Source organism: Elaeis guineensis, chromosome 7 (assembly GCF_000442705.2).
Source record: "Elaeis guineensis isolate ETL-2024a chromosome 7, EG11, whole genome shotgun sequence".
NCBI lineage: Eukaryota > Viridiplantae > Streptophyta > Magnoliopsida > Arecales > Arecaceae > Elaeis > Elaeis guineensis.
The window spans coordinates 100,853,867-100,925,955 of record NC_025999.2 but is presented as its reverse complement, the minus strand read 5'-3'; the positions used below and the strand labels follow the sequence as shown (position 1 = coordinate 100,925,955).

The window sequence follows — 72,089 nt, the reverse complement described above, 5'->3', positions numbered from 1 at the left end:
TCTGCTACACCATTTAACTGGGGTATATAAAGAGGGATCCATTCAGAGAGAATACCTTTACTTTTAAGATGATCAAGAAATTTACTAGATAAGTATTCTCTTCCTCGATCAGATTGAAGAACCTTGATACCTTTTTCAGTTTGTTTCTCGATCATATATTGATACTCTTTGAACTTATCAAAGGCTTCGAATTTATGTTTCATAAGATATACATATCTGAACCTTGATAAATCTTCCGTAAAAGTGATAAAATAGGAGTATCCTCCTCTGACCTGAGTTGTCATTGGTCCACATACATCTGTATGTACTAGGGCTAACAACTCATTCGTCTTCTCTCCATATCCAGAAAATGGAGTTTTGGTCATCTTACCCATGAGACAAATTTATAAGTTCCAATGATTCATAATCATATGGGTCAAAAATTTTTTTTTGTATAACTTGTTAATCCTTGACTTATTAATATGACCAAGGCGACAATACCAGAGATATGTGACATTCATATCTTCTTTCTTTCTTTTCATATTTCTTTCAATATGAAAAATATTTTTATTGAGTGCACGAATTAAAAAATTATTATCAATATAACTACTGTTATAATATTCATTAGAAAAGAAAATGGAGTATCCATTTTTCATTAGCCTTATTTCATAACCTTATTTTTACAACAAAGATATAGAAATAATATTTCTAATGACTTTTGGCATGTAATAACAGTCTTTTAATTCTAAAATTTTATCCGAAGATAAATCAAGCATACAGATTTTCACAGTCTCTGCGCTAATGGACTCTCCACTTGTGCCATAGAGCTCGAGTCACCTCTTTTCAAACCTTTGATATTCTGTAGTCGCTATAGTGAATTACAAATATACGATCTACAGGTGGTATCTAATATCCAGATATCAGAGTCTGAACCACTCAATAAAAAATAGGTCTGTATCATATACACACATTTTGGTACTACATATGCATCCTACTTCAATCTTGCAAGATTATTCTTACAATTATACTCTCAATGAACAAATTTGTCACAAAATGAACAGATGATATCCTTAAGGACATCTTTTGCCTTCTTATTATTACTGACTATCCCAAGGTCAGGAATATCCAGAACATCAGAGTTCTTCTCTGATACGAATCTTCTTTGCAAGTTTCTCAACCAATCCACAGAGTTGGATTGGTCAACATATTTTTATTTATGGTATCATGCAATGAAAATAAAGAAGTCATAATATAGACTTAAATCTATATAAATAAAGAATAATAGTATAAGCAGACCACTCATATTTGACATGCATAACTAGATGAGAACTTTTAAACTAGTTATGTCTTCCACTATTTTATCGGATACCATAGCCCTCTCCTATAGTAAACGAGAAATCCTAATCTGGTTTCTTAATGGGGTTGAGACCCTAATCCCTCAATGAAGCCTTGTGGATATCACAACAAACCTCAATGAGTTCAAAGGTAGAAAAACATATCCAATTGCTTCTCATACAACTCTCAACGTAACTTACCTCTAAAAATACTCATAGCCTTGTGGATATCACAACAAACTATAGTATTTTTTAGTTAAGTCAGACCTTTCATTTTCATACAGCCATATCTGAAAAATGATATCCTTGTAGATATCACAACAAAACAACGTATCCAAATATACCATAAAGCATATAATATGCACCAAGATACATCCACATTAATCTCCATAGCAAGCCTTATGGATATCACAACAAACCTACTATGATTTTTGATAGGATATTGACTAAGCATGAAGGAAGGCATATGTAGTATTCAAAATACTGAGTTATCTTCATTCAAGATTCAAACTAATCCAATTGGTCAGAAAAATGTTAAGATTGATGGAGGTCCTCCTGTTGCTTTTCTTAGACACTAATAAAATTGACCTGATCAGTAACGAATCAATTAAATAACCATCGCATTTGAAGCACTCTTTAGACACCAATTGATTAATCGATTCAAGAAATAGGTCAGCTACTGATTCATAACACTACAACTTAATATATTTTTTATGAGGGCTTTAATGGTCTCAAGCACATCCTAATTCAATCACAACGACACACTATTATAGTTATATCTTAATAATCATAACAACTAATCATGGCATCTATTCATATCTCTAAGATATGAAATCATAATCATTCAATATGATTATAACTAAGCATCTCAAGCATATCACATATGCATAAAATTTTAATAACATGTATGAATACAAAATATTCTTTTCACGGTTTTTCTTTTTATGACATCACAATGGCATCCCTATGCGCCATAAAAATATCTTATTGAATAAGAAGAGAGGATCTTTGAACCCTACTTGTTCTTATGACCGAACGGTCTGGTGATGAACCCAATTAGAATACTAAGCTACTAAAAAAAATTTTATACATGTATCATACATTTTATATTTAAAAATATATCTCTAAGACATGCGAGGGTTTGGATGTTCAATCGGGTTCAACCCTTGACCCGACTTGAATCAAACCAAAAATTCATATTTGAATACAATCAAGACAACATTCTAACCTTTGATTATATAGATCAAGGTAGGCTCTGATACCACTGTTGGACTCTGGTGGTGCAACAGAAGGATTAGGTGTTTAAAATTTTTATTCAAAATATCCGATGCATCGAAAACCCCAATGCCCAGAAATCTCTGACTATAATAATCAAAGTACAATAAATATAAATTAGGATAAAAAAAAATCTATAGCGCTAATCTTAATTTTCACAAGGCATCCAAGTGTCCGTCCTCCAATGGTGATCCACACGAAAACTGAACCAAGGACAGCGCTCCTTTACTTTACTTCAAGAGTTATAGCTACTAGAACTCGACTAGCCTCATACTGGTTAGGTTTCTTCAAGAAACTGACTCTACCCTCTCAGAACCTCCTTTGAACTTCTAATCCTCCTTCTTTAGGACCCTCATAATCCTTGTTAGGACTAGATAAGGCTTTGTCTTAAATCTCAAAGTCTTGTCCTAAAACTAAGATAGGTTGTAAGAAAGAAAAGAGAGCAACGGAGACAAAATTAAAAACTCTTTCTGAATGCATCGGACACCTATCACCCCAACCAATTTATAGCCATCAGAGGGACACCAAAAGAGAGGGATGCACCTCATCCAAGAGGCCTATCTGATCTGATTATCAAAGATAAGAGTTTCTTCAATCAGAAGGATTTTATCAATGATACGTCGATCAGCACCCTGCTCTGCGTGCGTGATCAGAGAAGGGATATAAAAATAACCACCAAAGAGACACCAAAAGAGAGGGATGCACCTCATCTAAGAGGCCTAGCTGATCTGATTATCAAAGATAAGAGTTTCTTCAATCAGAAGGACTCTTATCAATAATACGTCGATTAACACCCTGCTCTGCGTGCGCGATCAGAGAAGGGATGTTTTCACATCCCTTCTCAAATCAAAAAAATCTTCAAAAATTCATGTAGATAGAAGATTCAATCCTAATTTTAGAACATATAATGAGTAGATAAAAATTTTCACAAATGGATGTGTTCTCACATCCTTTCACGTGAAGTCTGATCACCACGTGCGCAGGTGTGAAGAGGAACTTATGGCATTTATTTGGCATCTAGATAAGTCTGAAAAAATTTTAAAAAAATCACCAAAAATAGCTCACCAAATGTGAAATATTATCACTAAAAATTATTCTATTTTAAAAGTATTTGATAAGGAGAAGGACTCTCCAAATCTTAGAGAGACGTGACGCTTCTGCGCGTGCGCACGAGACTTCCTTTTTTCAATTTTTTTTTGCTCCAAAAATTTTAGAAAAAATACATCTCATGCTTTGAGATGTGCACTAAAGGATGAAGGTGATATGGACTACTACACGCATCTTAATTCTATGCCAGAAGGACTCTTTTCTTCTGCCCACACCAACACTTGTACGCAAAACCTGTTTTGCGCCAAGAGTCCTTCACAACTTGGACTCTTCATAATTGGCGTTAAAATGGGATGTGGTGCCCCAATTTAGACTGCTTTCAGGTGACATAATCTAACCTAAATTCTTACTAAATTGGGCTAGCTAATTAGCAAGGGATGAGATCAAATTGATCTCCAAAGGAGCAAAGGTTCCACATGTGCTAGCATGCTTACCAGAGCCCTGATTGAATCTAAAATTCCAATCAACCTTTTTCAAAAGGGTCGTTGGCCAATTTTCATATGTGTGTGACCCATTGGGTTCTACATCTAGCTAGCAGTAAGTTTGGATGCAAGTTGACCAAATTTGATTAGATTTCAATTTAATCGATTTAGGTCCAATCGAGCTAAGTCAAGCTCAACAATTAGAATCATTTCTAATTGGCGATCGAATTAAACTCTTTAATTCGATCAAAAATTTATAAGTCAAGATTGACGTCTAGCAATATATCATGACTATCCAAAAGATGTAGAATTTTGATAAAAATATCAAATATATCCTTCAGTGGTAAGTTACTATATAATTCAAACCTTCGATCATCTTTGCACCCTAAATATATTCATGAGTATGGAATCATGTTAAACTCAAACACATATTCATATCGATTCTCAATTAACCAATGATGACTCCAATGAAGAAGTATTAGAAACTCTTTCTAATCTTCTTTCTGCTTTTGGTCAAAAAAATTTTTTCAAGTCATCTAGAATTGAGAATACACAAGATGCGATCTACTCTTACTAGGAGTGATCAATTCCATGTTGACCTACTCACAATCTTCATATATATTCCACCATATCCAGAACACTCCATACATGTCTTAATGCCATGTCTGGGTATGAACCAAAATATGAGTTCATGTGTACAAGATTCTATGGTGGTCTTAAGTTTAAAGATCACTTGCACAACTTCAACTTAGAGAATCATCTTTGACATTCAAGTAAGACTTCCATAAGATATTCTCTTTCATCGAATCAATTCAGTGGACTCATTTTTCAAATGAGCACCCACATCTTTGTATTAGTGTCTCACACAAGTGGCTAATGAGATCTGCCATCCTCTCCATCGAACATACATAGGATGTGCTAATCTATCCGAAATATTGATCTCCGACTCAATGTTCCTACGATCAAGAATGTTTAAGATTAGAATTTTAGAATTTTAGGTCTTACTAGCATGACTCATTCATGTCTCCTAAAATTATTGCCCTAATCTTTGAGGTTCATCATAATCTTAGACATAATAAGATACAGCTAATATGATGAATCAATACCTTAAATAATAAATACCATTTTATGAGTTGAAAAATTATAAAGAAAAATTTTATTGTAACACACTTACGATTGGCTTATAGGGCACTTTTCTTTCACGAAGAATCTCCATCGGATACAATTTCAATATGTGAGAAATTTATTTTGCAGGTGCTCTTCACCGACGACAGGCGATAGGGGATTGGCCGCAACAGATTGGCACGCCAGATAGGGGAGAAACTACAGACAACCATACCAAAAATCAAAGCTCAACACTCGACAGATTCAGCGAGGTAGTCTTTCCATCGGGAAGATGTTCTTCTCCCATCTCCAGTGGCAGAGCCCAATTCTTTGCATCCGATCATCACCACGGATGCTTAGCAATTCGTTGCTTTCATACAACAAGTAAAGATGCTGACAAAGGCGGTCCATATTTTTTAGCAACAGCAAATATAGCTGACAATCGATTGTGGCACAATCTCGACGGCAATCTCATTGGTGAAATGGGCCACACCACTCAGCCTATCACTCTCAATGCATCGATCGCCACTTATTCCCCCCCCAAAAAAAGGCTGATAAAAGAAAATGATGATGTTCTTTTCATTCCTCATCCAACAAAAGTTATACTCCAGGGTGTTCTTTCTAAGAAGATTTTCAGCACATGAACAACTACGAGCGGAAGCTTCAGGAGCTAGATCATCAAATTAAAAAGCTACAAAATGACTAAATGACGAGACTTCGGGGACAGACATTTAGAAAGCTTCTCCAAACGACGAATCTATCCTGATCGATGATTCGAAAAGTTTCTTCAAATAATGACTATACTCCTCTATAATGGAACGGCTTACGATCATATTCTGAATCAACGAAATAATCTACAATAATATTTTTCTACAGCAGAATAATGTCGACTCGACTATGGTCGGATGGAATAACTATTCCACAAACTTGGAATGTCGACAACTTGAGGATGTATACAATATTCAGAATGAAATATTGAATTTTAGAATCACAAAAATTTCGACCAACTATAAAGTGACGTTAGACTGATGAATGGACGGTCAATTCCTATCAACTATATTTCAGTTTTTCACTGCAAAAACTGACACATCGACTATATCTCAGCTTTCACTGTAAAAGTTGATATACTGACTGTATCTCGATACCGACTATATCTCGACTTTTCATTGTAAAAGTCGATTGAATGACTATTTATGCTGACTTAGTTTTAACTAAGCGAAATACTATGCCAATACGATCCAGGTCGAATTAAAATTATCTCAACTTAACTACGGTTAGTCGAAAGATATTCGGCTTACCACCGTTTATCAAATAACTAGACATACTAATTTGACTATGGTCAGTTAAAGGATATTCGGCTTATCACCATTTATCTTAATACCTAAAAAGTATGTCAATGGATATTTGACTAACGAATAATTCTACAAGTACTACTAAACATTCAGCTTGCCAATCGATATTCGGTAGTCAAATGATAATTCTATGACACTGCAGATATACAGAAAAAAAGAGTTGGTACTTAAAAATATTTTCTTTCATTCGTTAAAAAGAAAATTATAAAATTGGACTAAAGTTCGATTACAAAATTTTTGGTTATAAAAAGAAAAATAAAAATATTACATCGATCATCAGTCATCGTCTCCATCTCCTTGCTCCGGTACAGCATCGATGACTGGAACAGCTTCTGGTGCAGTCGGTGCATTGTCTTCAGTCGGTGCAGCCCTTTCTTCAGTAGCTTCATCTTCTGAACAAGAAGGAATGATGCTGCTCAAGTCCAGATTTGGGTATAATTTTTGATCACGTCTCGGCCGTCTCCATACCCGATGCAATAAGAAGCATATCCATCTTCGAGAATTTCTTCCTTAAACTCTTCAGAATTTTTGAAGTTCTCGATGGCTTGGCCCGATACTTTCCTCGCCGACTCTGCTTCAGATTGTGCGAAGGCCGACTCAGCATCGGCCAGTGCCAACCTTTCCAAGGTGACCCGATGCCTTCCACGTTCGGCTTGAAGTTCATCAATGCACCCATCCCTCTCTTTCCAGAGCCAATGGATGGAGCATTTTTTGCTCCTATTCCACGACTTGAGAGATGAGATGTTCTGGCGACCTGACTCAAGTTCAGCTCCGGATGATTGTAGATCGACAGTCAAGCGGGAGACTTCTTCTTGAAGCTTTGCCTCCTGCTCAGTTGCTGCCTGAAGTTGTTCAAGGGCAGCCATCTTCTCGACATTGGAAGCCGCCACTTTATCCATTCAAGACTAACAAAAGTCAACAATCTTCCAATAGGCGACCTTTAGATCATGCATATTGTGCGCCCACTGAAAGCAGAAGATAAATCAAGTCAGATCAGATCATATCAGATAAAAAAAAAGAGAAAATTTGTCAAAGAACTTATCCTAAGTATCATCGGGTAGAAGGAAGAAAATATTTCGATGACCGTTTTGTCTTCCTGTTCTCCCGATCAATCGGGAGAAGAGCAGCTTCGATGAGCCGCTTGGTCAATGTCGGATTGGCCAGAGCTGACTCACCCTCAGAGATCTGAATGTCTACAAGTGTTGGAAGGCCTGCAGACGATCCATCATCGGTCGAGGTTATTGGCACCTTCCCCCGATCTCCAGTCAGCAATCCCGTGCTTGAGAATGCTGGAAAGTCGGAACTCGACTGTGCCCAAAAATGTTCCATCGAGGAATGACTGGTGCAGCCGTAGATTGCTCAGGTTCGGCTGTGACTCCCACCTCGATCCGAACCTCTGCTGATGGAGCCACCGACGACAGGATGTCGGATTCCCTCACCAGTGGAGTGATAACCCGACCTTTCTTCGACGGTCCAGCTTCAGTTGCTGCCTTCTTCTTGACAGCATGCGAGCGAATTTAGTAGCCGACACTATGCCCTCACTGCATAGCTACAATCAGAACAAAAAATCAGTACAATACAGAAACAAACAAAAGTAAAAAGTAAACAACCGACTATTTATATCTAAAGAAGTGACCGAACTAAGTCCGACGTCGTAGAGAGCTTGTTCGATCATCAGCTCTTGCTGCGGTGGTATTGCCATATCCTTCAGCCGGATGAAGTCCTCCCGATCATCGCCTCCACCTGACTGTTCTTGTTGGAGCCAATCCTTGGGTCGCCCTAGCATGAAAGAAAGCCCCAGGGAGAAGAAGAAACGAAGAAAAATTGATTCGTCCATCTTGAATGGATGATGGAAGATTAGTGATAAAAGAAAGGCCTTTCCTCGGATTGAAAAACTACCAACCTTTGACCTTCAGATGAGGATGAAGGACGAAGAAAGATTGAAAAAGAGAAGGAGAGGAACAGTCAGTATAAGATGACACAATAAAGCAAAGCTAATAATCAGTCAAATAGAGTTCGGAGCCAGTTGAGCAGGCAGAGGCCGTAGTAATTAAGAAGATTTGGATGAACTTCAGAATCAGAAATCGAAGATCGGCCCAAAAGTCCTCGACATAAATTGCAACTTAGCCCGAAGGAGGAAAATTCACCCCACCATCCGAGCCAGGAGCGAAAAGTTGATACTGCTCAGGATACGATATTATTTTCGAAGCCATTCAACGTTGGGCCTGATAAGGAAGAGCTTCTATTTTGGATCTAAAGGAGAGTCCTCAGTGGATTCTCCGACTGACTATCCCAAGAAGAAGTTTTTTTGCTAGCCATGAAAAATTAGAGAAGAGAAAAAAACCCTAAAGTAAAAACCCTAAAGGGAGAAGGACTCAAGGATAAAGACAAGAAAATGACCTGAAACTAATGAGGGGTGCGAAGAACAGGTATCGAAGCTCCTAGTACTAGGGCAGCCTTCCGGCACAACCTTCCGCTGCAGAGGATGGTGACAAATGTAAAGTAAAAGTCTGGCTAAAAGTGACTGTATATATATAGGATCCTTCAACGGTCCAGATGAAATCGATCGAATCTGGATCTCTTCAGATAACGACAGTGGCAATATCCAGACCGATCATTGGTCAGACAGTTTAATGCACCTGCTCTCGATCATGCCACCTCACCGTTATCCGCATGAACAACTCTGACCCAATGATGTTTGGACACGTGGCCAAGATCTACTAGTTAGAATCAAATCGTTCGGATGTTTCGGACGTCGAATTATCTTACCGAAAAGATATCCCAATAATGATTTTGTAGCTATCGAAACAACAAAATAGTTGGAGATCTCTCGTATTCTAAAAATCATAAAGGCCAGTAGCCGAATCGGGGCTCGTGGCAACACGTGACGACTCCCTCAATCCAATGTGACAGACCACGTGATAATATATACATCGGACCATCTTGGACTTGAAAGTGGAGGGCAATTGTTGGGGCAATTCAATCGACCCCCGACTTGGACTCTACATCAACTTTATGAATATAATACTCTGACTAACAATCAGTTAACCAACCTACAATCGACTATTATCAACCAACAATGGACAACCACGATGACTCAGTTAACGACTAATGACCATCGACATATCAGAGTTATCATTCGATGCTCATTCGGATCTCTACCGACTTACCACTATTACCGACATATAGTCGGCCTATCTTCTCAACACATCTAACCGCTATAAATGGTTATCGACTACGTGTCACGATCATTAGTGGCATAAACAATCTATTAACTCTACGATTATGGTCTGATAATTTAGTATCATAAAAAGTGGGACCACATGCTCGACGGTTATACCTGAATCATCTATAAAAGGGAGGTAAATGAACAGTATTGGAAAGGCAATTCTGGACTGAAACCTCTGTCAATTCAAATACTCTTATCTGTTGTTCACCACCCTCCGCTGACTTAAGCATCGGAGGGTCCCGTCAGACACAATTTCGGTCTATGAGGACTTTGTTTTACAGATGCTCTTCACCGGCAGCAGTGATAGGAGATTGGCTGCAACAGTAGTATTGTTTGTTTAATTTTTAAAAAAAATCATAACTGTACTCCTGATCATTTGAAAAAATAATTATCCAGATCACTAAAATAATCTTAGATGATATGACATCCTTGTCGGGGCAAAATATACGAGAACTACTCAACATTTTGCTAATTTTATGATTTTTTTGCTAGTTGTACATAGATTTTCCACATAAACCTATATGGGTCACAAATTAAATATTTATTTTATATAATATTTTTTAGTATTCTCCTTGTTCTTTCTTTCATATATGCGCTTCTAGTTGAGTTTGCATGTAAATACATGAATACTATTAAAGCCTCTTTTTTTTTTCGCTTTTTGTTGGCAACCCCATGGAATTGTTTTCTTTAATTTTTTTCAAATTTTATGACTCATTAATTTTGACAAAACCGAGTGTTTTCTTTGTGACCTGATCTTTTAGGTTTTGCACATCCTTGTTTTACCAAAACCTGTCGAACAAATAACCCCAGTAAATTATAGTTATCATATAGCTACAGGGTAATCAAAATATATTTTCCCTTCCAAGTTATTCCGAAATTCCAAGTTATTCACCTAACCCCGCTTTATTGCCTTAGACCATGGAGGGATGCGGCTTTCATTGTTTTTCTTAAAGCTTCTGCTTTCATCTCCACTTTGTCCGCCTTCCTTGACATCTTTTGTATATGACCTCAGCTATATATTTTCTTTTACTTGTTTCTGAGATAGATTCTGGCAAGTGAAACTTGTGCTTTTATTTTGCCAATGGTTTGATTGGGATTGATTGTGGTTCTTATTCTTACTTGGATTGCATCAAGTAAGCTCCTTTTTGAGTTCTATTGATGATACCTTTTTCTTATGTCTCATCCCCGCAAGTCCAATTTAGCTTGCACCCTGCATTTCTTTCTTCTCAAATGACAGTACCTCGTCAAACACTTTTCACCATAAATTCTCCTTTTGCAAAATGATTTAGGTGGAGATTAAGGGTCCAACCATGGTGATGTTAATCAACCACAAGTAGAAACTAACTTGTCTCGCTGCAGTTTCCCACACTTGTTACACTTCCTCAATCATGTTTCCATTGATCTCTTTATTATCCTTGAGGCTGCTCTTCCTCCCTTGGGGGGCCCCTCTTCAATTCTTCTTTTCACTTGCCTAAGCATGAAGACTGCTAGGCTGGTCGACCTTCTTAGAATAAACCATCTTGGTTTTCTCTGGATACCTATTTTTGGTCTCGGTCAATCACTTTTAGTTTCTGAAGATTCTTAGGAATCAAGGCATGTTAAATATTTCCTCTCCCACTAATATCTATGAGGGTAGCTGCTTTGTTAGAAATCTTCCGAAAAACAAATTAATCCCTCGGCGGAAAGAGTAACGAGGATGTTATAGCTTTTGATGTGGTTTTATGTTCATTCAACTACACAAATACATTTATTTTTTATTTTTGTTTTTATTTTTTTTTGGTTTTGGTGGGGGGAGGGGTTTTTCTTTTGGTAGAAGGTAGGGGGAGGGTTTGGGGGGTCGGTGTGGAACTTTGTTGATAAATGGTACAGATCACATATTGTACATGTCAAATATATGCATCAATCTTAATGCTTTAGTGGAGAATAACGTATCTTAGCATTGAGTTCACACATCATGTCGTGCAGACGTAAGAAAGGAGATCATTTCTTTCCTCCTATTTGGTTATTAAATATTCGAAAGATCAGCATGTGCGCCTTTTCCACAAGGCGAATTTAAAGCCATAAAGCACGCACTTCTACCATTCAGAAAAAAAAAAAAAAAAAAACGCGCACTCGGCACTTCACATAGATCCGTGCGTGACCCTTTTATGTTACAATGCTTTAGAAGCATCAATACAGCATTTTGTATCAGTCCACAATACGTCTTTTCAATTCGCAGCTCTTGTTAAGTAGATTGAGACTAAGGGCTGTTTAATTCACGACCGAAACCGAAATTAAAGGTGAAACCAAAATGGAGTGGAATGATATTTGAAATGGCCATATCTCTAATTTGTTTGATTCATGAAATTAAAATTAGAATCGAAATAAAATTTGAATATTAAAGAGAGTAGAAATTGGATTTTAAGAGATTGAAGTAAATTTCTTTTCTCTCTTGAATTGGAGTGAAAAATGAGATTCTCCCAAATCAAATGGCTGAGAGCCACTTATTCTCATTCTCACTCCAATTTTCTTCTAATTAAATATGTCTTAAATTTTTTTAGAAATCTTAATCAATCTGTAATATTTATTGTTTTTTGACCTTCGAGGTTTAAATCCCTTGGCGGCCACCTTCCAGTATCTTTCTGAAATCATGGCAGCTTCACCATGGTTTTCCTTGTAGTATTTTCAAATCATGTGCAGCTTTGACACACTAGGTGGCTGGAGACTAATGACATGATGTAATTTTAAGAAATCTTGATTAATTAAAATTGGAATGGATTGGAATGAGAATTGATACGGCTATATCTACTAAAGCATGTCAGCACTACATTAGGTAGAAAAGAAAAGGAAAAATAAAGGTTTTCAAAATCACTAAACTAGGATAAGATGCAAATAATAGTGCTTAACACTCCAAAGCTCCGTGGGTGCTAGGGCAAAGAAATATGAAATGAATTTGGTAAGAGATAAGCAGGCCATCACATCCTTCTCATTTGAATGTTTTGACTTACCATCATCCCCATGGAGGATAACAAAAAATATAGAGAGATATCAACAAATCTGGAAAGGATAAGAATAGGGTTCTTAACATGGGCTCCCATGCCCACTGAATTGTCAGAGCTTGGGTACCCTTGAGACCACTATATTTTTGTTTTTTTTTATGCATGTGGGTGGTCACACTATTTTGATATAAGAACAGTCTAGAATATCAGAGTATAAAAAATCTCGCAGAACTGGCAAACATGTCTCATCCTGTCTTCGGACTCAATACCTGGAGTGCTCAGCCACATAAAATGCAATCTGATCTGCTACGCTGTTCATCTTCCAGTAAATATATATGCCAAATCGATACCATAGCAGAAAGATGAAAAGTAATTTAGATGTCATGGAGGAATAGATGGACCTCCAGCTGCCTTGTGTTATCTTGGATCCATTCAATGATGGTAGCAAAATTTTTTCAATGAAGATTCTCTCCATCCGTAGCTCTATCCAGCATATATAATATCCGTTCAGATGGCATGAAGCTTAGTTTCTAAGACTAAAGACTTAAAAGAATAAGAACCCCTGCCACCAACAGTCTAGCATCCAGATTTCGGATGATAAAATCTACATCACCTCTATCATTTTTGATATTGTCAATAAAATTTATTTTGACAAATCACTACCATTATTTTTGATGGACCTCAAAGGGATAAATCAAGATAAAACGTAGATATTTATATCCCACAAAAAGTTAATAGTCGTATTTATATGTTATTATATGAAGAAAGATTAGAGTCGTGAACCACTGTCTTTTATGAAATGTACCTGTGAACTGACAAGATAAGGTGTCCACGCACGGATCTAGCCATAATGGTTGATACCACCAACCTAGCGGATTCCGAGCCAACATGTTCCCAATGTCGCAAGGGACCCCCCTATAAGTGTACGGCCAAATCAACAAATCCATATGCACATATCATTCTAGAAATGTAATCATCTATTTCTGGTGCCCTCCCCCCGATATTCTCTCATGTTTCGGATATGATGTTCGAGACTGAAATTTGCGGCGTAGACCCTAGTTGGCGGGTTATTTTTTTCCCTTCTTTTTCGATAAAAATTTTGTTTGATTAAATTTTTAAAATATCAAAAAATATTTTTTGATTTTTAAAAAAAATTAAAGTAATACAATGATATTTGATAAAAATATATTTTAATTCAATAAAAAAATTAAAAAAAATTATTTAAAAAAATTATATTTTAATTTTTTTTAAAAAATATTTTCTGATTAATATCGAAAAATTATTTTACTATCGAAAAACTGTTTTAATTTCTTCAAAATATTTTATCAATATAATTATTAAATAATAAATATTTTTTTACAAAAATTTTATTTTTACAAATTTTACTTTTCAAAAATTTTACTTTCAAAAACTTCAAAATTCTACCGCCAACAGCAATTCTAAACGGGACCAAAAAATCTCTAGTTAACATTTGAACCACCCACAACCTAAGCGGCTATCGGATCAAAATTTTATGAGGTATACCGTATGCACAAGAAACATAGCCGTGTTTGATCGGCAAAACAGGACCAGATATCATTTTTTATTGTTAAAAAAGAGGAGCAAAACTAAATTATAAGAAAATAAGCCATTATGACATAGCTAAAATTAAGGAGCAACGATATCCCAAAACGCAACCTTAAACCAAAAAACAAAGTTTAGATGAACCAAACAGAAAATCTAACTGAAAACTTCCCCCTGCAAATATAAGTACACTCCAAAATAGAGAAAAACCCGTAGATTTAGAAGAGAAATACAAAACAAAATGAGTACATATAATGACTTGACATCCCACAGCTAGTCCAACAAAAGCAACATCTAGTAGTAGTAGTCCATAGAGAAGTTGGAGATTGAGCCAAAATAATGTCCACCCGTACATCCAACAGGACTGTAAATAGATGGGAAAATTGAAGAAACTCAGAGGTATGACAAGTGGAACCAGTGCACCTGACAAAATAAAACATTGAGAGTGTTATAACTGTAGATGCAAAGCATGCGCAGAACGATGTCAGCGAACTCCTGATGTCGGAAACCCAGTGCAAGCCAACCAAGCTAACTAATAATGCAAAGTATAACCGGAATAGCTGAGCAAATAAAAGAAACTCAAGCATTAGAGGAGAAAGGCCTCTTCAAAGCTGCATTAGGGACCAAATGAGAAGCTGCCACTCCATATGATACAATAGCATGATGAGAAAGTACATTAGGCATAATGATATGCAATTACAGAATATCTCCAAGAGAGAATAAGAAGAAGCCACCAAATAGCAAAAAGTGTAGCTTAGAAAATAAGAGCATGACAGTATCAGAGCAACAGAGGCACTGCTAAAGAGAATCAGAAAAGCCCATATAAACCTCCCTATAACCAACTACCAAAGTAAAGGAATAATATATGGAAGCAACAAATCTAGACCTTATATCTCCTAATAGGAACAAAGCATAATAATCTGAAAGGCAATGCAATTGCATAACAGACAGAAAACTGTAAATGATCAACCAGTTTATATAAAAGATGAGCACCGTCTGTAAAGAAGATGTATAAGAAGGAAAAAGTTCCCACTATGGTCTTGTAACATATCTAACAAATGTCATTGAATATCCATCTGCTCGAATGATAGCTCCAAACTGAAGATCCACAACATCCCCAGACTCCACATAAAGTCTTCAAGAAATACCAGGTTTGTTGCATAATCAGCTGCATGGTTAGCTTCACGGTAGGTATAAGAAATATGATATACACCCGGCACCGATTTATAGTGCAAAATATCCCTTAACATAGGATGATGCTGACTAAAAGATGAAAAGAATTTAGATATCTAGGAAATAATGGTTTGGTAATCACCTTCCACCATAATTGCTGCCTCCTAAATCCAAAATAGCAATCTTGAAGCCCAACCAACTACAGTAAGTTTAGCATAAGGCACTGATGAGGGCAGCAATCGCTTGCCACCAGCTCATAATATATAGTTGATTTACATGATTACAAATAATATAACCTATTGCTGCTTGATTGTGTGAAACCACAGCATCAAAGTTAACCCTTAATACTCCACCGGGAGGAGGTAGCCACAACACCAATTTAGGTATTTTAAAACTCGACAAAAGCTAAAAGTCACTATCCCAGTACCAAGATGGAGTATTAAACCAATGCTGCTGCTGATTCACCCACAGATCCATGGGAAACACCCAGGCCAAATGCATCAGTTGCAAAGGAGACTTTTGACATTACTGAAACAATCTTTCATTACGTTGGGACTAAATAAGCCAAGCAACATAAGCAACTAGAGTTCTATCAGCTTGCTTTACCATGGTATCTAAGACATAGGTACCAGATCAGGTAAAGACAAAGGGCAAAACTCAGCACTACTCATGCTACCTAGCAGCTCCCAACAAGCCCTGGCATAAAAGCAGAACAACACAGCATGTCCATAGTCAATATCCTGACAAAGGTCACACCACCGAGCATGATATGGAATAATCCCTCTTCTCGTAAGTAGCAGTTTGCAGGGCAGCCTTTGCCATAGTAGCCTCCACCAAAAAGAAAAATTCACCCAAGAAGGAACCATCAACTTCCAAACCCACTTAAAATGTGTCCCTCTTTGTTGACTGTGGTTTAGGGATTTTTTTTAATTATTTTTTTAAAACTTAATTATAAATATACCCCAAACCCAACTTATTTTCCAAACTACGGCAGTTTGGCTGACTGGGTGGCCACGTGGAGAAACCGCATACATGCGGTTTCTCGTTGAAACCATATCCTAAACATGTGGATTCAAAAGTCCATGTGGCCAACTCCTTAGAAAAAAAAGTTGAATTTCAAAACTGAAACCGGCATGTTCAAGATGCAGTTTCAATTTTGAACCTGCATCCCGAAGATGCAGTTTTAAATTGAATCCCATCCACATCACCTGTTAAAAAAAAAAAATTCAGATTGAAACCACATATTGAACATGCGGTTTCAATTTTGTACCCGGTTTCGATTAGACCCCTCCACCTCTTCTATCGGTTAAAAATATATATATATCAAATTGAAACCGCATCTTGAACATGTGGTTTCAGTGAAAAAAATTTCAAACTGAAACCGCGTCTTGAACATGCCGTTTCAATCTGCCTTTTTCTTCCCAACCCCACTTCTTCCTTCACTCGTCCCCTCCATGATCAGCCTCCTCCCCATCCGACAGGCTCGTTTGGTTCCCTTCTCCTTATCATACGACAAGTCTCTTCTCCTCTTGCGACTGGCATCCGCTCCTCCCCGATCGGCTTCCGCCACTTATGACCGGCCTCTTTCCCTTTTCTTCCCTCTTGTCGTGGTCCCTTCCCACTCTGAGCGATCTCTGTTCTCTTCTTACCAATCCCCACCAACAAATCGACCCAATGGCTTCAAAAAGATGTGGTACGTCAAAGCCAAGAAAGCTGGTATAGAAAAAGAAAACAACCATGCATAGGTACAAGGAAATTTATTTTTGAATAATGAATGTGGAGAAAAATTTAGATCTAATTATTCTCGTAGAAAATTTGTGGGGAGGATAGCGGATCTAGATCAATTTGATGATTTTTAAATTAAATTTTTATTTGAAAGAATGGATTGGCTATCAATGATTACTCTTAACAAGCCAACCTATCCTACTCTAATGAGATATTTTTATAGTAATTTAGTTTTGACAGATCAAGTTGTTCTATTTCATCTTATGTCAAAGGAAAGATTATTGAGTTTGACTGTACTATGCTGATCAAATGTTGGGCATTCCGTCAGATGGTGATGAGTATTTTAGTATCACTTGTTAGAGTCATCGAGTTTTAAAAATCTTCCCTCTGCCAGAAATATTTATGAGGATAATGGTTTAGTTGGTACCACCAAACCTAGTGCACATGCCTTTGTTGAATCGTCTCATTCATCATATTTTTAAATTTAATTTCTATCTAGAGGGGGTCATAGAGATAATGTATCATTCCTAGATGTTTATCTCCTACAAATGATACTTTGGATGATAAAGTTAATTTGCCATATATGATGATGCATTATATGAATGAGTGCTTTCAAAGTGCAAAATCTTGTTTACCCTATGCAGCTGTTATAACTGCTATCTTCAAGCATTTGATGCCCTATTAGTGATGATGATGAAATTATAAAGCTTAAACCCATTGATATCTACAACCACACATCTTTGAGACGAATGGGATATATTTTTTTTGATGGGGTATGGAGGTAAGTGCTATGGATGAAGAAAAAGTTCAGAAGTAGGTGAGGCTGCCGACAGAGACCAACCTACGCATCCTGTTCAAACTACACAGCCTATCATTGCTGTAGTCTGGCCAGTCTACATAGTTTAATCAACAGTCATCTGATCTATGAGCATTGCCTGCTCGAATAGATGCACTCAAGATATCTCTGACGAGACGTATGGATGAGGATTTACACAGTTTCAGTAGTTCGCTGAGTACTTTTATCATCGGCTCCCTCTACCACAGACTCTCCAGCAATGCTTAGGCCCGGCTTCTTATTGTAGTACTTGATGCTTCAATTGATGATATCTGATCTATTTTTTTGTTTGAATTTCAAAATATGACTTATGTATTGTTTGTTATGAGTGATGACTTATGTATCCATAGACTTGGAATCATGACTTATATATTATTCGGAATCATCACTTATGTTTCATTGCTTTTTGGAATTTGGTTTCATGATTTTAGGGTTTCGTATTTTTACAGTTTTGGAATTCAAGTTCTAGATTTATGGTTTCAGGCTTTTGCGTTTTAGAGTTTTGGATTTACGAATTTAGTATTCAGGGTCATGTACAAAAGATATATATAAATTAAGTAAAATAAAAATTATATTTTCTCCCAAAAAATCCCACCAGTCGACTGACCAGCAATCAAACAGTCGACTGTCCAAAGCAAACCGATCGACCGGTGCCTGCGATTCAGTCGACCTTCGGAGATCGAGCGCACCAATCGATCCGGCCCAGACGCACCGGTCGACCTATAGGACATGGCCCGATCGATCGGCCCCTGAGATTCGATCGATCACGATGGACTGAGCGCACCAATCAATCCCGACCCAAACACATCGGTCAACTGTTAGGTCCCACTCCGATCAATCGGCCATTGAGATTTGGTCGACCATGGTGAACCGAGCGAATCAACCACTGAGATTTGGTCGACATCTTCTCTCGATACTTTCCATATAAGAATGTTGCATCGATACTAATCATTGATTGACAATATTTAAATCCTTCAATGGAAGGTGCAAATGCCCAAAAAACACGATCGAATGTAGCACATGCTGGGTGACCTGTAGGAGTGCTGATGAATTTAATTCAAGACCCGAGATTAAATTCCTCTACAGCATGCAACCATTTTGGCAGCAATTTATATGACGTGTCCCAATCACCAAATACCTTGGCCATTGCTTTTTGCTTGGCCTCTCATAACTTTCTATAACTGGTCGTATAGTTGAATCTATTTTGTAATACTGCACCAATGCCAGCAATGAAAATTATAGGCACTTCTTCCACCGGATCCTGTATTTCACTGGTGATAAAATTAGAGTCTAGCCCACAATGATCCGGAGAAAGCATAGCAGATAAATATGTATGCGGACCAACATATCGTGTAATTTCAAAATTGCCATGTCGCTTAATTGCTTGAAGCATCCATTGACATCCCGACTCTTTGTTTTCATATTTAATAACCCACAATTTTAGCTCTGACTCAATAATCTTGAATTCAAGATGCGTATCAATTGAATATTGTCTTACCGCAGTTTATAGTTCTATCTTATCTGCAAAATAAAGCTCTTTACGTAACTTTTCACCTCTTTCCTATGTATTACACTCAGCTTGCAATGTAAAACACATTGATACATTAGCAGTTGCCCAATCAAAATGATTAAATGTTTCGAAAGGAGCTTCAAACACAGACAAATTTGGGACTCCTATGTCATTTAATTTTCTACGCCACGTGAGCTTCCAATATCATGTGGGCTTCCAATATCAAGTGGGCTTTCTGCATTATATGATATGCCAACTTGCTGAGCATCTTCATCCATATCATCTTCACTTAGCACATCATCTTTTGGAAAAAGCCTATTATCTGCATGAATCGTATCATTGGCCATTGTATAGAATGATGCTTGTCTGATGATATTCTATGTCACATCACGGTCTACTGTACCAAACTACTCCTCCGTATGTCTTGAATCCATATTCGATGCGATATTATCTATAATATATGGACTAAGCAAACATTCTGTTCTCCGACTTGCGTTGTCATTCCTAAATCCCGATCTACTTCAAAATTGACTCGATCATGAATATCTCGACATCTTGTAAAGATTGCATATTTAGGTACAACTCTGCACTGGATAAACATGGATGAAACTTATTGTTGAAAAGATTATCTCCATATCATCGTCGTCGATAATCGGAATAGCTTCATACTTGATTACTGACAATTGCACACTTGTGGATATCCATATATGATTATTATTTTATTTCGTTTCTATCGACACGAAAGATTTTGTAAAACTTATCCTTCAACTCCTCATATTTCATTCCATTTTTAATTCTAATAGCCTTTTGTGGTCCCCATTGTACTCAATACCACATGGTCCATTAACTATCGAACTATTAATATAACATAAGACTATGACAATTTCTGCCATATTTCACTACATACACAATAAAAAAAATAAATTTAGCTCACTATCAAATAAATGTATATAAATTACAAATAAACTTGCATATACAAATAAATATATATAAATAACTTATTAATATATTTTAATTACGAGCATTGCATGGATTATTGTAGTGTTGACTATTAAAAAAAAAAATTTAACTAAAAATGACATAAATAAAGCATTCAACTTAATTAAGTCTTAATCCACCTACATTATCAAAGAGCCCTAAAATTGACATCATCAAAGAGCTAAGATAGAAACATTACACTGGATTTTTTTTTTACGAACTCCTACATGAATATTAACCCAACTACATGTGTTTGAGTTTGGCTACACTACAATTTAAATCAATAACTAACATGCAATTTCAAAAAAAATCATCCTTATAGATTAAGTATTAAATCATAATTAAAAAATTAATTAACTTCTCTGCACTTAATACACCGAAAGAGAGACCGCGGGGGGGCCGATCGATGGTGGGGAGCCACCGCTCAACGAGAGAAGGTGGGTGTCCGATCGGAGGTGAGGATCCACCACTCAACGAAGGAAGGGGTGGGGGGGGCGATGGGAGGATGTGGCCACCGCAAGAGGGAGGAAATGGGGTCGGTGACGGAAGGGGAAGGAGGCCGATCGCGTGATGGGGAAGAGGCTGTCGAGGAGGTGGATGCCGGTCGCGGGGGGGAGAAGGCTGATCGAGGAGGTAGATGCCGGTCATAGGGGGGACCAAGGCGGATGTCGGTGGGGAGGAGACCGATCACAGCGGGGACCACGGGTGGGGAGACCATTTGGGGGTGAGGAGATAGCTTGCGGGGGCTACAAAAAATATGAAACCGCATGTTGAAGGTGTGGTTTTAAAGTTGAAATCGCATGTTGAAGATGTGGTTTCCAAATTTCAAATTTTATTTTTTTTAAATGTTGTTGGCCACGTGGAGGAGAAAGTCGGCCACGTGGAGCAGAAATTGCATGTTAGAAATACGGTTTCAGAGTAGAAACCGCATCTCCTACTTGCGGTTTCTCCACATGGCCACCCATCAGCCAAACTGCGTAGTTTGGGAAATAAGTTGGGTTTGGGGGTATATTTGTAATTAAGTTTTAAAAAAATAATAAAAAAAATCCTATGGTTTTGTGAGCATAAAGAAAATAAATCAGATAAGGTAACATGATACAATTTATTAGAAATTTAAACTAACTAATCAAACCAGCCATGATACAAGATAAGCAAACATTTAAAGTTGGTCATCAATTCAGTCAAAAATAAATGTTGCAGGTACATATCATTCCAGTCAAAATATAAAAAAAACTTGACATCATCACATAATACCCCCATATTAATATAGGTAGGCCACAGATCAATATACAAGGGAAGTAGATAACCAAGGATTCCGAAAGACATGAATCCTTTGCCATTACCAAGTAACCTTGAAATTGAGATTGAACTAAAGGCCCACAAGAAGAGATTTTCTTCCAAATAGTTGAACAATGCTTGGGGGTGCATAAGAAATCCAGGAGCCAATGAAATGGTACTTAGCTGAGACCATCTGAGCCTTTAAAGAGGTCAAATTAAGGACTACTTTTAGCTGCTAGTTTACAGATAGAGGCTTGTCTATGTTTTAACAGAGAAGAAGATATCCCAAGGCCATGTTGATTTCTAGGCATATATGCTTGCTCCCAAGTAGGAATAAAACCGGATCGGATATCAGCATATCCATATCTATATTTGTTTTGTTTGATGAATATAAATGCAATATGGATATTATTCAGATGCAAAAATTCATATCCATATTTATTTTAAATGATACAGATACAATTGGATACTGAAAGTCTAGATATAACTTAGATAATTAAACTTTATGATTACAGAATCAAAGATATTATTAGATAAATCATAAATCAAGTTTTAACATGTTTATACGGTTATATATTTCTCTTAAAATTAAGTGCTATATAAAATTATATAGGGTTAATGTAGATTCGCATATTTAGATATGGATCAGATAGTTGTCTATCCATATTCATATCCATTTTTTTTAGAAGGATATGGATACGGATATGAATATTAGTCAGATCTTAAATTTCTATCCATATTAGGATTGATTCGGATACAAAATCAGATTTGGATGGATAATACCCACACCACTTCCACTCCTCCCAAGAGATAGGATGAGCAATTCTATGATGGACATCATGGCCCCATAGAAATGCCTAGAATTCTTTTTCCAAATGATACAAATAGATAAGAGAATATGAACACAAGATAAAGAATGCAAAAGAATTGATGAGAACATAAATTGCAATAAAATTGTGCTCTCCGTAAGTGAGAGAGCCTTCCATTTCCAAGTTCAATCTTCGAAGTCACCTTATCAACGAGAAGCTCTCAAATGATGGCTAGATACAGAAACTCCCAAATATGTCCATTCCCTTCTACTTTATGGTATATGAAAAAGATTCTCCATTTGAAACTTAACTGCCTATGGCGTCGAAGGGCTTAAAAAATTTGTGATTTAGCATAATTGACAACTTATCCTGAGAGAGAACAATAAGTAGATAAATGGACTGTAACACCATAGCATCTCTAACTATAGCGCAGCAACCAACAAGCAATCATTAATATAAAAAATCAAAAATAAAAACATGAAATACTATAGGTCCTCTGGGTATATACGCTATCAGCAACTTACCTTGGACAACATAATGCATAAACCTGGAAAAAGCCTCAGAGCACAATATAAAGAGATACAGTGAAAGTGGATAGCCCAATCATAAACCTTTAGATAGAGTAAATCAGTGAGATGCCTGACCATTAATTAACAAGGCAAACCGAGGTTCACAAACACAGGCTCAGACCCAAGTAATAAATTTATCATGAAATCCTTATGGTGCATAATGTGTCTAAGAAAATCCCGATATACTTGATCATAGGCTTTCTCCATATCTACTTTTAGCATCATCAAGCTTCTAGATGGAGGAGCTCTATTTAACGAATGTATGATTCTCATGCTAATATGAAATTTTTCTTGATATTCTGCCCCTAAATAAAAGCTCCTTGCTCAACCAAAATCAAAGAAGATGATATAGGCTTCATCCAATTGACCAAAATTTTGGTGACAACTTCATATAAATTAATATTACAAAAACTTATCAGCCATAATTCTACAGCTCTTATGGGTTAGATTTTTTTCAGAATTAAAGTGATATAAACTCTCATAATTAGAAAAAAATACTTGATGGTAACAATCACATCCTTTTCAAGAATATACCAGAAATAGTGAAAGAAAAACATAGAAAACCATCTGGCCCTAGAGCTTTATTAGGATGCATACCTTAAGAGCCTCCTCAATCTCTTCAGCAAAGATATCTTTAATAAGATCCACATTCTAAGCATCCAAAATCAAGCATGATACGATTGGGAGATGAATTGGTAATAACTCCTCATCCTTGCCCATTTCAGTTTGAAATGATGCATCAAAAGATTCCTAGTTTCATGCAGATCTATTGTGGCTACGCCTTGATCATTTTTCAATATGAATCCTATTCCATCTTCATCGCAATATGGTTGATAGATGAAAAAGCTTAATATTAGCATCCCCTCCATTAATCTAGGAAATTCGGGACTTTTGCCTCCAAAAAGCTTCTTGTAATGCCAAAATTCACTGATAAGTATGAAGCAAGTCCAACAACTGCATATGTTGATGTTGCGTAAGCCCACTATCAAGTGTCTCTTGTCTTTGAAGGTCATAAATTTCATCATTAAGAAGCTGGCTTTTATGAAAAATATTACAACAGTACTTTTGCATTTTTTTGATAGCCTTTCGAATGTTATACAATAAGTGATTCAGCTTGATAGGAGGACAATGATGATCATCACTATGCCAAGCTTGTTGCACTACTTGATGTATACCATCACATAGCAACTGGATTTTTCAAAGCAGAAAGGTATGGGGCCATCCAAATTTTGAGAATCAATATTAATCAACAACAGTTGATGATCTAAAACAAATCTAGTTAAGTGCATAACAATAGACTCTAGAAATAGATCTAACCCATTATTTGATACAAAAACCCTATTAATATGCTCCCATACTTGTGCTAACCCCAACCGATTATCGCACCAAGTAAATTTAGGTTCTTGATAGCCCAAATCAATCAAGTCAACTATATAAAAAAAGCTCTGAATTTCTACTATCCTAATCTACTTGAAAAGGCTTACCACCTTTCTGATCATCAGCATGCAAAATACAATTAAAATCACCAACAAGAAATACAGGCAACTCTAAAGCAATAACTGATATGACCTGATCCCAAAGCTTTCGCTTCTCATCTCATAAGTACTAGCATAGATAGCCCCCAGCACCCAAGATGGTCCCCCAAAAATAGATACAACCCCAAAAGCTCCTTGTTAATCAGAATACCTGAACTAAACAGTCTCCGCATCCTCTTGCCATGCAACTACAATATCCCTAGATAAACCGGTAGAGGAGATCATATAAATCTCTCAGATAGACCCCATAAATTACCTAATTCGAGGCAAAGCCTGATCAGATGGCCTAGTCTCAAAAAAATAACAAACATTTGGATTATATTAATGAATCATGGACTTACTTCACACAGTTCTAAGCAAAAATTTTCACTGAGAAGAAGAAAGTAAGCAACCAACTCCCTTATCAGCAACCTCCACCTCCGTCAATACCCCACAATCTTCACCACTGTACTAGTACTAGATATAGATTCAACCATACTCAATATAGGACAACTAGATTCAAAGGATGCTGTAATTTAGCCTGAAGTTGCTGAAAAAGAACATCATGAGTTTGAGAAATACCATAAGGATGTTGGTGATGATCGACATGAGAGTCCTTATGCAAGTCCAGGTGCAAATCCGATTGAATATCCTTGATGGGCACTGTGACAGGCCTCCAAACTTCCTTAGCTGTTAGAACATTGCTTAGGTGAAGGTGTCATAGATTGATTCAACATTTGATGCGGCTCACCACGAACATCATCTAACACCAGTACTTTGGTTTGAGGAGAAGAAGAAGAACTGAAGGACCTACATTGACCAATTGATTTTGATGAAATTGCTCTATTTTTCTTCAGTGATAACCTCAGTAGATGATCTTCGCACGTAGCAAAGGGGAGACGGCAATCTCCATCTGCTGTAAGTCAACAAGCTCCTCAGAAGTAGCATTCATCAACGAAGCAAATTAGAAGCAAACCCCACATGCATTGATTGGGTGATAGGGTGAGTTTTAGGAGGGAACTTCTTGGAATGCAAGTAGATCCTCGGTGTCCCCCTTCAGCAGTATGAGTAGATGACCTATGAGCAGCTCTGATCCAAAGACCATACATAGGCTTCCTATTAAAAGTAGGAGCGTCCATCCATATGGCCACACTAATCAGTCAATCTACTGATCCACCCACAAGCATAACAGATCTGAGGCAACTTCTCATAACTGAATTGCTACCACAAGAACTCGCCATGCACCCTCATCTTAACCCCTAGGCAAACACTATTGATAATATCTAGAAGGACACAAACCCAAATGAAACCCATTCTTGTCAAATATTCAGTCCAAGGATGCCATCTTCGTAATATTTTCTTTACCCCACAACTCAAGCAGCAAATCCAGCAAGGGGAGCCAAATTCGAACCTGCTTAAGAGTATCACGACCTGGCTGAAACCGAGTATCTCCAACTCTCAAGAGCCAGCAACTGGCCTACAAGAGACTAGGGCCTTTTTTGCAGAATTCGGTCCTTAACTTCCTTTGAAGGACAAACAGAGAGTAACATGCCCTTAGATAATGAAGAAACATGAAATTCTCTCTCAGTATTCCAGCGGAGTTTCATTTCCTTCCGAACAAAATCAATTGGAAGACGAGGCCCAAGAAACTTACCAACCATGGCCAATTTCCATCGAATGGATGATCGTTGAACCTCCTCATTGGAAAATACCACGACATTCGTAAATCTCCATTCTAACATAGCCATCGTTTCAATAGCTCGAGAGGTTGCCCACTTGAACCAACGTGGTCCCCGAACCACTTATGCCCATGATTGCCCTGCTGCCAGCGAGCGAGCTCCAACGAACGAAGACGATCCATGCTGAGGCAATGCAAACGCCCCCTGCCCCTTAAACACTAACTTCTTAGCAGCTCGTCCTGAAAACTTCTGATCCAACTCCATCGTAGCCATCCTCCCCTTTGGAGAGAGACCAGCGGCAACCACCTTGCCTTTATTGCCCTTATCACCCTTGCCAGAAGCCGACGAAGACGAGGAATTCCTCTCTGCCATCAACCTATCATTGCCTCCCACAAGATGGTCGAACACAACCTTCACCGAGATAAACGGTGGAGGCACCTTCATGAAATGATTGGGTCTGGAAGATCCCTTCCCTTCACAAACGAACCCCACCAGAACCATCCCGGAGAAGGCTCCTTTGCAAAATGATTGGGCCTGGAAGATCCCTTTTCAAAGGAGCCCACCAAAACCTTCTGGTCACATTTCCTTTCCTATCATCACTCATCAAAACACTCTCTGGTCAAGGTACTATTTGATTTCACATGAACAAACCATGGCAGATGCAAGGACGCTCAACAAGAACATCCACTTCATTTGTAATATCAAACCTAACTGATCCATCATAAAAGTAAAAAAAAAAAACAAATACATTCTGTAAGAAAACTTGATGTCAAAACTATCTATAGGGATGGCGTAATCGTGAGCACGATAACAAATAAGTCATTCAATGAGAATATAGAGGTAGCACTTTATCATTGGATAATCACGGGGTCAGCTTACATAACAAAAGAAATCCGTCGAGGTTTGGAAGCCATATATCGATTAATAATCAAAGTTCTCCATATGGATGTCTCTTTTATACAATCCGGTCCAATCATTAGGCAAAAAATCCCCACTGTTGTACACCTACCGTAATATGTTTTCAATTATTCAAAAACCATTTGTCAGTACGCATTCAGCTATATTCTTTGGTTCTGAAGTAGATAATCCCCTCACTCAACCAAGAGTATATTGAATCGCCTGCATCGCCATGTTCTTTTCCCAATGGCTGTCACAGCGCCCGACTCCTAGCGTCCTACGGTCATCAATCTCCTGATTACAACTCAATAAAACTAGCAAGTAATTTGCGCTATACAGCGGACCATATTTAAATGATGAAAGAAAAATTAATAAAATACAATAATAATAAAATAATATTTTTTGGGTACATATAGTTTTTTTTTTTTTTTTTTTAATTCTGGTCTCTACCTTCTTGCCTTGGAGCAATTTCAAATATGGCGATCCCTCCGCACTGAACATGAATGACAACAATGCCATGTTCGCCAGCATCGTCCAAGCTTCCTTTTTGACCGCTCCAAACCTCCCACCCGATTGAAACTCCTAAACTTCTCGACATGTGGCATATTGAAACATTACTCCACAATCTGCCGTATCAACACGAAATATCACCCATCGCTTTATTATTATTATTATTATATAGATCGAAGGAGCTGGACTTGAAAGCAGGAATAATCGGACCAGCCGCGTTATCAACTAAATTCTGGTAGCCGCTCGGCGCCATACAAATTTCCGGTAATACCTGTCCCACGAGCATCCCAAGGTCTCAGCATTTTAAAGGTTTCCTCGATTTATTGTCGCTGCCAAAGGCAAAAGTGATGACCCAATAGACATGCTAACAGGTGAAAGGAAAATTCACACCACCATCAGGTGGTCGCACCCGATCTGAAAGCTCGGTTCAAGCTTAAAGGATGCTGTTTCACCAACTACCAATCAGGAGAACAGAGAGACTCCACAAGTTGCAGTCTCATTACCACATCTAGAGAACCACTCTAGCATACCCAAAAGTACTGTGTTGGGTGATTGTTCCACCAAATGCTGAAGGAACTGATTTAATGGAAAGCATGATGAGCAAAGGCCAGATGAATGAACCACCCACAAATGACCTTGATCAATTGACATATTCCACAACAATTCGTTCAGAGACTACAATGGGAATTCCAAGTTTGAACAGCCCCTGGAAACCAATCAATCAAGATACAACACAAAATACTTTACACAAAATCTGCATGTGAGAGTAATGCAATGTGATCAAGGACCAAGCTTCAAAGAAATCATGTGCCAAGATCCCATGGAATCAATCTTTTCCTTGCCCTCTAATTCCCCTTTTCAGCAACTCCTGCTTGTATGGATCATGGAACAAAGATGAAATGTTATTCTTTTTCCCTTTTTAACCTTTTAAAAAAAACATGGTTTCAGTCAGATCTCCTTTTGTTGGCTGGACAGTGTTAAGTATCAAGAAGCCTGTAGCTGTATCTGCTGTTTCTAATTTACATCATGTACTTCCGAAATTTTCATTTCATGAATCATGAGAGCCTTGGACCATCAAATTAATTCGTTTATTAGCACTGTCTGCACGCAGGATATCACCTTTACATCCCATCTGGAAATATAACTAACTTATTAATATACCACGAAGTATCAACTTGCATAAGCATGCACAACAACTAGTGATTTCAAGGACATCAAACATTACCTCCGTTTGACTGCTGTCAGGTGAGAACCATCCCAGCAGAACACCAAGATGGCTTACTGCGGGGATTAATTTGAACAGCAATGGAGTGGTTACCTGCAAAATTTTCTCATATGACTTGAAAGCAAATGTGAAGAACAAGAGGATTAGAAATATACTGTGTCAAAAAAAAAGAAGATAGTTGTTCTACTTCATGCATATTCACCTGATACAAGATGAACAGTCTTAAGTGATGGTTAAAAATTAAAAAAAAAAAAAGAAAAGAAAAAGAAAGCCTTCACCAGACCATCAAAAATGCTATTAGCAGTAGTCACTACACCTACTCAAGTTTAACTATGTACCATGTTTCTAATAGGTTTAAAAAAGAGGGGACGAGCATTACCAAACTAAGAGCAGTTGTCCCCAGCAGTAGCAGGTATAGTTTACCCTGTGAAAAGCAATCAAACTTCTGGTTAGCCGGTCTAGTTGAACAAGACACTTAAGCCATGAGAATTTACCCTGTAAAAATCAATCAATTTCATGTTTATGAGGTCCAGTTGAACAAGACACTAGAAATACGAGCACTAATTTTACCAGCAAACGAGCACTACTCTGTATCTGATCCATGAATATTATACAAGATTCAACAGATAAATTATCACAGAATCTAAACAAGTTCATGAACTTGAATGAACTCAATTGACTGACACAACATATTGCAGCGACTACCTCCATTGTACTAAAGTGCCACAACAGATGAATGCTTAAAGCTTAATCAGCTTTGGGACAATATTTAAGCAGTGGTACCCATAAGAGAGTGCTGGGCTCTGAGCCCCATAGCATAAAGGACCATAACTGGTTAGGAGACGTAGGGACTGGGGAATGTGTTGATTCATTTATTCTGCATGGACTGTCCAGATAATATTCCTTGTAATGAGTGGCAGCATTGATGAATCACCATATAGTCTAAGTCTCTTTTAAAGTAATATAGGTACAAACACATTAGCTTTACTATGGGAGAATTAAAAATATCTGTAATAACCTCAACTAGATGAAGATTTGAAGCACGACTTAGAAGAACAAAAGCAAATTCCCCTATCTGTGCCAGAGACATGCCAACCTACAAAAGTGACAGCAAGATAAGGTTAAAAGTAAATATTCAATAAGTCATAACATAAATATAACAATCAGGACAGGCAGTCTTACAAGAACCGATGTCTTGTTACTGTAGCCAAATCCCTTGACAACTACTGTAACCACCATTGTCTTTATAATGATCACCAAAATTACAGCTGCCAATAAAATATCCACATGGTTCCAGAGGAAATGGACATGAATAAGCATTCCAATGCTGGCAAGAAAAAGAGCAGCAAAGAAGTTACGAATGGGTTCAATCTGCAGAAAGAACAAACCTGAAATAAGAGAACATTTAATGAATTATTATATATAAAGGTCTTTTGCTTCGTTAATATAAACAAGAAATGTTAAGAAAAAAATGCAAATGAAAACATCATATAAAATGAACTTTGGTAATGAATAGTTCTTAATAGCCCAAAAGTAGTCAAATTACTGCACATCATTTTTTTTTTTTTCATTTGCTCTCTGCAACATTAAGGAGGCTAATGTGTCTACTTAACCAATAAAGTCCAGCAGTCATGACAAGTCATAAATTGTGATCAAAGATGTCTGCTTTTTAACCAAACAAGGACAGAAAGCATCGAAGGAACATGGAGCCAGTGGTACATCACTTAACCTGTTTACAGTTGACAAAGAAGTTGATAAGTAATCCACAAGTTCTCCCTTCTTACCATCCCATCGATATGTGGAGAGGTTCTTTAGCAGATGCATGGCAACCATGTTTTCACAATTATATGAGAAATGTAGTCATGACACAACACTACCATGATAAAACCAGACATGTGGCAGCCAAATTTCAGGATGATGGGACCGTTATTCATTAGCACAGAGCTGACAAACATCTGCCAGACATACAAACTAAGGTGCAAAATAGGATGCCCCATAAAATGCATTTTCTGTGTGTGCTTGTGTTTCGGCATTCTATTTTATATTTCTTTGTCAAGCCATATCTAAATATTTCATTTTTGATCCCTTTATAGACTTATCTAGTAACCCCCCCGCCACCACCCCCTCACAAGATAAAAGAAAAAGAAAAAAGAAAAGCAAACCCACCCTATTGAAAACCTTCTTCCAATGTCTAGTAGTGGTAAATATCAGCAACATGTTGAAAACAAGATATATGGGAAATATGAAGTAGAAAGAGATCTACCATGCTATAGGATCAATATGGTGCATGCAATTTTTTTTTCAATTAACCTGCAAACATAGAAGATATTACGTTCACAGATGGTTGAATTTTGCAAATGGGACAGATTTCACAGTTCAAGTCCCAAGGATGCAAGGCAGAACCTCCCATCCTATGTACCTGCACTGAGCCCTGATTGGATCCGTTTCACCCATCAGAAAAGCCCAAAGAGAGTTTCTCCAAGCCCTCATGCCGTCACATGAACGAGGGAGAATCAAGGAGAGCGGAGAGCTTTCTTATTAATTGCATGATGGTTCCCTACTATCCTTTTATAGGAGGGGCAAAGCTTGTCATATCACACACATCATGCTCCTCACTTATTTGAAAGAGCAGAGGAAACAAGAAGGGGCGACTGTAAGTGGGTTAGGACCAACAAAATATGGTGCCCTTCCTTGCCAATCATGAAAGTAAGAGAGGGGTGCACATCTTAGCAGGCACCAACCTCTCTTTCTTTCTTACATGAAGTGACGGGGTGGTTCCCCTAACTTGGGCCTCCCATCACTTCTCTGGCAATGAGCCCAATAATGGGCCTAAACATTTTTTAGAGTCCAATGCCCCGTAATTAATTGCCCACATCATATACAAAGCCCAATACTACATTATAATAGAATGGCATCATATATGGAGTCCAATGAATCTCTTGCATGGCTTGTAAAGCCAATTATTTTTGTCTGGCAATACAATTAGGTAATTGAACTACCTTTACAATCTCTTGGAAAACCAAATATTTGAGTCTGGATCTATGCATGCAACCAAGAATCCACATTTCTTGATTTTGTATATGATGGAGAGCATCCAATGATTGGTTAGCTTGAGGACTGTCAGCTGCAGCTAGAGCTTGATGAGCTAGGATCATCTCCTTGACCAGCTAATTTCATAGTAGGGGAAGTTGAGATGGATGCAAAACAATGGACATAAAGACATGCCATGCTCACGTCCAACCAAGCAACCATAAAGTTTGGTAGCAAGAAGATTGCCGACTCGGAACCGAAATCCGTACCAGCCGGCCGGCGGTACGAGTTGATATGCCCCCGTATCGGGCCCAAACCGACATGAAAACAGGGGATAAACTGGGGAGCAAAAGAGGGGGGAGGGAGATAATATTACCGAGTATATTGGGCAAAAGTTTACAACACAGTAATTTATGATATATTATGGATATGTAGAAGCTGTGTAAGATAACCAGAAATACTAGAATATATTAATCACGAATGAAGTTTGAAAACGAATTTTAGAGAATTAGTAATTTTCACGATGTCACTAATATTTTCCTCGAAACATATATCTATTGGTTTCATCTTTGAAACAGGTACTTCTACTTTATCACGTCTTCATCCTGCTCAAGTAAAACCTACAAAGCCATAAGATCATGAGATCTAGTTGGACTAATGGTTTTCCACCGGATGAAAAGGATCCAAACAAAATTTGAGCCAAATCATCATAAATCAAACCAAGGTAATAGATAACTTTTGAGATGTTTGACCAATATAAGAGGTGATAACGCCCCTTGTTTCCAAAATCCTGCCCATCTTCAAAAACAAATGTTTGCACTGATCAATGCTGAAAAAACCAAGAAGGAAAATTGACAGAAACTGAAAGTGCTGGAGATGTCAACGTTATTAAAGGATTCAGCTGACAAGCCAGAAGCTGAAGCTTCCAGAATAAATGGAAGTTGCTTTAGAACATCAGCAACAAGAACAATTATATATCAAAAATATTAGACAGAAGATCAAGCAAGGACAATACACTGTCACTTGGTAGACATATTTTGTGGGCATTCATTTCACTTTTACCTAGAAAGCTTCCATCTAATGTTAAATGCCATAGGCAATAATATAGCAGTTATTTTCAAGTGGATCCTAGTTCAGATATATCAAGAGAGAATATCAAGCAGTTAATATTCCTGTTAATTGGTTGCAGTGATGAATTTCAAAAAAGGCCTCGAAAACCAGAACCAGACCTCTTATTGATTTTTTGTCAAAATCGTACAACATTGGGTACCGACACATGGTGCTAGCCTGCATCTTGCACTAACACTGTATACTGGCGCCATTTTCCACCAGCATGGTACGGTACATTGGTACTGCTTATACCATCCCATTCTAGCAGTTTCTAAAACCTTGGTCAAAGATGTAAGTAACAGCAAAACAGGGTCTCAGTTCAAGTATACTGATACTTAAATATCATCAAGAGAAAGACTGATCAAAAAGCAGAATCTTGTTTTTGCCTGGTTATTATGCCTATTAACAGCTAACCTACACAACGTTCAGATGAACAAAATGTACAACAATGTAAGAAAAAAATCAGTATTATTATCGGGAATATCTACAACATTTATAATAGAAAAGTCTTACATGTTCAAGGGTGTGATGTGAAAGATCAGTTGTTGATATCATCACACCAGCAGCGAATGAACCCAATTCAAGACTCAGGCCCAACTTGTCACTACACTGAGAAGCAAGATTCCAGATAAAAGTTATTATGGGAAGAGCATTATGAATTTGTTTAGCTGGATGCTATACAGACTACAGGATAGATTCCCAGTATGTAAAAAGATTGCCTAATCAAGCTCAAAACTGTAAGCGTTTAAAGTTCATATCTAATCTGACACCTGAGGGGAAAAAACAGAAGAAAATGAAAACAGATATCCTGATAAGAAAGAGTAAGAAATACATGGTCATATCATCAAAAAAAAAAAAGAGAGAAATATATGGTCATAAATTCTGATCATATAATTTGTTTACAATTCATAATATATCGATTTTTTGGCACCCTTGCAGATGGAGAGAAACCTTTCTACACAATCAGTTTAAGGTTCTGATTCAAACTAGACTCTCCAGAGTGATAATCCATTTTGTTCTCAAGTATATAACAGTTTTAAGTCATTTTGGTCCTGCTAAAAAAGTGCTTTTGTGCAGAAAAGTAGTTCCTAAAAAAAAAAAAAGAGTGTCCAGTAACATCGTCTGAGAAGTTCTTAACACAAGAAGAAAAAGTCAAAAAGCACTTTTAGGAGAAACTAGAAAGCTTTTTGGCTTGTCTTTTAATAAAGTAGAAGCAACACCAAACACACCCTAAATCAGTTAAATCTAACATTGCGAGACCACTGAATATATCAGTTCACAAACATGTTAGAATAGCTAAATCAGTTCTTTAAGTCTTTCACTCTAATGATATGACACGATAAAGATGTTGACTCCATCAAAATATTTTAATGTCCAAGTCAAGCAACATCATTTACTCAACCATAGATGACATATTGATTTGATTGCCACCCAGAAGGTAAATTGAACTTTCAAGGCATTCAACAACTTTATTTCATATACAGACAAAACTAATTCATGTTCTGTCTCAAGAATCACAAATATTATGGATGATAAAAAAAGATAAGCGACTATTAGTGTAAGACCACAGAAATTATTGATTTAGAAGTAAAATGATGTAGTGTATCAACATTTCCAGATAGAGCCAGTGCCTGAAGTTTTTTACTCTGTATTCAAGATCAAAAAAAATTACAGAAACAAGAAAAAAGAAAAAGCAAATGAAAGAAATTTCGTTTTGAACTGTAGAACACAGCAAGACAAACAAGGCAACATGGAAAAGGTAGAAAGTTATGATGGCTTATTGAACCTGAAAGTGTCATAATTGATTCTTGAAAAGCAAACTCTGGTATCATGTCCTGAGCCACATTAACTTTAAAGCAAAGTTTGGGGCGAAACATAACTAAATTCTAAATGACAAAACCCACAATCAATTAATTAGGTTTTAGAACTATGAAATGTACGAGATTTTAGAAGAAAACTATAATTTTATCGAGGAAAACATCTTAATTTTTAGTACAAGTTAGTTCTCTAAAACACTATTGACGATGTAACATGAAACATATACAACTTAAAACTATTCCAGGTACAGGCAAAAAGGTATAGAGGAAGCCAAATATTGGAACTTGGAAGTGACTAGATACAAACCCATGCTACAAGTAAACAGAATGCAACAGATGCCAACTGGTAGAGTTCACCGGTCTGCACAAATAACATGCTAGTCAGAACATTAAATGCAATATAGATGTCATTGTTCAAAAGAAGACATATTTAACAAGATTACTGCAGAGAAAAATTTGTGTATCATAAAAACTGCTAAGCAGTCAGTATACCTGGGTCTGGGTTGAAAGACCAGTCATCAGCTTGAGAAACCAAGGCACAAAAGTTCTTGATAGTACGGATAGAACAGCCAGGAACATTAATAGCACAATCAACCTGGTGAAAGGTTCCGCAATTGTAGCTATCAACACAAATCTCTAGTTAAAACACTTGCAGAATCTAGCAAAACAGAGAGATTGACCAATAAAATATCTATTTAGCTCCATAAAAAGTTCAAAGATGCATTTCCAGTGAAACCATGTTGTGCATTTCCAACCTACAACACTGACTATAAATACTTCAAAGATGTGTTAGACACCTAGATTACTAAAAAAAAGTTCACCAGACATGCCCAATGGGCAATGGCAACTTTCAGTTTACTTGTTTGAATCTACTATTTTAGAAGTTCTTGACATGCCATCCTTTCACATAAGGAGTTGAAAAGTTCCTAATGGACCTTTAAAAGTGCAAATCTTACCATGTCTTGCATCTATTGTGGTAAAAAATATGTGCCACAGTAGGTAGGTAAAAAATATGTGCCATAACTATAACCCACTTCTATCACGCAGGGTAGGTATGTGCCTGAATCTGATTGGATAAATAAGATTCCACACTTATCCTTTAAGATACAGTTAAGATTCCTACAATTGTCAAATTTAACAGCAACAACTATAGTGTTCACACAAGAATTCCAACAATAAAGAAGTTACCAAGCAAAACTGAGTGCATAATATGGCATAAGCACCCCAAGAATACCTCTTGAAGGTTGTTAGGACATTGGTACTAAATTTCAGAAGCAATCTTCATCATCACTCAAATGTGGAAAGATAGCAAAGAAGCAATTAGAACTGCAGACAGAAGAGTTTTAGGAGGACTCTCTGCTCCAAGCCACATGTCATCTAAACAGGTGAGCAATTGCAGATGATATTTAGGAGAAAATCTATTGAATATCCTTGCATTATTCCCAATCCCATGCCCCAATAAAAAGGGTAGAGGGTTGACATTAGGTTGACAACTAGTTATCAGAAAGAATGGCAAACTATGAACAAGAATCCATATTTGATGTTTGTATATGCTAGGGTTATATAAGAGAGAACATCAAAGGTAGCATAAATGGTAATCCTTGCCAAATGAGGATTTATACATCCCAGAACAATAAGGATAAGCCTTGTTCTCATTTATCATTACCCTCCCCTCCAAATGTCTGAGCAGATGACATATGGAATGATCTTCCACAGTATTGCTTTTTTCAAGCACAAATAATCAGAGAATTCAAGCTAAAGACTAGGCATATCCAAAGAGGCCTACTAAGATCAGCAAACAAAGTAACAGGTCCACAAGCTCCTATTAATTACATCAATGAATCAGCATGGACAAAATTGCTTCCTTATTCTGCAAACAAGGGTCCTCTGCTTGGCATATCCCAACAAATCCTTTAAAGATTCATCAAATTAGAAGGAAAATAAAAGCCTATATTTCATATGAGACACCTAAGATCCAATGGTGAATAGCATCTAATACTGTCTAATATTTCATATGAATAGCATCTAATACTCATCCATACGTTCCTTCAAAAGGTTGACTTTCAAAGTATATAGGTAGAAGTTCATACACTTGGCATGGAAAAAAAACTTTAAATCACCTTGATACTTTAAACATCAAAATTTACTCCATATGAACATCTTGCTAAGAACAGATGAATGTAAAGCATAAACAGTCTTAGAAACTTAGCCCATGTACAAGTTCAATGGGTCAACTAAAAAGATCCATAGTAGTTTGAGAACAATTTAAGTGGCTCTTAAGCTAACACCAACATCCTTATTGGTGCCAAAACTTTGGCACATCTACTTGAAAGACAAAAACCGACTATGAAATCTAGAAGAACATCTATACAATATATGAAAGGAGAGCTCTGGGCTCTCCCAGCATAACGCGCGTCAATTTTCTAGCCTACCATGTATCGTAAATCCGAGAGGGGTCTTGGGCTCTCTTTCCCAGGCCTTCTCCTCGTGTTTTTTTTTCTTTTTGCTCGGTGCACTGTGGACTTCCTCTAAACCTTCTCGAAGGCTTTTTTTTTTCTCCTCTCCATGGATCTCTACCGTCGCTGTCCTCCCCAACCCCCCTCCCCTCCTCGTCACCGCCCTGCTCTCCTCGCCACAACCTCCCGCCGGTGTCTGCCGTCGTCTTCATCTCCATCATCACCGGCATCGGCCTTGCCCTCATCTCCCTCAGGTGCTTTCCTTTCCGCATTTTCTCCTTTTTCTTTTTTTTGCTTTGAACCCTTCCAGAGGCCTTTTTTTTTTTGGAGATCTATGGAAAGGACAGCACCTGAGGGAAATCGGGGTTTCTTAGGTTCCAGCTAGGGGATTTTTCCTCCCGATCCTCACCGACGTTGGGTCCCCCTCCAAATCTCCCGCAAGTGCTTTCCTTTCCCTAGATCTCCATTTTTTTCTTTTTTCTTTTGTCTTTTTTTTTGCTTCGAACCCTTTCGGAGGCCTTTTTTCGGAGATCTGTGGAAAGGATAGCACTTGAGGGAGATCGAGGTTTCTTAGGTTTTGGTTAGGAGGTTTTTCAGAGATCTGTGGGAAGGAGACGATAGCTGAGGGAGATCGGGGTTTTTTAAACGCCAAAGAATGAAAAAAAATAGAGGAAATAAGAAGAAAAACATAGGAAAAATCAGTGGAAACAAAGGAAAGGCACAAAAAAAAAATCGAAGGGTTCGGGAAGGGGACGAAGCAAAAAAAGAAAAAAAAAAGAGATCTATGAAAAGGAAAGCACCTGAAGGAGATAGGAGGGGTGGGGGAGGTGTGGGAGGTGCCCGGGGCCAGGGAGGGGAGGCGAGGGAGGTTGATGGCGCCGAAGCTGGGGGAAGGGAGGAGAGGGAAGGCGAGGGGAGTTGGTGGCGTCGGAGCCAAGGGGAGGAGATGGGGTTTGGTGATCGCACGGAGCCGGATGTGGCAGGAATGGCGGTGGGGCGGGGCTGGGCGGGGGCGGTGGTGCAGACGGTAACGACCTGGGCCTCACACTGTGGGGGCAGAGGGTGGGGGGGAGCCGGTGGGAGGAATGGAAGGGAAAGGGGAAAAAGGAAAGAAAAAAATATTTGGGGAGGAGAGAAAAAAGAAAAAATATTATTACTTTATTATTAATAATAATTTAAAATATTATTTTTAAATAATAATAAAGTAGCATTTAAAAAAATAAAAAAAAAATATTTTAAAAAATAAAAGTAGGGGAGGGATAAGAGACAAAAACAATTTTTGAAAAAATATTTAAAATAATATTATTACTTTATCATTAATAATAATTTAAAATATTATTTTTAAATAATAATAAAGTAGTATTTTAAAGAAATTAGAACAAAATAATATTTTAAAAAAAGATGGGGGAGGGATAAGAGACAAAAATAATATTTTTCAAAAAAAAAATTAAAAAAAATAAAATATTATAAAAATAATAATAATATTTTTTTAAAAATACTAATTTATTATTATTTAAAAATAATAACATATTATTTTCTAATTTTAAAAATAATAACATACTAATTTATTTTTTAAAAAATAATATTTTTATTTTTTTTTAAATAATATGTTTCGAGATCTGAATCAATCCATCGGATCAGATCAAACAGTGTTGTCTTATTTTATATTGATTGTTATTGTAATTATCTTTTTATATTTTATAGCATAATGAATAATTTCATTGTCTTATTGTTGGTATCTTTGTTAGGATATTTTCTAAATTAACTTATAGTATCGCCTTATTTTATATTGATTGTTATTGTAATTATCTTTTTATATTTTATAGCTACACTTATTTTGTTATTTATTTCATATTGTTGCTATTTAATTATAAATCTCTTGGTAAGCATGATTTAAGACATGTTTAATACAAATTGATAAGAATAATATTAGTATTAATTTTTGTTTGAGATTTTTTTTTGTTTTCATGGACATGACGAATGGCCGCAAAATTCTAACAGCAACCTCTGTCCAAGTTCATGGGCACTGAAAGGCTGCTGCACTACAGTGGCAACTGTGCTTTGAAATTTATTTTCGGAACAGTAAGGCTACTGTATTGCGCCAGCAACTGTGTCCGGACCCTCCAACTGACCCTCCCCTCAAATGATATTATAAAACAAGAAGCAGAAAGCTGTAATTACTAAAACAGCAACCCTCCTATATAGCTGATGAGAAATCGAATTAGATTTCTCATATGATGCTAAAAATTATATGATACTAATGAGGAACAAAAAAAAAATTACCTCATCCTGCTCTGGCTACAAACTGTCTTGCTCAAAGCAAGGTATGGTTAGTGATATTTATTTCTTACTGATTGTTCTTTTCTTTTTTCTAATTGTTGTTTTTTTTATTGTTTTATCAATTTGCTCGAGAAGAAACTCATAGAATTGAGCTACGAAAGGAGAATTGCATATCTTTTTCTTTTTTGTTAGTTTGTTTGATCATTCATTATGCTTTGTATTCTGTCATTAGCTTAATGAAATGATATCGGTGCGAATCTGACAGCTTCTAGATTTTGGGAAGAGAGTTTGATGCAGCATAACAAAGTTGAGATTTAATATACGAACTTGAGGTTTGATACAACATAACGAAGTTATCGATTGCACTTAGTAGGTAAGACTGTGAATCTCATTGCTATTTTTTTATTATGTTTCAAGAATATGTTATTATTTTTATAGCTTTTGATTTGTGAAAAAAATAAATTTTAAATCTATGCAAAAAATTATCTTGCATTTTAATTTTTGCACCGTTTCTTTATTTTTGTTGATTTCTCTATATTTTTTTAAATTTTTTTTACTTTTTCCATTAGTAGAAGTCTCAATTGGGTGGAAGGCTCGAAGTGGCTAAATAGAAAAGTGTAGATCCATCTCAATCGGATAGGAGGCTTAGAGCAAATAAGGTAGCTTTCTCTCCCCCTCTTAATCAAATTTATTGAAACCTATTATTTTTTATAGATTATTTTTTACTATTATTTAGTAATTAAAAAAATTTATTATTGTCTTGGTGTTAATTTGATTTTCAGATTGAATAGCTTGAAGGTAATTAAATGATGATAAAAAAATTTATTAGTATAAATTTAATTTTAAAATTATAAATTTTCCTACTATCTCAATAGACTTTTCAACAATGAAATAATATTTATGGTATAGATATATTTTTTTTTGTTCAAAAAAAATGAGTTATAACTATCTTTTTTTGGATGATTTTGTAGTTTTGGATCTATCTATTAAGTAGATATATTAAGTAGATATCTTTAAGAAGATATTCATTATATTTACTCCACATTAGTTTATTAATAATTTAAAAAATTATAAAATTTTTAACTTTTATTTTATTAAAATTTATTTTGTTATATTATTTATTATTAGAGTAAGTAAATCGAGTGTTTTTTAACAATAACAACGTATTATTTTCTAATTTTAAAAATAATAACATACTAATTTATTTTTTAAAAATAATATTTTTATTATTTTTTAAAAATAATATGTTTCAAGATTTAAATTGATCCATCGGATCAGATCAAACAGTATTGTCTTATTTTACATTAATTGTTATTCTTTTTCCCTTTTTAATCTTTTAAAAAAAACATGATTTCAGTCAGATCTCCTTTTGTAACCAATTCTCTCATGCACCCCCATAACTCCACTCCCAATTCACCCATCATGAGTTGCGAGGGCACTGCTAGCCACTGCCTCACAGCACTCTCTTAGCACTCGACATTAACATGCAAATAGCAGTTGATTGAACATCAATTTTAATTATTAAATTTGTTTGATTGTATGTTAATAATAATAAATTATAGAATATGGTATTTATGTATCGACGCATATCTATGCCTAAGGGGGTGTGTGTGTGCGTATGCTTGTGTATTATCAAGTCTTGATGTTCAAGACTCACTGCGTACTCGGTCGGGTCTTTGATCGACTCTTGAATCGGGTAACTTTCAAATGGAATTGAGTTTTTGGTTTCCAAACTATGGTTATTAAGAGTCCCCTTTTGTTTTTTTGTTGGCTAACAATTAAGAGTCCTACTTTAGTTGACAATCAATTCATGTAAAATCCATAAACAGACCTTATGGCTGGCCACTAGTGGACTATATGTGAATTATTTGAAAAAAATCTAAGATATTGGGTTAGGTTCAGCCCCTTTTATCCCCTCCTTTCTCTTCTCCTCTGCCAAACTTCCACCCCACCCCCAAACAAAAAATAAAAATAAAAATAAAACTTTTCTCAATATCTTTTCTGTTAATTCTTTTTGATCTTATATCATTTTTATTCTAAACACTTTGTTTTCTGAAATTCAGTTACACAACAAATGTGGACTCTCTCATTCACCCAAAACCTTTTAAAGCCTAATTCCTCCTCCTTCCCCAACACCAGAACCCAAGAATAGGTTCATTTGACTTTTTATTTGCCCCTAATCTCAAAACCTATCACTATTGTACCAATACAGGTTTAGGACAACAATCAACCAAATTAGACATATCTCTAATTTAGTCTTTTTCCTAGGCCTTCCCATGCAACACAGACCATCCCCAGTTGGTCCAGCATCACGCTCTCCCCTCCCATTTCAAATATTATTCATTTATCTTTAAACCATTTCCGACATTAAAAATCCTACTCAAGATGGTGAAAAATAATGTCACCTGGACACATGATGTGGGTGTCCAGCATCCAAGTGTTTGAACTTAGAAATAATCTGACATGGGAATCTTCTAAAAAGACAGAAACACACTTCTATCCAAAAGGACCAAAACCATCTTGATCATGCATGCTGGTGTTGTTGAACATAACGATAAGTTTATCAACACCTTGTTTTAAGTATTCTACTAGGGATAATGAAAAGAGGGGAGATTGCAAGATGAGTAAACAAAGTGGCAATCGAGGTGGCATGTGAGATATTAAGGATAGGCCAAGGAAACAAGCACCATAACACACAAGAGCATCCAATCAAATCCATATGTCATTCAGTTCTGAGCCTTGAGTCAGATGTCTCAAACAAAACAATCCGATTCCCTTAAGATAATTACAATGCTGCCCTTCCCAACTTACCAACATAGGAAAGCATGTAATGGGGAGTCAACAACCCTATCCTCCCTAGCAAAGAACCACAACCCTGAAAGGTTTTATTAGATAATAAGAAATTCAATGCAATGAGGATGGTGATCCGAAACATTTCTGATGACATAAGTTATTGAATATGCCACACATTTCGTGGTCTCAGGTGAGAACAAGCATACTAGAGAGGACAAATATTGGGAACTGAAAGCAGAATTAATCAAACACTAAACAAGCACCTGTAAAAAATTATTCAATAGGAAAAAAGGCAATTATCTGGTAGTTAAGGGGAAAGGTGGGTGCATTTAAGTCCAAGGTTGCCACAAGCAGCCACCTAGGCTTATGTGGTTCAGCATAGGTGCTCAGACAACTTGACCTCCTAGGCACTCGACACTTTTTAGGCCTTTAGAAACGGTAGCTATCAAAGAGCCTAGGTTGGCGTCTACTAGGCACTCGGCCTTCTACCTTTGCTTTTGGCTGGTGCCTTGTCCATTTATTTAAGGGAAAAAAAAATAACTCATTTCAAGGGAGAGCATTGAGTCTATTTATAATGTGTACCCTTAGGCTGCATTTGGTTGCAATTCAAAAGAGGGTTAAACAGAATAAAGTCCCCTTTACTCCACTTATTCTACTTTAAGCTGCTAAAGGATAAAAAGTTAGTCCATTTTTCTTTCACCAGCATAAGCCACTTCTTTTGTGTGGAGAGCAGGAATATCACCCTTGTTGCAGGATTTGGTTCTTTGTTTTCAACCTCTTCCTTTGGGTGCTCGGTTTACGGTAGATAAAGAATTGTTTTGTCTTGATTAGCCATAAACTTGGCCTTTGAAGAAGTAAAGCAACTTTTTCCACTTAATCTGGGATGAGCCTACATGGTAGAGTAATTTTGTTCCAGAGTAAAGAAGGATCAGAGTAAATTAATCCATTTATGCCCAATTAATTTATTCAAAACCAAACACAGCTCTAGATACTAATTGTCACTTGAACATGTTATGTCTCTAAGAAGCTTTAAGTACTTTAAGTTAGCAGAAAAACTAATAAGAAACACCAAGTACTTAAATCAAAGATTGCATCATTACACTACTTAAGTAGTTAGCAACTTTACCATTTACTGATATGATATTCTTTGGTGTGTTTGTCATAAGAATATGACTACATACAGAAATGTACTTGTTAATTTACAGGAATTCTAGAATGCGGCACTTACCTCACTGCATAGGCACTTTGCCTAGGCCTTTAAAGAGGCGAACGCCCAAAACCACCAAGGAGATTTGATAACAATGTTTAATTCTATTGAAACTAGCAGTGATGACACAAAAGAAATTATTTTCAAAGCTTCGTTAGAAGCCTAGCAAGACAAGATCACTGGTTTCAAAGTATACATATATATTTATGTGCACAAAAGGGGCAGAATACCAATAGGTTTGTAAGCAAAAGGTTTGAAAAACCAACTGTAGGGCAGAATTATACGCCCTGTACCAAGCTGTATTAAAGGCGTGCCCTAACATATCGCACCATGGTGTTTCAACCATTGGAAAAACTGTACCGCAGTATGTAACAGACCGAGGTGTGATCAGTATGCTCCTGTATTGCAGTACTTCAAACCTTGTTTGTAACTAAATGAAGATACATTGCAACTCTCTGATATTCTTACAGCCAGCTGCAAGTGTGACATTGGCCTATCTTCTTCTACTAGAAACCGGGAATGGACAGACATTCACAATACTTCATGAAAAAATAACCACAATGAATCATGCCATCATTATTATTAAAACTACTGAACTTCTAAATTCTTAAGAAATCGATAAGTTTTAATCTTAAAAAAATTATTTGTCTCGCAAGAAATAATGAGCTTTGGATAAAGAATCTCGTCAGAGAAATTAATGTATAAACAAGTTTATCCCATTAAAGTATATATAGCTCCCAACAACCACAAACAGATGTAATAAGGCTACTGTTTCAGCTATACTTAAATGCGAAGTAATCATCATAACAAGGACAATGCAAAATAGATAGTAATGACTGACTATGTTATTCACATCTTAAGATGAATTATGATGGATAACACCCAACCATTCAAGCTCTAAAAATCAATATAATAAGATTAATAGATGTCAACTTCAGGATTCAGAAAGATGAATGTGCTGGTGAAGGTGCTCCGTATATTATAGACAACAGTATTGTAAAGCATCTTTTCTAAAAGAATTACTTGAGCAATAAAAAAAAAAAATGTAAACAAGGATGCTGCACTCACGACTTGGCCATTGAAATAACTCCTTGAAGAACACCAGATGTGCCACCCAAAACTGGAAGTAGTGCAAAGAGCAAGCCAACAGCACAATCCTACAGTGTAGAAAATTGCAATCAAAGATAAGACATATAGTTCCAATGCATCAACAAGTTCAAAGAGATATCTATCCCATGACAGTTTTTTTAATTTAATTTGTAACAGTGTATCCATAACTTAAAATATCATGGGCCTTGCACCTAAGTGTCACTTAAACACCAAGGATTCAGTTGTCAAAACATGTTACTCATATTACCTGGAGTATGAGGGTGCCAACTGTGACTTGACCATGAAGGGCAATAATACTATTTCTCTCCATTAAGAACTTCAAAACCTGTTCATCAATCACATATATTCCATTAGAGAAAATAGCAATTTACAAACTTTTGGACTTCAACAATTTTCTGAATGACATGTGCTTCAGGACTGAGAGGGAGTCCCTAGCAAATGATCAACCAAACAAAGATCCATGTTACACATATATGAGACAACTCTATGGATTCAAGGCATGATCCATCAAATTGAGTAAAATGCATGGTCAAAGCACAGTGTTAACCCTATAAACAAAAGCAAGATTTTTTGAAAGGGCATCTTTGACAAGAAAGGAGCCTACAATGAAGCCTAGAACGTTAATTGGCATGAAGGAAGACTTACCTCCTTAATTAGATAGCTTAGGCTCATGAAATGGGGAGCAACCCTCCAAGGTTCCACCAAGACGACATAAATTAGTGTAGAAAACTATCAAACATCTCAAAGTTCTATATCATGAGAAGCCCAACCTAAACGAAGTAACCAAGCTGAAACAGGCTGAAGCCTACATAAAGGTAAAGCCCAAGCAAAGAATTCATGCAAGAAATCAAGGGATGTAGTCTCTAGACTAAAGGTACACTGAACAGGGCAGACTGGAACCAAAATAGTGTGGGTGGTCCGGATGGTTCAGTCCCTTAAAACCCTTGCTTCTTCCATGATCGGAGCTTCAAAGCTCCACAGTATGCATCGTCGGTCATTTAGTCGCTCATCTCACTCCTCTTTGATGCCAATCGACGCGTAGATAAGCCTGGCCCTCCCTCTCTACTCTCTTCCCCTCCCCCCTCCCTCTCTTCCTCCCTCTCCTTTTCCCTCTTCCCCTCCCTCTCAATGTTTCGATACACCCCACGGCACATTAGAGGACAGACCCATATTGTACCAAACAGGTTGCCGGCCAATACAAGCCCTGTTACCAGCTCGATTGACTCTAGAATGAGATTTCCACATATATACTATAAGGTAAATTCAGTTTCACAACTGTGATTATACCTATGCACATAAGCCTACAAGAAACTTTAGGACTTCCATTCTCATATTTTGGAAATTGAGAAGGGCCAAATTGCATTTTGTTCCATCTTAACCTTTTCGTATTTAGAAGTTTCTATGGCATGCAAAGCCCACCTACCACAAGGTGCAAATCCAACCGTCAACAAAAGTGTAAGTGCGCCTCTAACATAAAAGCAACTAAAAAATTGGTTAAACTCTTGTTGGCCATAATGATTGTTTCTTGAGGAATGTTGATCCACCATAGTAATGATTGTTTCTTAAGGAATGTTGATCCACCATAGTACACAGGAGGAACATACATACATACATACATACATACGTACGTACATGTGTGTGTGTGTGTGTGTAATTTGCATACAACCATCATAATATATTTATTCATCATAATTAAGGATCCAATTGATTCAGTTGGAGAAGTCACTAAGGTTTTGGTACCAATGACCTAGGGTTCGAGTCCTACCTTAACACAACCCCCCCCCCCCGGCGCATCCTACTTAGAAAAGAAAATCCATATTATTATTTAAATATTGATGATGTTCATATATCAAAGAAAGAAACATTTGATTCATCTTATACATAATAGGTTCGCTAATAGTGCACACACACAACCAGAATTCATGTTCACTCTTAAATATTGATTATGGTAATACATCAATGTAAATAAATGCTCAACTCATATTAATCATGAAATTCTAACCAAATTTAGAAAAATACCATAGCTGTTGAAGACATAGACAAGAATGCACCAACAAACACCCCCTCAGAAGTCTTTCCCCCACATAACTGCCATAGAGGAAAACATGCTTAAATTGTCATTATTACCACATTCTTAGTAACAATGAATGCTCATAAGAAAAATAAAGGGGATGATGATGGGTGAACATGTTTTTAGTGCATATATACACAGCATGTATACCAGGACGCGCAATGAGCAGGAATGCTGCATATTCCACAGATTCAAAAAGATGCATTAAATTTAACTCACAAAGCCTATGGTACTCATTTTTATATCCTAGGCATGAGATGTCAACAATACTAAACAGACAAAGTGAACAAGCCCTCATTTCTATTGAGGGTAATCACTGTTAGTTTATGAATAGATGGATTCACCATTGTAATGGACATGATAAAACTGTGCTCAGCCAAACATGCTTAATTGGTTATAATCATGGTTCGCCGTACCATCCCTTACTGTCCGATATGAGGCATATCGTACCATATCAGTATGCCGTACCACCCCATACTGACACAACCAAACTGTGTACTGACACTATAATAAGATTTTACCGATATGGAGTTCGATACTGAGATGGCGAACCTTCAAACATGATTGGTCATGCAATAACCTAATAAGCTACTAGTAGTTGACCAAGTCTCAAATTTAAGGAACCATTAGAAGCTAAACATGGAATATTCATGTGTAGTGCACTAAATGGCAAGTCACTGAACTACAAGGTGGGACATATGCATGAAACACCAGAAATATGTTTAAAAGCTAAATAAATCAAATCTGCAAGAGAAGTGGAAATGTACATGCTAAATTTCAACCCAATTCCATTATGAACCAAATACTAACAAAACAGTTGTTTGAGACAAGGTTCTGGAGATGCCAAAATGGATCCTCTTTTTTTTTTTTGGTGGGTGGGGGGATATTGTGAGGTGTGATAGTCAAAATAATAGCAGACAGATCGCAACTCATACTCCCTTAAGTGCTACCTCAAGAACCCCAATAGCCTGCTGAGATTACAGGCCTTTGTGCCCAGCAGCCTTATCACAAATTGAAGCAATCATTTAGTGGTTACTTTTGGGGAGAATAAAAGTTGTCATCATGTCCTAATTCAGTCTTAAAAATTGATAAGGCCAATGGAGGAGCCAGCATTACCTAAAGCTTCCCACTAAGGTCAACTTTGGTGGTGATGCCATTAAAACCTAGGAGCAAGTGAGAAACCACAAGGGTAAATTGTCTTTTTGTAACAGCATCAAGCCACTTTGTATAACCATAAGGTTCATCCCCAACCAAAATCACACATGCGTGTATCTGACTCTATAAGGCAACACAGACACATTATTTAAAAAAACTAAAAAATAAAAATAAAAAGAACAGCACAAATAACAAATTTACATGTTGCCACATGTGCCCAATGTTGAGATTTAGCAAAGCATATCAAACATAAACATATGACTATATATAAGACACCAGAAACATACTGATGCAGCTGCACCACACAAACACATAAACAGTACAATTTGAAGCAAGCCTCCAAGAACAGCAACAGCTCGAACAACCCGAAGCTGTAAATGCAATGAAATCTACCATTAGAGTCTAGTTCTGCAAACTGCCAAACTATCCGCATTGAGAAGGAGAATGAAGATCTTTCCTGCAGGATACCTTTGTTGTAGAGAACTCAAGCCCCAACGCAAAGAGAAGAAAAATAACACCGAACTGAGCTACTGTTTCAACCTACAATCAAGAGTGTCAGTGGAAGAAAAACAATGCAGTGAGTTGTAAGTAGTGTGCACCAGGAAAAGAAATAATAATACATCACATGCAACTCATTAATACAACAAAAACGAATAATTTGCTGAAAAATAAAAACATATAGGAAAAGCAACTTGTCCACCATTTATATGAGACATTATTAACACCATCTACCACAGTAAGTTTTTTTCTCTCTTCACACTTAAACACACATCTAGCCCTAGGAAATAACAATGTAACAGACACTTGAGAGAGGTATACATGAAAATGCATAATGCAACTTGTTTTAATGCTTTTGTTGTCAGCATTCACCGCCAAGCTTACTTCAGAAAGAAAATCACCAAGACATGTACTTCAAAAACTAAAACATTCTAGCTTGTTTTGTTGTTTCTATACATGCTTCAAGGTACTACTCAAGACAAGAGTATAAAGGATTTAAACAGTGAAATGAGGGGGTGCCTAAACAATTTGCATGAATAACAAAAATGACGGAAAGGTAATAGCAATGATTACAATTTCATAAAAGCCAAAGCATCTTACTTGCACCATTTCACTGATGAAGCTTAAACCTCCAGGTCCGATGACAGATCCTGCAAGTAAGTATCCAGTAATCACCTGCAATGATTCTTGAATTTGTTAATAATGACTTATGAACAGTAAGATTGATCTTATTGAACATATAAATTTCAAAGCACACAAACAGAGTGAAATGCCCAGGAAACACTGTACTATTTGTTTTTTTCAAAAATAAATGTGTTAAGCTATTTAAAGAAAGTTAAACTATCTTTTTCCAATACCTACCGGTTGTCCAGCACAGGCAAAGGCAATACCACCACAAGTAGCAGACACAATGACCACCACAAGATCAGATATCAACCTGCAAAAGTTTTCCATTAACATCAGAAAAACAAGTCGTAGTGATCTTGGTTATTGTCTCATGAGTTAGCAGGCATACCTCAGATCTAACTGTAGAACAGGATACTTTGATTTGGGGTTTGATATAATAAAAACATTATCCTGGAAAGACCAAAGTTTTTTGTGTAGTAAATAAGAGCATTCTACAACACAGTGGTCAAAATAAACAAATTCAAATTGATAATGCAGTGACGCATATTCATTTTTAACATCTAAGAGAAGCCTTATAAGTTCCATGCAAAATTATAAAAAGCATACCCTGCGATCTATTAAGGTAGGAATATCCTCTGCTCGGTTCTCATTATCCAGATTAAAAACATCATGAAACTGAAAAGATCTGGAAAGGAAATATGAAGAACTGAGAACTTGAGATCCTGTTGATTACTGTATCCGCAGGTATCCAGCCAACAGTTTACAATCATATAAAAGATTTCCAGAAGAAGTATCAAAGTAGAGTTCACATGATAGAAGCATATACTTTTCCTCTTTGGTTTCATTTTTCTTAGTTGTAACTCTAGCTACCGTTTCCAGAACTGCCTGGAAAATAAAGAGTAAAAACAGAAAGAAAAATAAGCTCATTAGTTTGGCATTAGAATACAATCATAATTTTAAATGATCAATACTCGCAGAAATTGAGTTCACCTTCAAAGCAAATAATGATCAACCCAGGAAGATGAGCATTATTTATGATATATTAATGTTCTACAAACATTCTTCTTGGCAACATTAATGACCAAAATAGGAAGACTCATGCTTCAAATAAGCAGCATTATGCAGGAAAAGAAATTTACAAGGCATACAGTTTAGAGTTATTTCAGGAAAGACAACAGAAAAGGTGAGTTATAGGCCCTCAGAAGAAACAATGGACCCATTGGTGTCATGCAACTTGCTTCTGAATGCACATCATGCGCAGAAATGTGCAAAATTTAAAATTACAAGGACAACAGCAAGAACTAGGAATTGAATGAATTAGAACAAGTTTGACTAATTGGAAAGTGGAACACAAGTTAAGGGATGGCCAATTTAAAGACATAGAGAAGTCTAATACAACAATGATTTATTAAAAAACCATTTCAATGCTAAAAAGGCCACAATATAGAATTATTATAATGGCCGTAAAGCATATACGATACCAATAATTTACACAAGGCTATATACACTTACAAGTTACAACATAAAAGAGGCTAGCTACACTGCTTGAACAGCATCATTATTGTTTACTGGTCATTGTTCAAAACCACAGTATGGATCACTTCATTTCCTAACCCTCTACCAATTTTAGCACAACATTGGGTTCGACATCTGTTAAGTCATGTATTTAAATAAAGGCCAAAAGAGACAAATTCCAATATCCCTGTGAGTCATTGAGTGAAATCACGACACCAGAGATGTCAACAAATTACAATATTCTACCACCAATCACACAACCCAGATAGATTCAGCGGCTGCATCAACCCTCAAGTCATTTCTAAGACTGCCATTCACTAATTTAATAGCAAAGGTTGGAAATAATAAGACAGGTTCAATCGAATTGATGAGATGAAACATCTACAACGAGCAAACTTGGACTTACAAATAAAAAACAAGTTAATCCCTGGATTTCATCCTTGAGACATCTTCAGATAGAAGACTGGACGCTAAACATTGCAGGAAACATAAACACTACATCCAACTAATATATGATAACTAAATATTCAAATTTCAAAGTTTTCCGCACCAAGAAATAGAAAAGAATTCCCTTGTGCATTAGAAGAAACCTGTTTCTCAGCAACGGTGTTGTTAAAGCTGCCCGCATCGGTTTCTGCAAAATAGAGCAAAAACATAATATTGATCCGGCTTTATATAGACTCAAAAAAGTCTCTCTTGGATGTTTAATCAGAAGAAATTCCTCTCCAGTGCATGAGAGAGAATCCATGTAGAATGATGTGCTTACTTAAGAGCAGAAAATTCCACTAATGAGCTTTTAAACCAATTAAAATCTACCTTTCTTTTTCTTTACTAACAATTACGGGTAAGAGAGAGCGTTACAAAGCAAGATTAAAAAGAGAACCATAAGACAAAAGCAGCCAGGCATACTCGAGTTGTATTTGATGATTTCTGTGCCATCTGAATAACTCCCAAGACTAAGATGTCATATATCAACCAACAGATAAACTTAGATAAAACAGTCTTATGCAGACATCTGAATAACTTCCGACCCTATTGACTCTACAAGAGGACTTCAACAACATGTCGGCATCAAAAAAAAAAAAAAAAAAGCAAAACAAAAGCAAATTAACACGTTTTCTTCAAAAAGGTCCCCATATTTCACCAGAAAAAAATAAAATGTTGATGATCACTTTCAAGAAATCGACGCTGGAAACGGGGAGAAGAAAAGCCGCACATGATCTGCAATACCGTGGTCCAAGATTGCTCCCCGGATCAGTTCACCAGTTCAACCACAATTCAACAAACAGAAACCTCAAAGCTAATTCAACAAACAGAAACCTCAAAGCTAATTCAAGAAACAGCAACCTAGAACCAAATTCAAGAAACAGCAACCTCGACACTCATTCAAGAGACAGGAGCCCTCAGTTCTAAACCCTAATCCTCTTCCTCCCGCTTCACATTGAATATTCAAGAAGTCGTAGGACGGAGAGGACAAGAGCAGCGGGGCAAAAAAAGAAAAAAGCAAGTGGAAGGCAGCCTGGATCTACGAACCTCCACCGCTCTGCTCGCTCTCCGAGAACTCCTTCTGGAGAGCGCGATCGATAATGTCCGCGAAGCTGCCTTCCTTCCCCGATCCCGAACTCGAGACCTCCGTCGCATTGCTCGCCTCCGCGCCGCCGGGGAGGACCGGAGAGGAGAGGACAGCACAGACGAAGACAGACACCAAGAAGAGAAGAGCGCAGATGGGGGGAGAAGCGCCGCTCCTCATCGCCGGAGAAAGGCCGAGGTCGGCGGACGCGCAGGCGGTGTAGACCAGAGTAAAAAAAGAAGTCTTAAAGGAGCGACGGGAGGAAGGAATTTATAATGCTGGGGTTGTTGAGTGACATCGGGGCCTAGTAACCAGCCCGGCTACTTGATGAGACCGTAAATGAGATTAGTGAACCGCCACATGGAGGGCCTTGCAGCCGGATTTTGCAGTTATGCCCGACTGGTTTACGGACGGCGTCGGACGCCGTTTGACGGAAGGGAGACCAGACGAGACGGAAGGGAGGCCTGGCGGTGGGGTTGTGGGGAGATCGGACGATCCCAATTTGGTGACGTTGAGATCGGACGGTTGGACGACGTCGCGCTCGGCGACATACAACCGGAAAAGTGGCAGTTGGGCAGCAGAGACTTGGGGCAGTGGGCCAAACCGGTTCCCAGAGAAATCAACCGTCCGATGAGAATCAGATGCCAGGGATTGCAGTGAGATAGGATATTAAAAAAAAAAAAAAAGGTATTGTTGTCCACGATGAAATGCTTCTTGGGGGCGGTTGGCGTGGTGACGCCATCTCCAAGGCAAGACGATAACAGACACAGGGCCACTAATTTTTGGAATTTTGTGCGGGAGAGATGCCGTCTTGGGGTTGAGAAGAGCGCAAAACGAGTAAATAGCACGTAGAAGCCATTCGATGTCCGCCATTTTCTTCGTTTGAAGTATTAAATAGTTCGAGGCTTGGTCTCTATTACCCGCATATTAATTAACAAAAGATATCTAGTTGTTTACTTCAGATGAAATATTATCCAGAAGACTAATAATGCTATGCAGCACAAGTAAAGTTTTCTTAACCACCGGACCAAATGATTAAAAGGGATAGGTGCAACTTGAAAAATTAATGCTCATCACAAAGAAATTCGTGTGCCTGAAATAGATATTTCAAAAGGATGTTTTCTCAAGAACTACTCTACCATTCCATATTTAATAAAGGAAAAAGAATCATGTTACCATCCTCAGCTGAGAACAGGAGTGGAAGGATAATTTAGGATGCATGAAGAAGCTTGCTAAAATTCGTGGGACTGATGGGGTTAAATGGCAAACGGTGCCACTAAATTTGAACTCTGATTAATACTTAGTAATAATCATTCTACCATATGACACATGCATTCCATTTCATTTTGCAATCAATGCCTTGTACCGCTAAATTTCAAGATTAATTAATGCCAGGTAATCATTGTCCATTTATGTCTCCCTCTATCCTTCAAGGTACGGAGAGGTGTGTTTTACGGGCGGGACGATCCCTAGTAGTCTAACTTGTAGGGAACCATAGCGAACGTACCTGATTTAGGAGTTAAGGCTAGAAAGAATTAGAAAGAATTGAATCAGTTTCCTCTGGAAGTGGTGGTGATCAAAAGAATGACTTTGAACTCATCTATACCCTGTGTTACTTCAAATGAAACTTCATACTCGGCATTGATTTTGCCATAATAAAGTATATATCAGCCCATACAGAGATTTCGTAAGAGGCTCCGAATTTCAGTGTGCATTAGGTAGTCTACATTAGTCCAACAAAAAGTTATCCCCGAATGATGCTTGTGAAAACAGATGGAGAAAATAAACGTGATTTGGAATACAAATTGGTGGAATATCCAATGGGACAAACATTGCCCATAGGTCTACAAGGATAAAAATGGCTGTATCTTAGATCGAATTGCCAAAGATTTGCATAACCAGAACATCCAAGAGTTCAAATAAGACAAATACTAACTACAAGTCTCCACGGATTCTAGTTTGCAATATCACGTATCAAAATGCATAGCATCTGCATGATCTCAATAGACAAAGAAAAAAAGTGAAAAGACATAATTATTTTTATGTACTCGTATCTATTTAGTATATATAATGGAAACTATTAGAGTTAAGCAATCCGTAGCCTTATTCTAAATTAAAGCCTTCTATCATAGCTTTTACTTTTCCAATTTAGATGTCTGACTTAATGTAAAGCATGAGCCAATGATAAATATTGCGGCCAATCCCTCATCGTTTAATCGTCGGGAACGAGCGCCTGCAAAAAAAGTCCACACTGACCGAAGGTGACTCCGGCAGGGACCCTCCGACGGTCAAGTCAGAGAGGAGACTAGGCAACAGTAGAAAAAGAATCAGGGAGCTCAGCGAGAGAAAGAGAGTGAGAAGGATGGAGTAAGCCCCAGGGTTTCGAAGGTACCTCCTTCAGCACTGTTGCCTTCCCCATTTTATAGTAGAGCGCGGCATGATGCCGTCATTAATGGCGCATACAATGGGAGGAGTTGTCAAATCATCGGAGGTTGTCAGAGTTGTCGTGGGCTGTCAAATCACCGCGAGTTGTCAGGACGAACCCATATCCTCGGCAGGACAATGTTCAGGGCAGCTATGCCGCATACCTTTGTCAGGACGGTGGCCCTCAGTAGTCGTACGATGTTTGAGGAAGCCGACCGATCATACGTCGGTATTTGGTTGTGGGATATCGGGTGATGACCGGAGGCACCGTCGGCTAGTCAGTGTCTTGCTTAAGTCGGACGTCGGCTGCCACCCCCGATAGTGAGTCGGTAATAGGGGTTCGGCCACTCGATCGATCGGAACAGCATGGGTCAGTTCAGCCGATACTCCTTCAGTCAGATATTGTCGGCAGCTACTATCGACAGTCGTCGATCAGTGCGGTAGGTAGAGTCGAACGTCATCGGAGTTATCCGTCGGTCATCGGTCAGACCGGTCCGAGGATAAGTGGCATATGGGGGTCAGTCGGTATATCCCAACAGTTGCCCCCCCACTCCTGAGTCCGATGTCGTGTTGGCTCGCTTGAACACGTGGGCGACGGCTTCGACGAAAGGAGTGGTTTTCCGTCACGTCTTGCCCGACTCTGGCGATCGCATCAACGAATGATCCGATGTCGGTCGTCCCGACTGCAGGTCAGCATGCACGTCGGGTTGAGGTCGGCCAACCTCCGAACGTTGCTCGTCGACACGATCATTCCACAGAGTCTGATGGTCGAGTAGCGTCCGACGTATTCGATAGTCGAGTAACATCCGACATATTCGGATAGGATAACGATGGCAAGTCGAATATCTGTTGTCCGGCCCTTGATCGGGTGTGCACGTCGGGACGTATGATAAACGGTGGCAAGCCGAATATCCTTCGATCGGTCGTGACCGGATCGGTATGTCGCAAGTCGAATATCCGTAGCATGTCGAGTCGTATGATAGACGGTGGCAAGCCGAATATCCTTCGATCGGTCGTGATCGGGTCGGTATGTTGCAAGTCGAATATCCGTAGTATGTTGAGTCGTATGATAGATGGTGGTAAGCCGAATATCCTTCGACCGATCGTGATCGGGTCGGTATGTCGCAAGTCAAATACCCGTTGCCCAGATCTTGATCGGGCGGGTATGTCACGGTTGTCTTGGCATTTTGCCCTTTCTTAGTCGAAGCTAAGTTGGCAAGTTAGCCAGCACGTTGGTCGAAGCCCTTTGCCTTCAGAGACGGGGCCGTCGGTTCGGCGATCGGTGATCGAGCCATGTTGGTTGGGGCCTTTTGCCTTCAGAAGCCAAGGCCGTCGGTTCGGCGATCGGTGATCGAGCCGTCGATTCGACGATCGGTGATCGAGCCGTGTTGGTCGGAGCCTTTTTGCCTTCAGAGGCTGAGGCCATCGATTCGGCGATCGATGATCGAGCCGTTGATTCGACGATCGGCGATCGAGCCATTTTGGTCGGGGCCTTTTGCCTTCAGAGGTCGAGGCCATCGGTTCGGCGATCGATGATCGAGCCGTTGATTCGACGATCGACGATCAAGCTGTTGATTCGACGATCGACGATCGAGCCATGTTGGTCGGAGCCTTTTTGCCTTCAGAGGTTGAGGCCGTCGGTTCGGCGATCGGTGATCGAGCCGTTGATTCGGCGATCGACGATCGAGCCATGTTGGTCGGGACCTTTTTGCCTTCAGAGGCTGAGGCCGTCGATTCGATGATCGATGATCGAGCCATTGATTCGACGATCGGTGATTGAGCCATTTTGGTCGGGGCCTTTTGCCTTCAGAGGCCGAGGCCGTCGGTTCGGCGATCGATGATCGAGCCGTTGATTCGATGATCGGCAATCGAGCCGTGTTGGTCGGAGCCTTTTTGCCTTCAAAGGCTGAGGCCGTCAGTTCGACGATCAGTGATCGAGCCATTGATTCGGCGATCGACGATCGAGTCATATTGGTCGGGGCCCTTTTGCCTTCAGAGGCTGAGGCCGTCGGTTCGGCGATCGGTGATCGAGCCATTGATTCGGCAATCGACGATCGAGCCGTCGGTTCGACGATCGACGATCGAGTCATTGATTCGGCGATCGACGATCGAGCCATTGATTCGGCGATCGACGATCGAGCCGTGTTGGTCGGGGCCCTTTTGCCTTCAGAGGCTGAGGCCGTCGGTTCGGCGATCGGCTATCGAGCTGCTTCGATCGAGGCCTTTTGCCTTCAGAGGCCGAGGCTATCGTAGATTCTCCGCTCCTTCGATCTCTATCAGGATCTGCCATGAGGAGCGGAGAGAGGGGTGTAGGAGTCATACCTGCGACGCATCGATCTCAGACTCCATTGTCAGGACGAGACCCGTCTATCGGTGGGGCCCGCTGGGTTAGCAGAAGCTCATTTTTTTTCGCTTCTCCTTTTGACCCGTGCCCTCGATCAAGTGCCGGTCGAAAGCTCCTTCGTCCGCGCCATGTATTTGTACGCGCCTCCAGCAATTCGGCATACATCCGGGGAGGGTCTTGTCCAAGGAATAGGTGAGCCGAGACCCCCTTAGTCCCCTCTTCATGGCCGAGATAGCCATGTCTTCATTGAAGACTCGGACCTCAAGCGTGGCCGCGTTGAACCGGGCCACAAAGTATCAGAGCGTCTCATTTTCTCCCTGCTTGAGGGAAAAAAGGCTGTCCGAGGTTTGTGGGGGCTTCCGACTAGTGCTAAGTGGGCCACGAAAGCATGTTCGAGCTGACCAAAGGAGTGGATGCTTCCGAGCGGAGGCCGGAGTACCAGCCCTGACAGCTCTGCGGAGTGTGACAGGGAAGCCGATGCAAAGGAGGGCATCGGTTGCCCCTTGGATTGTCATGAGAGCCTTATAGCTCTTCAGATGGTCAATTGGATCGGTGGAGCCGTCGTAAGGCTCTACGTGAGGCATCTTGAACCGACTAAGGATCGGTTCGTCGAGGATGAATCGGGAGAGAGGTTGGGTGGTCCGAAAGTCGACGTCGTTCGAAGACTTCTGGCCATCCGCCTGCAGCTGGGCAAGCCGACGGTCTATTTCTTTGAACCTGCGTTCATAGTCATCGGCCCATCGGTGCTGAGACCCCAGAGGTGGAGTCTCCCGACGAATCCGAGAGGGAGGCGACGGTGTTCGCAGCCGCTTCTCCTTCCTTGCTCGTTCCAGCTGGGAAGGAGAAGGTCGTCGGGACCGATGGCGTCACGCTGTGGCCACCTCCCCCCTTCTCAGTGGGAGTGGTGAGACGGCTGCTCTTGAGGAGGAGACGGAAGTGGATGCAGGCGTCGGCGGCTGCTTCTGGACGGCATTGGATGCGCCACCGGTTGTTCCGCCGGCGGTCGCGGCAACTGAGTCGATCACTGTTGGAGATTTTTGACCGCATCCGTCAGGACGGTCATTTTTCGCATGATCGCCACGATCTGTGCCTCCGTGGTTACCGCGGAGTGTGGAGAGCTGGACTCCGCCATGGAGGGTGAAGGAGAGGGCTCTTCTCAATGGGAAGAGCACCTCGCCGATCCGGTAGCTCTCGATCGCTGAGCTCTGATTTTCGTCATCTCGAGAGGTCTCTTCAAGCTTCTGTGGAGCTTGTTGTCTTACCTCTGTCGAGCCTCTACCTGACGCGCCAAACCTGTTGCGGCCAATCCCCTCGTCGCCTGATCGTCGGGAACGAGCGCCTGCAAAAGAAGTCCGCACTGACCGGAGGTGACTCCGGTGGGGATCCTCCGATAGTCAAGTCAGAGAGGAGACTAGGCAACAGTAGAAAAAGAATCAAGGAGCTCAGCGAGAGAAAGAGAGTGAGAGAGGGCGGAGTAAGCCCCAGGATTTCGAAGGGACCTCCTTCAGCACTGTTGCCTTCTCCATTTTATAGTAGAGCGCGGCATGATGCCGTCATTAATGGCGTAGACAATGGGAGGAGTTGTCAAATCGTCAGAGACTGTCAGAGTCATCGTGGGCTGTCAAATCGCCGCGAGTTGTCAGGACGAATCCATATCCTCGACAGGACAATGTCCCAGGGCAGCTATGCCGCATGCCTTTGTCAGGACGACGGCCCTCAGTAGTCGTACGACGTTTGAGGAAGCCGACCGACCATACTCGGCATTTGGTTGTGGGATGTCGGGTGATGATCCGGAGGCACCGTCGGCTGGTCAGGTGTCTTGCTTAAGTCGGACGTCGGCTGCCACCCCCGACAGTGAGTCGGTAATAGGGGTTCAACCGCTCAATCGGTCGGGAACAGCATGGGTCGGTTCAGCCGATACTCCTTCAGTCGGATATTGTCGGCAGCTACTATCGGCAGTCATCGATCAGTGTGGTCAGTAGAGTCGACGTCGGTCGGAGTTATCCGTCGGTCGTCGATCAGATCGGTCTGAAGATAAGTCGACGTATGGGTCAGCCGGTATATCCCAACAATAACTAATATAATTGGTAAAGTCATTATACTGTAGTAGCTAATTAGCATGTAACCCAAGCAACGTGCATGGTACAATTTTTTCTTTTTTTCTTTTGACAGTTCTTAAGATTTAATGTAGTTGTGCATAAATTATAATAAAAAAATATTTCAATAGCCAAATTTGTATTATAACGTAAGCAATGGAATATAATGATGGTCAAACAGAATTATTGCCATGAATATTGACAAAATTGGTATTGATTTACGAAGAATTCTATATAAAATAAATACTCTCATTATTAATATCAGTATCATTCATACTAACTTTACATGATGCATGAGATATGGAGCATCAAACATTATTATGAAGAAATTAAGTACTTACAATAAATAAGGACCGCCTCTAGTCGGTAGGCATGAATCACTAAGAACCATCATATATGATTGATGGCCCACACGTGGGGTATTCAATTCGCAAAGAATGGACACTATCAATTTCATATATTGTACAAGTGAACTTTGTATTGATGGAATCTGTTGATCCCTAGAACAATGCATCACCAATACCAAGTCAGTCCGATAAAACAAACTCCAGTGATAATAAAAATTCATATTAATGACATCTTTAATATAGGTGTAATAGGTGACCTAGGTTCCACTCCCACTTACAATGGATGGGTTAACCACTTCCTTTTCTTTAAGAAAATGAAATACAAATTAGAATTCCAATTAATAACTAGATGCTATTCATAATGCACATCCAACTCTGATACTTTTCCACAAGATACAAAAGTAAAATGTTCTATTAAATCCAACCTACTTGATATTTACAGGCCACCACTCAGTTCTGCTGGTCATCTTTCTCCCCCTCCTTTCTATTTGGTAAACCTACGCTTTCTCACATCCGCGGCATTGACATAACTAGTAAATTAAGTAGCAATTAGGAGCGAAAGCACTTCTGGAAAAGACAAAAAGCTCTGTTGGGAAATAAAACCAAAGTTTACATTTCTCTTGGCACATCAAAGATGAAAAGAGCCCTGACAAGAAGGGCAATACCAACTAAAATTGAAGCCTGGATGGTAAGTTCGCGCAGCTTCATCCTGATCATGATCAGATAGCGAACATAACCCGCATTTCACCAAACGTCGTGCGCAGCCCCCAGCGGGGCACTGATTTTTGCCCAGGTGGCTGCCAGGCAGTAGATAAGCTGGGCCATGCAGATGCAGTCAATGGACCTGTGCATCCAACATATACTCATCAGAGGGTGCAACTGGATAATTGAGATGACGACAGCCTGCCACTGCTTGAAATAGCATTAAAATGTGATAAACCAACCAAACCTTTAGAATGAGACTTTTTAACGGCAATATCTGCCACTTACCAATTCCTACTTCCACGACTTTAATATAATCTATAAAATAATAAATTTGGAAGAGTGCGTGGGAAGACGTTCAAAAGCTGGTATCGTACTTTAAAAAAAAAATGGTATCATACTAGCATACAATCACCCTTGAATGATAAACCCTAACAACCCTTGAATAATAATCATGAACTGCTTAATTTACACAAAGAAGGTTAGCAAAATATTGAATGGTTACAAAAGATAGCCAAAATCAGACAGGATGATCTCTCACTGTAGCAAGCCAATGTCAAGCATAGCATATATCCACATCTACATTTTAAGGATCACTTGATCTGAACTCTTAATGTCCAAATTTGAGAATGCAGGCTTTGCAGCATGGCCCTTTTGTAAAGCTAGCTTTTCCTCATTTTGGACCTCGCGTATCTGATAAAAGTGGAGTTAAGAAAAATGTTTGACAAATAAAAAAATTGAAAAAATGAGCTTTAACATGCAAAATTATTCAACTGATCAGGAAATAAGTAAGCTCTTGAAAGCCAATGTTCATGAAGATGTCATCCAATGGGTTCGCTCAGAACTGGTGGATGACTGAGGCAGGCTCAGCTGGCTCATGCAACCACGTGGATCACAATGAATATTTATTCCAGCCTATGCAAATAAAGGGGATCAGCAAGTCTAAAGGCCATTATGGTTTTTTTTTTTTTTTTATACTTTTGATCAATGAAACAAGAGTGTTTGTTTTGCATTTATGGTAGGATACTCCACATGCATGCCACCACGATCAGAAGACGCCAGCAAAGAGTCTTGAAGAGTATTCATGGCTGCAGTTGAGGATTCCACATCCTGCACATGCACAGGATCCCCCGCAGTCAAAAGAGTTTCATGAAGTGGAAATTCTGACACAAGTAGCAAGCAGCAAGAGTAGAAAATATTACAATATCAGTTTCTCAAGGGCCCAAAGCTGCAAATAATTTATACATCATATTTGACTTTCTATGCCATGGTATGATTTTGTCTTGCAAAGCAATAATAATATTATTATACTCAAAGGTGATAGACTTCATGAAAGTTATTTGACATTTAACAGGTCTTTTTGCATTACTGAACACCAAATAATGGAGGGTTATTAGCTATCCAGCAGAAAAGCATTATGCTGGTGAATAGAATAATTATTCATAGGAACGTGGTCAAATTTACATGATATCATTCTCTATTGATCTAGGCATACGGAACATTGGATCACTATATGGTTGGTTGTCTAAAGTAAAGTCTGAAAGTTGTCTCTAAACAATGAAGAAGCTAACCACCACGAAAACAAGCATATCCAAGTACATGAAATATGACAAGAAAAATGCATTCAAAATTTCATGATTTTTCAGAAAAAAATAATAGCATGAAGGAACATTTTCCATGATAAAAAGTAATATGCTGCATACGAGGTCCATGTAAGGCTTTGGAGGAGCAATCCAAATATAAGCTACATGAGGACAAGATTACTAAGTATCAAAAACTGCAGGCAAGTTTCCATGCTTACCCAAAAACTAATCAAGATATCATTAAAGGATATATGGACTGGCAGCTGATCAAAAGATCAGCTAGAATCACACATGCACAGCAGTTGCTCACGTGGAAGGAAATATCACAAAGTGCAACAGACTAGGAAAAGGAATATATGGCAACATGAGGAGAAAACAGGATTGCAATCAAGTGATGTCATTTGTAAGTTGATGTAGTCAACTGCTACGGATGGACTGAGACCCAGATAACCTATGTTTCCCAAAGCCTTTGATGTCATCAATTACATAATAGTGAAGCTTATCCAAAGAGCAGAAACAAGAAAGGTCCTAAATATGAGGCCCTAAAGTACACAGAATTACGACGTTTACATCTCTATGAAATAAACCATCGCACCAGAGAACTTTATTTTAATCATTCTTAATGCCAATAGTCGTATAGACTCCAGGTTGCATAGTCTTTATTTGAACTTTTAGTGTCATTATCCGACACTTCCTTTTATTTCCTCATAAGTGTAAACAGGTAACTTGCATAATTTTGTCACAATTTGTATAGTTCTGTGTTAAGAGGAGTTCTGACTCAAATAGAAGGATTTTTCATTTATGTGAATTGTGAAGTACTCACATAAGTAATTTTAACCATCCAAATTTTGCCAATTATCTACCTACCATGTGTATTTGCTTCTCTACAGTGTAACTGCAATACAGTCCACTTGCAAACCAGTGTCTCATTTTAGCCTTAAACTTAATCTTTAGCTGTCCCAAATTTTAAAAGAAAAGCTTGTAGATATGTAAACCGCAAGACATAGCTCATTCTGACAAAATCAGTGTGTCTTAGCATGAACAGCACATACCGCAAAATCAGCAAAAGCAACGGGCATTCCACCTCTCCCTCGCATTTTAATTGTATGAAAGCCAGGGTATCTGGAGACAATAACAAAAATTTGTTAAATTCCAACCCAAATGCCCGACAAAGATTTTACCAACAAAGCAAACTAATGAAGCAAGTAAGTCACAATCGGGGAACCAAAACTTTGGTCAGTATTTATCAAGGTCAAGAGCAAAATGCCAATCTTACTCAGACAGAACTTGCTTTAGTTCTTCTTCAGTGCAAGTAGGACCCAAATTTGCAATAAATAATGTAGAACAAGGTGGAATGTCCCCTGATGTTGGCTTTTCTGGCTCCTGTAACAGAGTGGGATACATAAATATCTAGATATGTACATATTATCAAGTGACAGGAAAGAAGCATTGATAGGATGGCCAGAACAATGCAGAAAATTACTTCCACACTTTTATACTGAAAGGAACATACCAAATGCATTTTTAGCTTCATACTCCAATTTTCAGTGTTTAAAATCAGAAATTCAGAAATGGAACTGATACCAAACAGCACCTAAGTTGGTTTGACTCAAGAAGAACTCACACTAACTTAATTAATTAAACAATCAATCTTAAAGGTCATAAAATTTGATAAAGCTCAATATAAAAATTATAATTACCATGACAATTTGTTAGCACTTGTTCTAGTTAAAAATAGCATTCATAAATCTATTCTAAGACACTACTTGTAAAGCAATCAAAAAATTAGTGCATCCCTTCCTAAGCTCAATATCGGAATAAAGTCTTTAAAAAAAGAGAGATAGAGAGGACAGAAAAACAAAATAGAAATATATAATGCAAAGATGAATGGTTATTAGCACAAAAATTACTGAAAGACACACTCTTAACTCTTAAGGACTGGATAGTTCAACAGTCTACTAGGAATCAAACCCAGTAAACTTCAACTAAAGGCCTTATCCTCTCATTATTAACTTTCAGATTCACACTCTGAATGAAATTTGAAAGGATGATCACTGATGAATAACGAATTATGTTTATCCTGCAAAATTCATGGTGGCTCCAGTGTACAAGGTCGCTAGAGCAAGATTAAAAATTACTTGACCACAACTTACATTTGAAGCAGCTTGATCATTCTCTAGCTTATCCGCGACCCCACCACTGATTACAACAAGACGCATATGAAATTGAACTAATAAGAGAAAATGAACATCTACAACAAAAGCTTCTGATATTTAACATGATATTATTAGAAAACCAGGATGTCAAGTCATGGCATTCTAATTAAATAATTCTGTGCATGATGAAGTGCATTTGAACCTCTGTGCAGCAGCTAAAGCACCCTTGTTGCTGGAATTATCATTTTCTGTGCCCAATGGTTCATCAGATCCACCGTCACCTGAATGTGCAAATGTACCAAGAAAATGTGCAGGTGAGCTGTGGAAGCAAATGCTGGTGATGGTGCCTCTTTAGTAAAATCCTAAAGTCATGTGAGTGCAGCCTAATGGAAACGAACCAAGTTAACAATCATAAGCAGGAGAAGAACAGAATTATTCATATGAAAGAGAGTTTGCCCCAGAAAAATCAAATATAACCATTATGAAATCAAAGTAATTATCTTCCGCATGATGCCTTATGCTGGATGCTTTATTACCATCATTACTCCATAAATCTTGGTCATCATCTGTTATTTTAACTCGTTTATCAATTACTGCATAGGCTCCACCCCCTGCATAAACAAAAGAACACATTATCTGACACACACTTATAATATAGTATTTTCCAAAGGCTATCTAGCTGAATAAAGAGGTATGCATATATTATAGAAATCAAAAACTAGAAAAAAAAATTAAATTTCAAGTTCAACCATTATGAATAAAAAAATGCTACCATACCTCGTGGACGCTTCCGAGAATTTGATCTGGCCAGCTCTATATGCAGAGTAGCTCCCGTCTCAGGATCAAAAACCACTCCCTGATTGGGAATAACAGAAAGAATCAACATTTGGAACTAGGAAGGAGCAGTTATGTAGAAGGTCAACTTAAAGTTTATTCACAGGATTGAAGAGATCACAATTATATATTTTTAAACATTGTGATGAACAACTTTTCAGTAAATGCCTTTAGTTTGGTAGTAGTAGCAAGCATACACCGACACAAAGAACATGATATTGCTTCGATATAATTGATTATGCAACAGCAGTATAATGGAAGAGGAAGATGTACAGTATACAAACTAAATGCTAGAGGGCACATGTTCTGAGAAACTTCAGTGAGAGTAACAAACAAATAGAATTTTAGCTCAAAATAAGAAATGCAGTTCAACCACCCAGAATCCCTGTCATCAAAGCTCAGTTTCTTTATAATTTTACTTTTGTACTGAGTACATGCAATGTTTCTTTTGAGAACTAGGCCAGGAAAAAACACAGCCCAGGTCACCCAATCCCAACAGCTTCACCAACTGCACTAGTTGGCACTCTCCTAGATACATGCTATATAAATCAAATAAAACAGAAAATAAGACTTTTCTCTACACCATGTCATGCATTTATAGTACCAATTATAACGACAAATCACATGATATTTATAGAACAAAACTTCATAAAACAGCAGTTAGGGCTAAAATCTATTAACAATTAAAAATAGCCAGCTTCCTTTTTGCAAAACTGATAATTATGGCATGCTATTTATGATAAACACAACCAAACAAATTGATATTTTTCAAAATTAATTGTGCCAAACAATTCACATGTTACTCATATTGTGATAATTATAATGAGACAACATGATTAACAAAATCTTCACTGCCGATGCTAGCAACATCACAAAACAGATGCATCAATCTAAATAAAATGAACATATATAACAAAGAAAATTACAAAAGAACTATAAATCGTAGATGCCAGAAAGCAAACATCATCATGGTGCTGTGTCTCACGTTTAATGCGTTCATTGCTGCCATTGCTGATTGATGATTAAAAAATGTGGCAAAGGCGACAACCTGCAACGAAGAAACGATCAAAAAATGGTAAAAGATCATATGATAACATAAACACATGCATAATGTTTCCTCTGCTTCCTTTATCAACAACATCAAGCGACTGTTCATCAATCCCCAAAAACCAAAAACGCAAAGCAGTCCCGACCACCGACAGCCAACCAGCTATCAAATGGATCTAGTCCGAACCTAAAATAAAATGGACAGCTAAGAAACACAAGATCAAGAATCCAACAAAAGTTCAAGCATAATAATTCCCATCAACATCAACTCCATGAAAGAATCAAATCATCAGTCTCCATTCAACTGACAAACCATTCAGAACTGATAAACCATTCAGAGCGATTTATCCCTAACCCTATATTAACGTCCAACTAATAGCAGGCAAAGAAAATTAAGATCTAGAAATCAAAAACCCTAGAAACACCAAAACAAGAACCCTAACAGGAAGAGAGGCAACCTGGTCACCGCGGCCGGTGTACTTGAGCTGGCAAGAATCGAAGCCGTGGCGGCGGCGGAAGAGGTTGTGGATCTCTCGAGGCTTGACGTCGTCGGGGAGCCCGGAGACGAAGAGAGTATTGATCTTCTGCTGCTCGGCGTTGGGGTGGATCACGGGCACAGCCGCAGGCGGGGCAGGGGGGTGGAGGTAGTAGGGCTGTGGGAAGGCGGAGGACTCGATGACGATGGGGGCCGGAGGTGGGTGCATGACAGCGGCCGCCGGCGAGGGGGAGAAGGGATTTGGCTGGGGCGGCGGGAGGGAGGGCTTGGTGTCGTAGTAGGGCCGCGCGGGTAGGGCTGGGCCGCCGGGTGGATCATGGACTTCCTGTGGCCGCTTCCTTTCCCGACGAAGAACGCACGGGCCCCTCCCTTCCGACCCGTTTGAGTTTATAGTGGAATTTGTGGAGAAAATATTACCTACGCGTCCCTTGTAGGACTAAAAAATTCACCAAGACCTGGAGTCGGCGGACCGCGGGAACTTCACTTTATGTTGAAAATTATTCAAGAGTCCTTAATTCAATCTTAAATTCAAGGTTGGGAGCTTCCTATAAAGACGGCACCTCTTACCGACTTCACTTTGAATTATGATGAAAAACTATGCATAGGTCCTTCATCTGATTAGTATTGTTTATTTTCATGCAATATTGGGGCCTTGCGCCTTGGTCCTTTTTTAACCCAACATATTTCCCATAAGTCATTAATTACTACATTCTTGACATGTTATAAAAAGAGTTTTTTGTCCTCACGATAAAATTACTGATCTTTCCTTTGAGATACAACCGAATACAGCCAAACTGGAGGATTTGAAGGGAAAAAAGAAAACCTTGAAGACTCGTAGGCAAACCTTAAAGCAGGAGTGACTAGTAAGGTAATATATGTGCCTTCATCTCTGTGATAGCCATGATGCCTGACATCTGTCTCCTAGCTATAATTCATTCCTCTAGCATGAATCTAATCCCTTCTTTGGCCAACCTAGCTATATAGTTTGCATTTCAGGCTAATGACTATTCTATGTAAGAAGGATAAAGAAGCTCGCTCTCTGCTAGCAGAACTACATTGTGCAATTTTACTATATCAAATAAATTTGTGCTCGACACTACTCATTGATGAAGCAAAACAAGTTTGTCCCATTTGAATGGACTCCCATAATGGTTTATACCTGAAATAAACTTCTTGATCTATTTATTCAAACTCCCATAGGTTTAGTATGAACTTGGATGTCTGGGAAGGAGCTGTTGAAAGTTTCATGGTTTTAGCTGGTAGTGAATGCTTCCTTGGAAGTTAACTTGAAAGTGAAATCAATAGATTAGAGTATGCTTTTTGGGGGTTTCTTGCAAGAAAGATCTTCTCTGACTTTGTAATTGGATCAAAGGAGATTGTGGCTGTCAAGCTGTCACAAATATATCATTATTGTTGGCCTCAAGAAAAAAAGAAATGCCATCATCCATCATTAATGCTGGTTGAGTTCTCCTAATCTTCAAGCTCCACAGACATTAGCATCTAATGTTATGATGCCAACAAACTTCTCCGTGGTTGAAGCTGATTGATAGAGTTGCAGAATCTTGAATGATGCTTTGAACCTGACTTCAAATGATCTCCTTCAATACTCCTAGAACCAGAATTCTAATATTATTTCAACACTCAGCTGCCTTTTTCGATGCTACTTTTCATATCCTTAATTCTTGAGCTCAACATGTTTCATATGTGCTCCGCTATGATAATACGTTTTTACTTGTGCCTTGGTTAAATTTGGTTCCTTGGGTTGAAACCAATGATGATCTGAGCATGATGTAAAATCTTCCATTATTTTTCACTCGATGCAATCAAAAAAATGTGGATTTAGTGAACCAATCTGGCATGAGGGGAACTCAATGATAAACACTTTTTATTATATAACATAAATGGCTTACATCAATTCATTTTGGAAGGCACAAATGCTTGCATTATTGAACAAGAAAACTTTACAAATATAGATAAAATAAATACAATATTAGATTCAATAGTCAACACGGCTACTTCTAGCATCAGCTGCTTGAAGATGGACCATGTAATGAATCCTTTGCTCAAGAGAACGCCACTGGAATAAATCATCATCCAAGTATCTCACCATCTCAACTTCACAGGGAAGTACTGCAACAAACATTCAATCGCTTTATTAGAGGAGAGAAAATAGGACTTGAAAGAAAACATCTGCCTTTTTATGAGGAAAAAAAAGAAATAAAAACCTCAGCTAAGGCTTCTACTCTGAATTTTCATCTTGGTTGATGAATCTTTTATTTTTGACTGTCTTGGAGTGGCTATGTAGATGAACATGGAGGTGCTCAACTCTCCATGAGACCTACAAATCCTCTCCCCTTCTGTCATTCTTTCCTTCTTACCTATTATTTGTGTCTAATTTCATTGATAAATGAAATTTGAGGTGGTATTACCACCATTTCCCTCAAAAGAAAAGAAAAAAAGGCCTCAGCCGAGGTCGAGGGAGTTTAGGATGGAGATGCTAACCTTTTCGATAAGTGATAAGTAGTATGGCTTCACTTTCTCTACATCTATTCTAACTTTACTCTTGCTGTAAAGGTCATATTTGCTGCACATAGTTGGAAAGAACAAGTTGTTAGTACTCTGCTCGTATCTGAATTTTCACCGACATGGTTCGTATCTGAAACTTAATACAGCATCATTCTAGCGATAGATTTTTTTTTTTTGAAAAAGATGGGTCATAGGAGATCTTACTTAAAAATATGCAGCCATTTCAGATTTTCTTTGTCCTCATCATTCATGAGGTATTGATAGGCTCCATGCTTGTGCAATGCTGAAACAAACATGAAGCATTGGCATTTTGAGTTCAAATAGTAGGAGAGACATACTCCAAGTATGATAAGAGAAAATTTGATGAAAAGAAGTCATTAGTTCACGAACTCACGATAGAAGGAATGGTAGCGGATGATGAACAAGGCAGCTGAAGGCAAAGTGGTCTTATTCTCTTTGGCCACCTGAGATTAAAAAAGAATTAAACTAACATCTACCGATAAACATATAATTTTGAATCATACAATAATGATATTCACAAAGAAATATGAGATACTACAAAAAAAGAAGACATATATACCAAGTACATATAGTCATCATGTCCCCAAGACATCAATACGTTGTCAAGTCCGCAACCTTCAGAATAAGCTCCCAGTTTGGTGTTGTATTTAGGATTGCTGTGGTCAGGGTTTTCTTTGAAATACTGTTATGATTAATAATGGTAAACTTTTAGAATGACATAAGCTAGATAATTTCTTCAAATCACATCTTAGAATCGTGGTGCAATCAGTTTAACATGAATGATATATATACCTTGTGGTGAACATTACATTCATCAAAAGCGCACCCCACAGGGAACGTGTCACCTAAAAGACGCATCTTAGCAATCAGAAGCGAGAAAGCATACAATTGAGAAACAGAAGGGAGACAGAAAGGTGATGCTCACCCACAACAGCCCACTGGGGAAGTTGTCCAAAGTTTTGATGGAGAAGAACTTTTCCAAGATCTGAAATCCGGCAAGAGAAGCATTATCAGATGCAATTCCCGTAACAAAGTTCAGAAGCCAAAGTGCAATGAATAAATCAAAGCCATCCATTCATCCTCTGATTTCAGGAGGACATTCGGAAATTGTCTACCAAACAGTATAATGATATGGTGAATGGATGGAACTAACCAAACCATCAACTATATCTAAATTAGAGAAGCTAACTGGGCTACCAAGAACTGCTTTGGATAAAAGTTCAACTGGGTTTTTAAATTTCATTATGTGCTTTGGCTATATTTCTGTGATCATACCATGAATTAAGCCAGTTAAGTGCAGCCAATCCTCATCAGGATAGTCCTTCCTGATTGCTTCCGCAGTCTGCAGCAAGTGCTCGATCTGGGGCTCATCGAGATCAGGATCACTGTCATCAATGAACTCATTGAGCAGTTCTATGCATTCCCAGATGCTCATCTCCACCCTATCCAACTTGCCGTACTCTTCCCTCATCCTCGTCACCTGCATCATAGCATCACGCTTTCATTAGCTCTCAGCCAAACCACAATCACCGGTCTTCGCTGAACAAATTAGAACAGGGTACGTACGAAATCGTAGGTTTGATGAATGTGGTTCGTGCGATAGAACTCTTCGACAGCCTTCTTCCTCTCAGATTCGACATCATAGTCCCTGCATTATTTTTTATTCAATATTTTGGATATGTTGGAAAGGATTTTAGAAATTTGGCCCTTTCAGGTTGGTGCATTTTTTAAGACATTCTTTCATCAAAAAGGAAGAAAAAGAAAAGTTTGAAAACGGTCTAATAAAGCCAAATAATCGCAGCCATGTCAAGAAGTGGGCCATGCAAATCTTCAACAAAAAGTCCATAAAGAAGGGGGAAAAACAAAGGACAGAAGTACGTATAGAGGAGGATATACCTAAAAGTATGACCAAAGGAATTGGTCTCGGGCACCATGAAACCACCATCCAACACCAACTCCCTGGGAACCTTCTTGTCTTCCACTTCCACCTCTGAGCCAAAAAAATATCAACACCAAAAGAATCAAACTATGCTAACTTTACATACATAAAAAACCTATCAAGAACCAAATTTATCAAAAATGAAGCCTACCAATCTGAGGCTGCTCAATGGAAATCGTCATCTTCTCCTCCTGGAACCTTTGAGGACTCAGAAAAAAAGAACGCGGAACAAGAAAGGTAAAGGATCCAACAACAAAGAGGTGGTCTTGGCCTGTGTTTTGGGAGGGCACGAGAAGAGGATATTTATAGCGGAATAGATGGTTATTTTACAGTAATATTTATCTGCGTATAGATTAGGAGCCAGATAAATAGAAGGTGTTGGTGGAGGGATGTAAACGAATGGAAACAAGCAGAGAATGAGCTAAATTGAGGAGTCACTAACGCAAGTGGGGGAGGGATTAGGATAAAGAAATCGTGGGATGAGTCAGCCATGGCGTGGATATCCCATCGGATCCCCGCACCGGAGGCGGTCCCGCGTGACGTGGTGCCGAGTCAAGTTGGGTGCCGGATTGAGAGCCGGCAGGTTCGGGATGGGGACGAAAGCCAAGTTGGGAATAGAAGAAGGCGAAAAATTTGAAACGGAGGCTGCATTTGGGGAAACATATCTCAGGTTTAGCTGGAGGCCAGGGCAAATGAACGTTTGCATGAAAAAAAAAAAAAAAAGGAACGTTTTTGCATTACCAAAACAAAAGAAAAAAAAGGGACGTTGACCTGCCAGGCCCTGTTCTTTTTTTTTTCCTCCTCCAGATTAGGACTTTGGAGGGCGCTATTTCACTCTCCTACCCTACATGCGTCTCATCTCTTGAGGCTGACTCCAACCAGAATGGAATCTATTATCTATATCTCCATTGCTACCGTCCGAATGCTCATAGTCATGGATAAAAACGCCAGATTTATTTGTGTACCCTTCTTTGGAATCTCTCACGCTTTTTTCATGGGAAACAATGTTTAATAGGTATTGCTACCAGTTGCTCACTGTTATCACAGCATGGTAATTAAGAATTAGTGAAGTGAATGGGATAGATATCGTCAATCAAGACTTCAGGCACTGCTGAACTAATCACCAACTTCTGCACAAGATTAGTAAGCTAACCTATTCTATAGCAAGTGATTCCTATCATTTTTTTTTTTTTTAATGTTAGATTGATGGACATTGTCTCACTCTTTGATAGCCCAATTTTCTTCATGTTTGATGTAAAAGATAAAACTAATTCAAAGTCCTAGCTTAAA

At 38.4% G+C, this 72,089-nt stretch overlaps 3 protein-coding genes across 7 annotated transcripts; all 3 read right to left on the bottom strand.

Annotated features, from left to right (window-relative positions):
- Window positions 1-14,542: 14,542 nt before the first annotated feature.
- On the bottom strand, window positions 14,543-52,655 carry LOC105048013 (K(+) efflux antiporter 4). 5 transcript variants are annotated; one of them, XM_073260498.1, is made up of 23 exons: window positions 52,248-52,643; window positions 51,305-51,348; window positions 50,026-50,084; window positions 49,806-49,884; window positions 49,588-49,649; window positions 49,434-49,509; window positions 49,173-49,247; window positions 48,543-48,614; window positions 48,362-48,445; window positions 46,868-46,936; window positions 45,096-45,173; window positions 44,807-44,895; window positions 35,495-35,597; window positions 35,310-35,363; window positions 33,699-33,794; window positions 30,228-30,416; window positions 30,064-30,141; window positions 29,425-29,469; window positions 29,046-29,138; window positions 27,761-28,952; window positions 26,389-27,587; window positions 25,317-26,287; window positions 14,543-14,766 (listed from the first exon to the last, which is right to left on the bottom strand). In XM_073260498.1, the coding sequence occupies exons 1-20, from the start codon at window positions 52,462-52,464 to the stop codon at window positions 28,869-28,871; spliced, it is 1,746 nt and encodes a 581-aa protein (XP_073116599.1). In that variant the 5' UTR covers window positions 52,465-52,643; the 3' UTR covers window positions 14,543-14,766; window positions 25,317-26,287; window positions 26,389-27,587; window positions 27,761-28,868. The 5 variants fall into 5 exon arrangements, with proteins under 5 accessions (XP_073116599.1, XP_010925496.1, XP_073116602.1 ...); XM_010927194.4 differs by having other exon boundaries at window positions 25,317-27,587; XM_073260501.1 differs by lacking the exons at window positions 14,543-14,766; window positions 25,317-26,287; window positions 26,389-27,587; window positions 27,761-28,952 and having other exon boundaries at window positions 29,069-29,138; window positions 30,228-30,433; window positions 52,248-52,651.
- Window positions 52,656-60,614: 7,959 nt separating this feature from the next.
- LOC105048014 (uncharacterized) lies at window positions 60,615-66,646 on the bottom strand. Its single transcript, XM_073260497.1, is given in 11 exon segments — window positions 60,615-60,890; window positions 61,225-61,307; window positions 62,833-62,902; window positions 63,057-63,163; window positions 63,934-63,979; window positions 64,139-64,217; window positions 64,473-64,547; window positions 64,714-64,792; window positions 65,756-65,818; window positions 66,276-66,601; window positions 66,604-66,646. Coding segments are annotated over 11 exon segments (987 nt in total). The 5' UTR covers window positions 66,632-66,646; the 3' UTR covers window positions 60,615-60,859.
- A 1,520-nt stretch (window positions 66,647-68,166) lies between these two features.
- LOC105048015 (probable inositol oxygenase) lies at window positions 68,167-71,129 on the bottom strand. The gene is made up of 11 exons (XM_010927196.4): window positions 70,951-71,129; window positions 70,757-70,850; window positions 70,427-70,508; window positions 70,136-70,340; window positions 69,786-69,845; window positions 69,653-69,705; window positions 69,420-69,542; window positions 69,234-69,303; window positions 69,044-69,122; window positions 68,816-68,897; window positions 68,167-68,443 (listed from the first exon to the last, which is right to left on the bottom strand). Exons 1-11 carry the CDS (start codon window positions 70,979-70,981, stop codon window positions 68,417-68,419), a joined length of 906 nt encoding a protein of 301 aa, XP_010925498.1. The 5' UTR covers window positions 70,982-71,129; the 3' UTR covers window positions 68,167-68,416.
- Window positions 71,130-72,089: the final 960 nt, after the last annotated feature.

Bases quoted from the DNA above. Each gene is read 5' to 3' on its own strand.
- LOC105048013 (XM_010927194.4), bottom strand. From the start codon at position 52,464: ATGAGGAGCGGCGCTTCTCCCCCCATCTGCGCTCTTCTCTTCTTGGTG. The intron at 48,446-48,542 runs GTATCCTGCAGG...TTGCATTTACAG, and splicing joins TTGAGTTCTCTACAACAAAG to CTTCGGGTTGTTCGAGCTGT. The intron at 30,142-30,227 runs GTAAGACTGCCT...TCACTTTTGTAG, and splicing joins GTAACAAGACATCGGTTCTT to GTTGGCATGTCTCTGGCACA.
- LOC105048015 (XM_010927196.4), bottom strand. From the start codon at position 70,981: ATGACGATTTCCATTGAGCAGCCTCAGATTG. The intron at 70,509-70,756 runs GTATATCCTCCT...AAAATAATGCAG, and splicing joins TCCTTTGGTCATACTTTTAG to GGACTATGATGTCGAATCTG. The intron at 69,543-69,652 runs GTATATATATCA...TAATCATAACAG, and splicing joins AATGTAATGTTCACCACAAG to TATTTCAAAGAAAACCCTGA.